Source organism: Amborella trichopoda, chromosome 1 (assembly GCF_054954075.1).
Source record: "Amborella trichopoda isolate Santa Cruz 75 chromosome 1, AtrichopodaSantaCruz75HAP2 v2.0, whole genome shotgun sequence".
In the NCBI taxonomy this organism is placed as follows: Eukaryota; Viridiplantae; Streptophyta; class Magnoliopsida; order Amborellales; family Amborellaceae; genus Amborella; species Amborella trichopoda.
In genome coordinates, this window is record NC_142336.1 from 7,970,451 (window position 1) to 8,042,539 (window position 72,089).

Consider the following 72,089-nt stretch of genomic DNA (forward strand, 5'->3'; position numbering starts at 1 on the left):
GAATCAACAATCACGGGGCACTCCACCCTCAACTGTAGACTACAGGCCACACTTGCTTTATCAGATCGATCCAGTATTTTCCATGACCCACAGTCCAAGCAGGGGCTCATTAACGGGTCACCAAAGTCCGGCGGATGAGCTAAGGGATCGCAATATCAGTCAGTGGATTTCAAGTCCTCCCCTAGAGACAAATCAAGGTCACCAAGACCTTATACGACCACAGCTATATAGTGCATAAGGGTATCTCTCGCACATGCGTACGCTTCACCCTATAAGGTGGATTTTTAGCTGTCCGGTATGCATGGATAACGATTTATCGATATGCATGCCGTGTGATGGTACATGTATGAGGTTTTAGCCCCTATCTCTGTAGGCCACCATCACATACAAGGGTCACACAATCCCTCGACTCACTCATCCGGGCATGTTCTCCAATCTCATCAAGGGCTAAATCATAAATCATCATCGATTTGTTCTTCATGCCCAGGTAACATGGGTTTTTCCCAACCGACTGGCCTAGATCCTTACGCATAGATCAGTATCAGCAAACCATCGTTTGCTTAGTACGGTCCACGAGAGACCACACTCCCACTGAATTCATGTTCCACTATATCATTTCACTTTACAAGTACTCATAAGGCCTTTAAAAGCCACATAAACCCAACATTTTATGTTTCAGAAATAATGTATCTTATAATGCATTTTTTAACCAACAATTTTCAAGATTTTAACGTTTTCATAGATCGACTCGATCTACATTATTTTTAAGCTTAAATTTTTTTAATTAGAGATGAAAATATATTTTAAGACTATTACAAAGATTTCCAATATTGAGACCACATTCTCGACACTATCTGAAGGTCCGTTACTTTGATTGTTTAGAGCCTCAGCTCTAAACAAACCGCACCCATCTTTTTTATGCTCGCGGTAGTTGAGATTATAGATTTGTAAATCCAAAACTATCTCTATAATATTTTTGTAAGATAAATAGATTTGAATATGACTGTGTTTGAACTTTCTTCAAAGAAAAAAGTCTGATGCACAAGCACCCCTTCCAACGGATCAAATTTAACAAGGCCGTATCGAACGGCCAAAATTAATTTTGTTTTTTATTTTTATTTAAACAATACATTTATCTGAAATTTTTGGATGTAGGTTCATTTTCATTAGGAGAAACATATAAAACAATAGAAAATATTTTGAATAAAAGATTAACCAAAATACCCCTAAAGTCATTTTTGTCAAATATTTTTTGTTAAAAATTTATTACTATTATTTTTATTTGATTCCTTTTATAAAAAAAGATTGCATACTATGACAGCATTATCTTTAATACAAGAAGATTACAAGTACTCATAGCCATTATATATCAAATTGGATGGTTTGGGATGTCCGAGAAATCTTTTTTTGAAACTCTGAGTCTAATCGATGGCACTCTTACAACAACTCAGATTTGAAATCACATGGGCAAGAATAATTGTGACATCCTTGAACCTAAAGTAAACGGTTTCTTTATGTACTTTTCCTTATAAAAATGAACATAAACCCCAGATTTCAGGTAAACAAAAATTTCTATATAAAAAGCACAACAAGATACAAAAATAATCTATGTAATATTCAATTTTAACCATCCTCCAAGCATCCGCACGTGTGGATGCTACATCATCCCTTCCCCAAAACCATAGGGAATTTTTTTTAAGTGAATTTCTTAGAGATGCTTTCTAAACAGCATGCTGTTAAGCTTGTTGATGCTCTAGGAGGATGAACAGTACGTATTGGATCTCTTGATGATAGGCATCCTTTTCGCATTAGATTCAAGCATGGAACATTCAAACTGCTTTTAAATAAGAGTCTAAAACAAAATATGTATGCTCAATTTTAAAAATGAATAACACATGTTTTCAAAAAATAAAAATTAAAAAATTAAATGCTCGGGGTTGTTAAAACTGGACAGCAGGGGGTAAAATAACCATCTTACTTGGGAAACTTAAATCAAGTGAAATGATCACATTATGCTTCAAATTTTATGTACAGGAAAACAGTACACTGGTTTCCATAGAAAACTTTCAGTGCCACATATCCCAATGGAAATAACGATGCTAGCTACCCTTGATTGCTCAGATCTTCAATAAAAAAAATTGTTTTAATGCTCCAAAAGTTATATCGTCATTTTGCTTAAACCACTTAATGATGATATTGCCCCTTTAATGCACAATTAAAAACCCAAAACACTTTTAATGAAAAATAGTGAGTTCCGAGTTCCGAGTTCCGGACCACAAGATATGCAAGCAAGCACAGAGTGAAATCCAATATGAAAAACACTGGGTAATTCGAACAATTTAGTAATAGGAAAAGCATGCCTCTCTCTCTCTCTCTCTCTCTCTCTCTCTCTCTCTCTCTCTCTCTCTCTCTCCTCTAAATAAAAATAATCACTCAATATCAGGTTTATCAACAAAAGAAATGTCTTCCAACCTTATCATCCTACAACAAAAATCACACCTGTATATTGTTGACATTGGACGGTTGACAAGTTTCAAGCATATTGTACTGTACTTATCCAAAAATAAATGTAATTTGCACCCATACAAAATGTCAATTGGACAAAAAGAAACTCAGCATATAATGCATATTGCACGAGTCAAAACTTCAAGGAACTCAATTTGGTGCATCTCTATTTTTTGTGAGAATTTAAAAAGACCCAATATTTCACAAGCCAATTAGTACATTCAGATAAAGTTGAAAATTACTGTGTGTGAGAGAGAGAGAGAGAGAGAGAGAGAGAAAGAGGGAGTCAACGCCAAAGCCTGCTGAATATGCCCTTCTTGTCCTTCTTCATCCTGGCCTCTAGAGACGGAAATTCAATGGAATTGAAGGCAATATCCAATACAATTGGATTACACACAACTGCTTGAAAAGCTGGTGGGAATTTGGCAATGGCTGGAGGCCCCTTTGAGTCAGCTTCACCCACGGCAGACTCATAAGCATCAAGATTGTCCACAAGGAACTTATCAGGCTGCACCAATAGTGAATTCAATGTTCCATAAATCTTTTCAGAAAAGAAAATAACGCTTCACAAGACATGATAAAATTTTGGGCTCATCTTGTGCCATGGAGTGCACCAAGTATTACCCATTATAATGCATATATTTCTCCAGTTAATATTGATATAACCACTCCCTTTACTGAGTAAAAGAAACAAGAAGTTAGCCAACAGTAAATACAAGATTAATGACCATTAAACTGAAAGTTACCTTATTATCATTCCCGGATAGGGAAATGGAGGAAACTCCTTTAGAGATTTTGTCCTTGGCCTTCTCTTCCTCCATCACCCCTAAAGCATGCTCTATGCAGCTGTTCGATCTGCAGCTTGCTATTAGGAACTCCAATTCTTTCATTCCCTATAAAAGTTCACGAAATTAAGACACAAATCCATGGAGCGGATGCAAGAGAGAAAGGGATGACCCTAATGCACCATTGTGTATTCCACAGTCCATTGGATCATAGTGTTCTTTCACATCACAGAACTATGCACCTTATCTGGATTCATTGATTGCTGAACTTTCTGAAGAACATTTTCAGCAAGTGAGCGTGCACGGCAATACAGTGCATATGATTCAGCCCGTTTTCCAGCCAAACTGTAAGACTTCGCCAAATAAAAGCACCTGAAAAATTGCAAACACTTATTAATCCACAGTATGTATTTAGATGGCCCATAGTCATGACAAGTACATGTACCAGACATACTGTGCACAGTAGGAATTCAACTTTGATCACATGGTGCTGTAGTATTGACATCAGTTGAGAATGAACTCATAGAGGTAGAATTCATACGTAAAGAGCAGATGCTCATATACAGCATTATTTTCAAAGGAAAAACAAGTCTGTAACAAAATGTACCCCTCACTGGCATTATCATTTTAAGTAGCACATCAGGAAATTTCGAAAAGAAATAAAAATGGTGACAGTGCGAGTAAATGTAACAGAGAACTATCATTGATTCTAATCAGTTTTGATTTTCAGAAACTACATTTTCAAGGCACGATTCTAAACAATTTATATTTTCATATACTACACTTTTAAGGCATTCTAAACATAAGATCCAATACCTGGGTGTTGTGAGCATATCTTAAGTTCTAATTTTTTACCAAACTATAGTGAGAACTATTCTGCAACACGCATGCCTAAGACCATTTCTGAACCCTTCTGTTTGAAAAATGCATCGGATAAACTCGTAAAGTCTTAACCTTACAAGAAAATATGTGTTTCACATTCAATCGCATTTAATAATAGTCACAATACACCAAATCGTGAATCCAAACTTGTCCTAAGGAATAATGGTCTCGACCTCCAACCATTGACAATGGAAGAATGCAGTCAAAGTGTTACCTAGTTATGGTCTTCAGAAGCCATTCACCAGGACCTTTTCAGTAAGTAGTACCAGCTTCATATGTTCATTAAGATGAATGTGTTCTCATAAGAATCCAACGTAATAGATCTTCCTTAATAATGCTCCATTTTCCAAACTAAAAATGTTACCCCGTAGTTCTGTGCTCCAATAGGGCGCACACTATTCTCCACCATCCAAATAAGGAGAAAAAGGGGTCCCGGCCCCTTTTAAAAAATGACACAAACTGCAGCTTCTAAGCGATGTTTTGAGTGGGACTTGATTTTGGTGGTAGCAAAACATAGTTCTGACCAGCAAGCACCAACACAAAATAATGCAAAATGTACTATACTGCATTTTCATGCCCTTCCCCAAACAATACATAATAAATGAGAAATTAAAAAGACTTATAAAACCTCACCAAGATAAATATGACGGTGTCTTTTAAGTGAAGTACAAAAGAACCAAAGAAAGGATGGATGAATTTGGTCTCCAGGGAAGATGGATTGATTTAGTCTGTGTATGAATTCAGAACTACTGTAGGACCTGTAACAAGTGTGAAGGTCCAATCTATGCTGCTTTTAGGGAACTCCTTGGCCCTGAGACCACGGGGTTTGCTGCGCTTCCACTTCTAGCACTTTGGTCAAGGTGATATTTTGGTTTATGGCCAAGGCAAAGATTTCAGGGAATTGCAGTTGAAGAGAGCCTGGCACAATCCAGTTATCGACCCAGAATCTAGAATGTCTACCATTCCAACATTAATCTTACATTACTTGTATAGCTCCTTCAGCCAAAGTGACAATTCGAGATATCTGCAGGGCAGGACAGCGATCCCATTGCCCAAACTGTGCGCAAGGGACCAGAACAACCGTTACTTTGGTCTTAGACATGTTTACCATAATATCTGATGCCACCTCAACGAAACGTAAAAACAGCTACAACGTCAGAATATTTTCGACATTAGCTTCACAGGAAGTTAAAGTTTTGTCTGCAAATTGCATATGAGAGACAATAAAACCATTCAAAGATGCTTTAAACCCAGAGTACATGCCTGGATCATAGACCCAATCTAAAATTCTACTAAATGATTCTGCCATAATCAATAGGAGAAAGGGCAAAAGGGGGATCACTTTAACACAAACCTTTGGAGCTAGTAAATAGCTATAGGATTGCCAGTAATTACTACTGAAAAGTGGCTGATCTTAGGCATCTTACTATCCACCTCACCCCCTCACATCTCGTAATATAATCAAAGATTACGTTAGTCCACCATCTCGTGAGTTTATTTCAAATCCACCTTACATATGATTTCTGGGAATTTACATCTATGACTCAAGTGCATGCACTTGTGTGCTACCATAGACCTATATTTGTATTTCAGAAATGGTGGTTGTGTGAGACAACCACATGCAATCTGGAAGCCAGGACTTCTGCTATGATTTAAAAACACTGCCTAGCAAAAAATATCGGCCTTAGGTTGATATCTCCTATAATGTCCTTTGGTACCAGAGGACTAAATGTCAAATTCATCTCCCCATGAATTTTGCCTCTCTCATAGAACTCTTGAAACATAGCCAGAATCTCGTCCTCTAGATCCGCTTAAAACTCTTGAAAGAAAGGGATCAGAAAGCCGTCCGTCCCCAGCAGCCCATTTCTTCACATACCAAGTTATGCTTGGAGCATCCTCAATGATTCTCCGACCAAAGAAAAGAAACCATCTGCAAATGAAAGAAAGCTAGCAGCAACTATGAGAAGGAAAGACCCCTAATAAAGCAACCCCTTCCTGTAGGAAAGAGTGGTGTAGTCCATTCTGTATGCTGCCTGCAGTCAGAGAAATTGTCATTTCCTATATCACCTTCTTTAATCAGCCTGTCAACCCACTGCACCGTCTCTTAAGCTAATGCAATGTAAGGTAGATCATCTAGCAAAAGGCAAGGAATTTTCTCAACAGTGAAAGACATCCTAAATATTTCAGTGATTGCATCTTTAGTTCATTCTATCCCCTGTACGTAGCATTATTTAATGGAACTCCATGTATGAAATGTGTCCTGAAATTTGCATGAAATGAAACAGTATGGTGGTTCTAGCTCCCTCCTACAACCATCTGACCCTCGATCTCTGGTGCCAGGAAACCTCTTTCAAGCACAAGAAATCCTCAAGGACCACTTTGGCTCTATGGCATAGTTTGCATTCCTCAATCATGAGCGCTCTTTCCACCTCAATTCTATCAAAGTTTGTAATCGTCTTCATAAGGAAGCCAGCATTGGTCTGTAAGTTGCCAGAATAGTGTTTGTTCAACTCTTGCAACTTGCCTTTCAAAAGCTGTAACTTCTTACAACCATCTGACCCTCGATCTATGGTGCCAGGAAACCTCTTCCAAGCACAAGAAATCCTCAAGGGCCACTTTGGCTCTATGGCATAGTTTGCATTCCTCAATCATGAGCGCTCTTTCCACCTCAATTCTATCAAAGTTTGTAATCGTCTTCATAAGGAAGCCAGCATTGGTCTGTAAGTTGCCAGAATAGTGTTTGTTCAACTCTTGCAACTTGCCTTTCAAAAGCTGTAACTTCTTACAACCATCTGACCCTCGATCTCTGGTGCCAGGAAACCTCTTCCAAGCACAAGAAATCCTCAAGGGCCACTTTGGCTCTATGGCATAGTTTGCATTCCTCAATCATGAGCGCTCTTTCCACCTCAATTCTATCAAAGTTTGTAATCGTCTTCATAAGGAAGCCAGCATTGGTCTGTAAGTTGCCAGAATAGTGTTTGTTCAACTCTTGCAACTTGCCTTTCAAAAGCTGTAACTTCTTACAAATCCTATATCCTGCCCACCCCTCCACATTGAACTAGGACCACCACTCCCTAATGAGTTTTGGAAGGATCCCACCTGAAGCCACATCCATTCAAATCTAAGTGGCATTGAACCTCCTCCTCCTAGATATGCTCCTGGAAGAAGGCTGGACATGCATTTCAACAGGGCATAGAACTTAGATTAGGAAATGAGACTGAAGAAATTGGAAAGCAATCTAACTTGAGTAAAACTGGGTTAAACCCACTGTGATTTTGATGTGTATCGTGAACGAAAAAGGGGAATCTCCAACAAGTCATGACTGGTAATGAATCTTTCAAAGTTATCCATACTTGCGGTTCTCTTCCCATCAGGGCTCTTTACATAGACCCATCTTGACAGAATAAAATCTCCACCCACTCACCAATGAAGATGATGATAAGAATCAACTCGATCAAGTTCCTCCCAAACCTCCTCTTTTCCCCAGTCTATTCGATCCATAAACAACTGAGCACAACCATCTAAACCCTGGACCAACCCTTCATAAACAATTGAAATCGATCAATTAGCTAGACTAGTATGTTTTTTGAATATTAGCTAAACTAGCATGTTAGTTATTTGGTCACAGATGACCCACAATCTTTGGCAGATCTGCCCAGAGCCAGAATGTTCCCCTTGCATGGTCATCCGTCCCAAACGGATCTTTTTTTTTGACAAGGTTACATAGGAATGGAACTTGAGACGTAATGCTATAAAAACCGGCTGCTACCGCCTTGACCCAAGCCCGATTCCTATCGCCCCAAACGGATCTTACTTCTCTTAGTCTGTGTCCACCATCTTACTCTCTATCAGGATAAGAATATCAGGGTTTGTGGTTAGCCTTTTCGCGAAGCATCTAACTGCTTTCTTTTGGGGTTTACTCAAATCCCTAATGCTCCATTACACGAACTTAGCAAGAGTTGATCACCTTGCAGGACTAGTAGACACCTCCCACCCTGTTTTTTTGAGGGTCTATTCTCCTCATAATTGATATTATAAATTAGGTTCAATATCTCTATTTTCTCTGCCGTTGCCTTTGCTGCCTCTACAGATCGTGCAACTCCCTCTAATCTTCTCCCTTCCTCTCTGCATTAGCTCTAAATGCTCAGAAATGCCTTTCAAGTTACCATCGTAGTGCGATTGCATCACATGCAATATGTCTCCCATATATTCTCTGGACAGAGAAATCCTTAATTCTTTGTGTGACTCGATGCTATCAGCTTTGTAGAGGTGCTCTTCAAAGTAGCACTCCTTTCCCTCATATGAGCAATGGCAAGGACTTGAGGATTCAGGTTTGACTTGTTCCTGCCAAGAGAGAGAAGGAATGTGTCTGACCTTGGATTACCTACTACACAAGTTAACATAGATTTTGAATCCTTCGCATCAGAGCTGATGGGGGCACTTTGGGACACTGGGATCCTATGTTCTACACCTTTGCAATCTTAGTGCAATCTTATTCTCTATCCTTTGTACTACTCCTTATCAACCTCCTCACCTTCCAGAAGACCATGTTGGTACAGTCTATCAACCAATCTACTAAAAACCTCGGTCACTAAGGCAAAAAGATCGGGTCCTCCTTGACGAAGACCCCTTGATGAGGAGAAGAATCCCTTGGGAGCACTGTTTATCAGTACTGAGAAGTACGGACCCGAGATGCACCCATTGATCCAGGGGCTCCATTTATCACCAAAACACATTCTTAATAAGACCCCGTATAAAGCCCGGTCCACATAGTCATAGGTTTTTTCCAAGTCTAGCTTGACTACCAACCCTGGAATTTTTGCTAGATGTCTAGAGTTTCTGCATTCACGCACAAAAAAGGCCCCATCTAAAACTTGCCTATCTTTTATGAAGGCACCTTGGTTTGGTGAAATGACCCAGTGAAGGACCTCCTTAAGACGGGAGGCTAGGACTTCAGCCGAGAGCTTGTAGGAACAATTGAGGAAGCTGATAGGTCTGAAGTCTTTGAGCTATTCAGCCCCCTCGACTTCAGGGATTGGGGCCAGGAAGGTGGTGTTCATAGCCTTATGGACCCTGCTCTCATGGAATTCAAGGAAAAAGGCTAGCATTTCTGGACAGATGAGATCGCAGAATTAGTGAACACGGAAATTGGAAAGCCATCAGGGCCAACGGCTTTGTCTTGTCCACAGTCCTTGACGGCTTTGAGAATTTCCTACTCCAAAAAAGGCTGCTCCAACCAGTCAGCCTTATCTGAGGAAAGAAGGAAGGACAGGTCAGCAATTTTAGGTCTAGGACAAGTCTAGACAGGAGTTTTTTGAAGAATTTGATAATTGCCCCTTCCCCTTCTAGGGGGTTGACTGTACAGGCGGCCAATCCTTATGTGAGTGACTACACCTATTTTTTGCCATTATGTGGAAGAATTTCGTGTTCTGGTCTCCAAACTTCAGCCATTTAATTCTCTAACTTGGCTTGAGTTCTGGTCTCCGAACTTCAGCCGTTTAATTCTCTAGCTTGGCTTCAGCCATTTGATAATTCCCTCCTCTTCCAGAGAGTCTAGTTCCTCAATTTATCTCAACATGTCATTATTTGTGGTTTCAAAATTGCCCAAGAGTTGCCTTCTGTGCTGTATGAGAGGGACATATAGCACTAGGAGTTTCTTTTGGAATTTGAAGTCGGCCCAACCTTGCATAGAGAAGAGTTCAACCACTGTGAAACCAGTAAGTGGAAGTTGGCTTCCTCAAACCAGGGAGTTCAAACTGAAAGGGTCTTCTGCCAGTTGATCCAGGGGAGGTGTCTAAAAGGATAGATTTGTGTTCTGAGGTTGTCTTTGGTAAGGCTAAGAAATGGGTGCCAGGGAATAACTCATCCCATTCAGAAGAGGTGAGAAAGCAGTCTAATTTGGAAAGTGTAGGGCTGGGTGAGTGGTTGGACCAGGTAAAGTTAGCACCGTTCAGGGGAATTTTTAGAAGGTTGATCCTCTGTATGAAGTCTGAGAAATCTGCCATGTATTGCTGAGTCTATTGTTCCTACTTCAGTCATGGGTGCATGGAGGCAGCACAATCAAGTTCTTTCCAAGATGGCTCCTGAGGTTAGAGTTGTTTGGTCATAGACTGCTGAGAATTTCCAAGAAGTCCTATCTGAGACTCTGGAAAAGGAGATGGTAACAGAATGGTTAGCTATAACCGCATCCAACCTATGACGGAGGCTGGGGTCCCAGATACCGCCAGAAGCTCCTAGCAGGCGAGGGCCTCCCATTGGCCTGAGCCTGCGATCTCAACTTCACAGACAGAAGAAAGGATGCAGTTGAGATGTTTGGTTTCAATAATGTCTAGGATTTCAGTATAGATTTTGAGTCAGATAGGTGGTCGGGTAACATTGTAATTGGTAAATAGTGAGATGAAATGCAGAAGATATCATTGGCTCTGAAAAGGAGAGTTCTCCAATATTTTTTAATGTAGAACCTCTTGCACTAAATATACACCCAAATTGCATGACCAGAAATCTAGGCATCATGTTTAAACTCTAAAACTTCACCAGAGGCATGACAAACTTCAAATAGTGGCAGTCATATTAATCCAATATGTACTCCAAGGAACAAATAAGAGCACAAACACTAAGATTCTGAGCAGGACAGATAGCCAACCAGTCAAATGCCTTCAAAGGAAAAAAAACAGACCTTTCAGCACGGAACACCATACCCTTCAGCACATACTCTTCAGTAAATTCCACTTCTTCTGGCCTCCTATCTCGTCCAGAACTTACCAAATCAGATAAATCTGCAGTATTCTGTCAACATACAAAGATCTAATTATTGATACACAAAGAAATGGTGCTCTTGCATGTAATCTTAATGAGCCACAATAATCACAAATTCACAGTATCGGGGACCTCCTTTTTCTGTGAAATTAAATCAGAGAAATCCTTTAATTCTAGACTTCCCGTAAGTCCACAAGGATACGTACCTGAATTAACAGGTCATATAATCGAACAAGCTCCTCAGGTTTTGTAACTTTTTCATTCTTATCTTCACGGTTCCGATTGAATTTAATTTTTGCAATGCTAACAAGCAGCTCATTGCGCTCTATGGTACGTTGTCCTAAGACAGCACTAACAGCCTTGTCAAGGCCATTCAAATCATCCTTTACATCTTCCGAATTACCTGCAGTGACCTAAATAGAAAGACAGTTGGGAAAAAAAAATGGCCAGCATAAAATCCAAGATTAACATTTATGTGTTACAATCATTATGTTATGTCAACCTAACGTTTGGGGAAGAAAGAAACAAATGAGGAGTTGTATTGGCCAATAAGAAAAAAAAGAACAACTCTGAACATGACATCCATGCAAAAAAAAAGGGCAACCTCATTAAGTACACTTCATGCAACACATCTTAGCTCTCCACATGGGTACAGATACATACCAAATCACTACGAATGCAGCGCCTTGCATCATGATATGCAGCAAATATTTTGTCATAAGTAGCAAGCTTTTTCTCTGCGGGAAGTGAATCCCCTGCAGATCCATACAAATCCTTCTCCAGCTCCTGAGCTGCTCAAAATCATTCCTAACATCACATAAATGATACAAAAAAGGCAAAAAAAAAGAAAGAAAGAAAGAAAAAGAGGCACAAGACATGAGTAACATGCCATTAAAGTTTCATCCTAAGAGTCAATGCAGTAATCAGGAAGTTAGGCACATAAAGCAACATAGACAAGTCCCTAAAAGCTTATAAATTTCAAACCCGTCAAGGTAGTTATCATTATAAAATACACCAGTCCCCTCAGACCCAGTGAAGATGATACATGTTCATTGAATTTTCTTCAAAAGGCAAAAAGAGAACCACAAACAAAAAAAAAATGATACATTTTCTTAATTGCAGTCTCTAAACTACTGAGCACACAGTTCAAGTAGGACTGCATGTATGACGTTTTATACATTTCTTCACAGAGAGTAGAAACAACATGTTAAGTATCAAAGAGTGTTCTGCATATTCTGGTAATTTGTTATTTTGTTCCACAAATGACGTTACCCTCATTTTGACCAAAGAAGTTATGCAAACAGTGTTAAGAACTCAGAGAGGGTTGGATGCAAAATACAAAAAAAGTTGACACATATACACTATACAGATACACATAATACAGTCCCACCCCAGCAATCCAGGGTCTTCCAGCAAGTAGCGATCCATCCCATCCATGAAGAACAATCTCCAAGGCCATAGATGACCATGGTCTATAGTTAGATCACAATATGCGATAAAAACAGTTCATAAACTGTAATTATCTATGCAATTTTGTTAATATAGACGACAGATTCAGTATGCATAGATTGTTCAAAGTTCAGAATGTGTCTACGAACCTTTTAGAATGGATACACGAGTCTTCCCATTGGTAATTGGAAATCTATGACCAAGCCAGTGGAACTCTGTCATGGATGCTGCCTGCCGTGATCTAGCCTCAGCCATGACAGCCTGCACATAACAAGAAAATTAAAGAAATCCATTTAGAACAGTTTTTTGGTGCATCAATGCTTGTCAACTACAAACTTTCCTTTCTGTAAATTAATTTTTGGTTCAACTCTTATATGCACGGAATTATTTTGCAGCAATTGTCTACAAGGGGACAAAGTGATCAACTTCCACAGCACTGATAGCATACAAATAATTCTTACAGGACATAATTAATTATCCAAAGAATATGACATACCATTTCAAAGGGCTAGGACAGTGAATCTCACAGTTGACATCAACATCTTATTAATCATGGTAGAAAGCCAGCTTACGATGGTGCACGGTTGACATCCATTTTCCCAAGCAACACATTTCAAAGCCTCAAACACAGATTATTTAAGTGCTAGAGGTCTCTAAACATGAATTTTATTAAAACCTGGCCTCCAGGCATTGGTTAAAGTGCCAAGACACAAGAACCACCCAAGCTCCTATGATGCACTATTCAAAGTGCCCATACAAAAGAACAATCCAAGGCAGATAGCACAGAGTAACTCCACAGCACACCTCACACCCAAAGCTTTTAGCTACAACCTCTATGTAACCTTCCTCACCTTGGGTATCTGACATAATGTTCTATAGCACAGAACACCCACAACGAAGCATAAATTATTAGAAGTGAATTGAGGTGGATAACTCATCAAACTAAATGGTATCATCTAATGCAAATGGACAGTAGGGAAGACTCATAGGTGTTTCCATATGGCACCAGATCATCTTATGTGCATCATTGCCTATAAACATACTAGAAGATCAATTGTAACAAGCATATATGGTATTCTGGGTATGGGTACTTTAGTGCTACATGGTAAGTTCAAAATTATCATACAGTTGCATTGTCAGCTCTGCTGCAAGTGAAGAATCCAATGATTGAGGAACAAGTGAAGCTCCATGGTATTGAACAATTTTTATCAGTTCTCTCACTTATATGTTAACAATGACAGTCTCATAGCTTAATGTTGCACCACTGATTAGCGGATACACCGAGCCAACTTTGTATAGTGGTTTTCTTTTCTTTTTCTTTTTCTTTTTCTTTTTTTTTTCCTTTTTTTCTATATATGAAGTGGTCACTTCAAAGAGACTAATGAATTGCTAAGCAGTATTGTGGTCCAGTATATTCTTAGGTTGAAAGAAATGATTACTTTTTTCGAGTGTGTGCGTAATCACCAAGTAAACATTCTTATATAGGAGATTAGTACCTCGATTCATAGGTTTCAATTACCAACTCACTACAAAGTGAAAGGTGTTCTTGTCCAGTTAATCTAATGCATTTCTCAAACATAAAATATATAAGTAAATATATGATGTGATTTTTTTTTTCCGGTGAACAGCAAGTCTTATGAAGATGCAATCCAACCCCACCTCAAGTTTAGCTTGCAAAAGGTCTAATGAAGGTCCTTCCATCTTCCCCATATCTAAAAGTTCAGAAGCTGGTAAGCTTGATTTTCCCATCTTGTATAAGCAATACCTAACACTAGGTTCTAGCTCTTCAACACGTTCACGACACAGGATTTGATTCTCTACGTCCCCATATTTACTAAGCTCCTCATAAATAGCCCTGGCAATCCAAAATAAGAATACATTAGTAATCTGAATCCAAAATAAGAATGATTCTTATCTTGCAGTGAAGAAGCATGACTCAAAGAACAGATCATGGAAGCATCCCCAGATCCCAATACATGGAAAACAACTAAAATATAGGAGACATAGTTAAGCAAAAAAGATGAAACACAATCAAGTACCATGTACAGCCTAAAAAATTAAACATGATAACAAATTAAATGAAAATTACTGTTTAAATTTGATAAATAACTGTATCCAATTTATTTGATCCAATAAAATTGTGAATACATCTGTCAACAATAAAAGTACTTAAGGTGATCACTAACAACAGAAGCATTAGTGCATTGAATTTCTAATAATTGGCAACCTGATCTTCTGAACTCAACAATAGAATTTTCCTATTCAAAATGAAAAGAGATATTGCACAATAAAAGGCTTTAATATGATGTAGAAACTGAAAAATGAGCAACTTGATAATATTTAGCAGTCACAATTTCTGATAAAAAGTATTTGAAATATGAATCATAAAAGCTTAGAATGGAAAGAACTCTCATTTAAGGATGTCGGCTAGAAAGTGATTGCATTCATTCATATATATTTGCAGAAAAACCAGCCTAACATTCTAACCCTATTCAGATGATGACATAAAATTTTCAAACTCAAGAAGATCCAAGAAACATCACTACCTTGCTTTCTTGAAATCCTGTAAGGCAGTGTCCCAATTCTGCTCGCGTTCGAGAAACAAACTCCCTTTCATATAAGAGGCATATGCCTGCACATCCAACAACTGTGTCATACCAAATTTATGGACGAGGACAAAGATTATCTAAGATGTGCATAATATCGTCTAAGAAAAACAATACAGATCCCAAAGTCGTTAGTATTGGTACTAACCAGCAATTGATCCAAATTGAAGATCCAATAATACAAATATGAAGCAATAATTTTGTGAGCATACCGGCATAGAAAAGGATTAGATAGATCCCTGAAGATAATTGATCATCAGACATAATGACCATAATCATGATTTGTGGACCACTATCCTTTGATTTTCTTGGTATCGAATATTTACAATGTACGTCATACATGTCCACAATTAGTAAAAGACCAAGTATGCCATCCTAGTCCAAAATGGGTGAAGAATCCAATTCTGGCAACTCTTGATAGAAAGCTTAAACTTTCTTTCAAATACTTCTCCTTTTTTGCCAAGTTTTATTCCAAGTTATTAGCAAATGCAAGAAAACAGTGAATAACTCAAGAATCGACGAATATAACATTATAGTGGAAGGAGATCAAGCGACTACAGAGAAAATCACATAATCAGTATCAGGAAGGCAGTGCAAGATCATCTCACAAAATTATATCAAACAACCATGAGGAATTCAAGTGCAGTAAATAAGATGCAATGTATCAAAGTCCTAAGTCAACAATTCAATAAAAAAAACACATTCTTCCAGCTATGAAGTTGGCTTCTAAATGGCCTCTAGTGATATAACAGATATTCATGAGGAATCCATTATTAGGTCCCATCATTCATAAATTAGAAAAAAAAAAACATTATTTGGTGCCAAACCCCCACTTATATGAAAAGGGAGAATTTATCTCCCCTGCCCATCAAATAAATAACTAAATAAACTCTCTTACCCTTATTCATGCCATTACTTACTTATGAATAACCTCATTCATGGACATAGTTTAGAAGGCATATTTGATGAATAACACCTTCCAAACTAGCCCCACCATGGCTCTGCAGTAGGTTAGCGGTTAGCAGCTGATAGAAGTGGATGACAGAGCAGTTAGGAACAATCTTCCCCCCCTCTCATGCGTGCCCCTCCCTCCCTACAGTCTTTTCACTCTAAAGTATCTATGAATACGCATGTGGCAAGTTATAGTACACATGGCATGTTACATAATCTGAGCTATATAGTGCACATGGAATATCACAATTTAGTTAATATATTATGCATGGCATGTCACATTAATTTTATATCTCAAATGATACATGTCAAAGGTATTTTAAATAAATCAGCAGATATTTTGAGAATATCAATATTCTCTCCGTTCCACTTCAGTTGAGTGGCCAAACCCGAAGACTTTGGCTGATTCACCAAACCAAAGTGAATCAGATAACACAGCTCTAAAACCTGCCAATCAAGTGAACTTTGTTCAACCCCAAGAGGTGCAAAAAATACTATCAACTTCTTAAATCTGCTGCCTAATAAACTACCCTATAAATTGCCAGATATTGATAAAGATGAAAATCCTATAGAGTGTGGACTGATTCAAAACATTAGTCATACATCTCCAAACACTAGGTAAAGTAGCTCAATAGTAGACTAACTTTCATAACCTTCAGATTGTTTTGGAGGCAAGTTTTTGTTCATCCTAGCTTTCATTTCCTCCCAAGTATGGATAGCAAGCTGACCCAATCTATGAAGCTTGTCTTCTAGACATTGCCACCAAATTTATGATCCCTTTAGTATATAGCTTCAACAAATCTGACCTCCCTAGACTCAAACTTGTTTTTTTTTTTTTTGATAAAAGTTAACTGTATTCCAATAAAAGTGTAGTTATACACAAGTGTTTAAAGCGAGAGTCCCTATCCAGTGGGACTCTTCGTAAAAAAGGTTGTATGTCAACCCTATACAAAATTTGTTAAAAGAACTGTCCTTGATACTATAAGATATACAATGATTTTACAAAAAAATGGGCTTATAAATATTGCCCCTTTGTACAAAGACTTTGTGATGCAAGTCAAAAAATAGCTGGCCGAGGACTGCTGCTCCCTGACCCCTCCGTGGTCCGGGTCGAAAGTGACTCGGAAAAGTGTTCAGTGTGAGCCCTGGCCCCGTCCTTTGCTAGAAGATCAGCTAATTCATTTGACGTACTCAAGGTATGCGTCCAAGAGACGTCCATATCCCTGCAAATATCAGTGATCTCATCAAAAATAGGAGCAAGATACCAAGGAGGGGAGGAACCCCTTGATGCCCATGAAATGATGTTACTAGCATCCCCTTCCACATTAAGATTTTGCCCCCGAGACAGTTTGAAGCTTTTCAACCCCATTAGGAGGGCCATTGCCTCGGCATGCTGAGAGTCTTGGATGCCCAGGTATTCGGAAACATAAACAAAATTGCCCGGTGGTGGTCCTTGAACACTCCTCCCGCTCCAGCATGACCAAGGTTCCCCAAGGAGCACCCGTCGAAATTGAGTTTAATATTACCTAGAGAGGGAGGTCGCCAGTTATGGGATCTTTGGGCCTTGCGAGGACGGTGGAGCATAATATTTTTCCAATTGCAGAGGAAGGTATTGGCAGGGAACCTTGCGAACGTGCGGTGATTGGAAGCCCAGAAAGTTACTAAGGATGTAACTTTGGGGAACAAGGCTGGGCCTGCGATAGCTATTCCTTGAAAAATCCTAGAATTTCTCTCATTCCAGATTGTCCAAATAATTGTGGCCATAGCAGATTTCCAAAGTGTTCTTCCAGCCTTTGGCCAGTGAAGGAAGGGGTAGAGAGATAACAAATCCTTGACTGTCACCAGCATAACCCATTGAACTCCACAAAGCTGCAACATTTTACCCCAAATACCATGGGCCATCTTGCAATGAAGGAAAATATGGGGGTCGCAGAGACAGGGTGCACATCTATTGGGAATTGGAATTCCTCTTTTTTGAAGCTGATCCACAGTGAGGGCCCTTTGAGATCTTGCTATCCAGTTAAAACACTGCATTTTGGGAGGTGCGATTGTGGACCACACCTTTGATAACACCGAAGGGGGGTTGAGAGGGAAAGTGGGTGGCTGTATAAGTCTTTTATAGAGAGAAGCCACTGTGAAAGTACCAGAAGTTGTGAGAGATCAAACCGACTGATCCCTCCCATGTGTGGCAATGAAAGAGTTATGTAGAGTAGCGGAGAGAGAAAGGAAGTGTGAAAATTCCTCATCTGAAAGATTCCTTCTGAAGGAAGGGTTCCACTCCCACACTTGTTGTACCAATCAAAGTAATCTTCCAGAAAAATAAACCAGTCTAAAAGAGCTGGATGATCCACACTTACTGCATTAGATGTGCTCATGCTCATATGTGCAAATTAGGGTATACTAAAGTGAGTGTTTTGTGGCAAGTAGGACCAGACTGGAAGTCTATGGAGGCAAGAAGCCTTGACGAAGTACTAAAAAGATCAACAGTTTTCAGAAGTCATTGGCCCCCCTTTCATGGCAAATGAAATTAACTAATATGCAGCAGTCTGACTCTACGTTCAGATTACATAAAGCCTTAAAATAATTTTATATGTATCTTCATCTTTTTCTTTTTCTTTTTCTTTTTTTTGTCCTTTATCTGAAATGCATCTGTGCTTATAAAAAGCAAAAATAAATGCTCCATGCACAATGAGACTGAAGTATGGGCAATCCCCATTTGTTAACTGGATGAAGCCCGGCCTCAACACCCTTACACAGAAGGGCTTATAACAAAGACATTACATACAATTGAAGTAAGTACAGATCTATTTGTACTGGTAAGATCCAGTACAGTATGATAAATTTAAACAATTACTTGAATCCAAATATAAATTTACTTCAACCCCCAACTAATAGATTCTGATTCTCAGTTTATAATCACATTAAGTGATGATATAGGCATATTCAGTGGTTGACACAAGACTAATGTACATAACACCAGGAAGCATGTATGCACAAGTGAACTCCTTTCTTGTTCTATACATGTGCTAGAGTGTGAAGCTTCCTTGTCAAAAGGCTCATTTGTCATAGACTGATGCATGAAAATATCCCAAATTTATGACTGATCAATGAGTGCCATGATAAAAAGTACAAAAAATAATATTAGATGGAATACCTCTGCTTCTAATGAGGTTCTGGAATCTCCTTTAGCCGAACATAATTGTGCAAAAAGGATAGCCCATTTAGCTGCCTTCCTCAACCTACCAAGTAAATAGACTCTCTGGCGAGCATTTGGTCCATCCGGGACTTGTTTTTTCTCCATGGCATGACTCCAAGCCCTTTCAGCCATATAAAGCACTACATGGAGGAACCTATTTAGAAATCAAGAAAATATACTAGAATACGTCAAAAACTTGGGAGTAATAGCTGTGTATAACTAATTAAACTAAGGGATGCATAATACTGATGCACTCATACACGCTCACACATGCAAGAGTGAGCATGCACACACATGCAAACATGTGTGAGTTAGTATGTCCACGCGTATTAACATGGTTCAAAAAACAGTCATAAAATCAGATGTATTGGCCAACGTAACACATCCAGGACATGCCCATCACAATTCATGACAGTTATGGGTAGAATATCATAATCAGGCAACATAGTTAAATAGCATGACTTTTTAATATAGTCAGTTGATTTATACTGGTGTAAAGACCAATATTTCCGGTTTCAAGTTTAAAAGCAAATAGTTCATATCATAAATCCAACAATATCTGTTGTTTTTAAAAATATGGATACATATATATTTTATAAAACCCGCTATTTTATAAAATGCAATTAATATTCAATAAATAGAAAAATATGGCATTATATCTTTTCTTTTTTAAAATAAATAGGGCACATTATATTCCTTGCAAACCACGTTATACCCATTATTTTCCAAAAATCGCCAACTAGGTATTCATTCATCTTTCTCAGTTTCACATCCAATATATCGACTAATGCCATTAGATATTGGTATCTAAGCCCATACAAGATATGGAACGCCACTTTTTGTATTGTGGCAGACATATAAAATTTTGTATTATTTGGTGGGCATGTTGGTCTTATATTTGTTGAGCAACGTCTAAGGCATGAAATGTACGTATCAGAAAATCAACTTAGTTTTATGAGAGGGAGGTCAACTATCAAAGCCATTTACTTAGGCAACTGATTGAGAAGTTTAGAGTGAAGGGAAAAGCCCTCCACATGGTCTTTATTGACTTAGAGAAAGCATACGATAGGGTACCTAGAGATTTAATTTTGTAGGTGTTGGAAAAAAAAAGAGTCACCAGAGGCTATATTGACATAGTGAGATACGTACGACAGAGAGTTCATTGGTGTATGAATAGCTAGTGGAGAGAAGTGAATTCTCAGTGACAATGGGCCTACATCAGGGGTCAGCGCTGAGCCCTGATCTCTTTGTTTTGGTCATAGATGAATTAACCAGGCACCTACAAGAGGTATTATGGTGCATATTGTTTGTGGATGACATAGTTTGGATCACTGAGACAAGAGGTTGCGTCAACGCAAAGTCAGAAACGTTGTAGGGATGCTTTAGAATTTAAAGGTTTTATAATTAGCCAGACTAAGACAGAATATATGAAATGCAAGTTTAGTAATAATAGGAGTGAGAACGAGGAAGTAGTTAAGCTTGATGGTCAAGAAATACCTAAAAGAGATTGTTTATGATATCTAAGGTCGATAATCCAGGTGAATGTAGGGGTGGCAATGGACCCGGACCCAACCAAGGACCCAAGGGGTAGACCCGATCTGGGTTGGTATGGGTCCAAAAATTGGACCTGGAGGACCTGGAGGACAGCGTCCGGGTCCGGTAATAATTTTCAAGTCCCAATATAGGAAAAATATTTAAATATAGTTAAATACATAGATATTTTAATTTTTTGGATCGAGTATGATTGGGTCCGGAACCCACACTATATTTTTGGGTCTGGGTCTGGGTCTGGGTCTGGTCTGGGTCTGGGTCTAGGTCAGGGTCCAGTGATTTCGAGTCCGGTTGGGTCCGGGTCCCATATCATTTTTTCAGGTCCAGGTCCAGCTGAACCTGAACCTAATCCGACCAGTTACCACCCGCCACCCCTAGGAGAATGAAGATGCCGCACATAGAATTAGAGCTGGATGGGCAAAGTGAAGATGTGCATCCAAAATTTTGGGTGATCGCCGCATGCCATTGAGACTGAAGGGGAAGTTCTATAGGCAATTGTAAGACCAACCATGCTTTATGGAACAGAATGTTGGTGTTCAAGAGACAATACATCCACAGGATAAGCATAGGTGATATGAGGATGTTGAGATAGATGAGTAGCAAGATAAAAAAAGATAGAATTCGGAATGAATAGATATGAGGAAACTTAGATGTGACTTCAATAGGCAATCTGATGAGAGAAATGAGACTTAAGTGGGCTACACATGTGGAGCGTCTACCCAATATAGCACCGGTTAGGAGGTGTGATTTGGTTCAAGTAGAAGGCTCTAAAAGGGCAAGGGGAAGGCCTAAAAGGACAAAAATAGAAGCACTGAGAAAAGATACGGTGACTTTTGGTCTTGCTGAGGGTAGATCCTTGATAGAGAAGAATAGAGGAGCAGGTTTCAAGTAGCCGACCTCAAATAATTGGGATAAGGCTTGGATGATGATGATGTTTATTTTTGTATGCATGTACGGGTGTGTCACACACCAACACTATAACTTAGTTGCACTCGATAAATAGATTTGACCACTCCTCCATAGACGAGGTTTACAAGCCTAGTTACAAACTAAGATTTGAACCAGATAGTGTGCATATTAACTGAACAAACAGGCATTTTTACTAACAATTTTGTTAGTCAATAAAAGCAGCAATGTGAAAAATGAAACAATATGTCGATCATAATCAATACCCCAAAATAAAGATGGCATTCATATGTTCATACGGAACAAAAAGAAAAATAACAAAATGAGAAAGCAACATATATCCTGAAATTTTCATAAACATCCCTTGGGCATAAGCATACCTCACTTCTGTGACAGTAGATTCCGTAATAGATCGTCGATTATATTTTCCACGGCCATGAGTGAACTTCAATGACTTGTACAACCTCCTCAAACGAGCTGTACAGTATCTCCTGTAAAAAAAGAAATTGAACTCCTCATTTTTTGTATTGTTAAAATCGAACTCCTCTATAGTCCAGGTTATACCATTCATTATACCGTAGAGTTTCAGGAAAACATAGTTACCAAGAAAATCTGAAACTGCATTTTATTCCCCATTTACATATTAATTCAAGTGGCGTTACGGAAAATGAGTTTATACAATTTCCCAATACTTAAATCCAATCCACAATAACTAACCACATTTCACTTTTTTTCTCATAGAAAACGGTGAATAAGAATATAATCAAGTGCTTTCCAATGAAATAGACAAATAAAATGAACAAGCACTTATACGAGTGATGATCTAATAAATGAATGAGAATGTACCTATAACGAGTATAATCTCCATGCCTCAGACCATGTTGAGATTGAGCAGTTTTGACAAGCTGCAACACTGAAATCCCCACAAAATATAACCAAACCCTAAACTTATGAGAACAACACAAACAAAACATGGAAAAATGTTCTTTACAGTAAAGCTCAATGGAATTACCATTAATTGAGAACTTAGGGTTGGTCTGATCAGCTGAAACAGGCTTCACCTCATCAACGTCCATGGCTGATGCTTCAACTCCTTTCGCCATGGATCCTAATCAACAAAAGCAAAAAAAAACCTCAAAACATAAACTCAAAAGGAAAATTCTTCACAAGAACTCATGAATTGGATCCATGAAAGAAAGGCAAATCTCTAAGTAAAAATGGAGAAATTGGAAGTGAAAAAAATATGGAGTGCCTGATCTTAGGGCAAGAGTTCGAAATAAGAGAGAGAATGATACAGTTTTTTTATATTGGTTTTGGAGTTGCTCTATGACTGATCAGAGAAAGGCGCTGCCACAATGAGGAAGCGTGCGTTTTGATTTTAGTGATAGAGAGAGGAGAGAGAAAGAGAGAAGGGGGTTACAAATACAGTGAAGCGTTTTATTAGAGGTAGTGGGGGTTTTTTCCGAGGGAAAAAATTTAGGAAAATGGTTTGATAGAAATTACAAGCATTTGAAAATCGTTCCATCGATCCTCTTAGATTCAACATTATTGTAGTGAAAAAAAAAAAAAAAATTCAAGCTAAAAACTAGTGCATATTTTAACAAATTGTTTAGGCTGTCCATTTCCACCTAAAACTAAATGTTTTAAGATCTATAATACACGTACATTGTTTGAGTTTTAAATTTTATTGTGAGTGATGAAAATTGATTTTTAAAGCCATTCTAGAGATTGATTTTAGAGAGATTTATGTTGGGGAAAGTGATTTCTAGGATTTGAGGTGTTGATTTATTTGGTTTTTATAAAGCCTAAACTTCGCAAAAGTTTATAGGTGGTGTCAGCCCTATACTATTGAAATAGGATGCACCTTAAAAATCCAATGAAAGAGGTTAGTTCGGAAATTGGAAAACTCTCAAATTAATTATCTTGACCTCGATTGATATGAGAAGAAAAACATTTTAAATAATGTAAATTGTGTATCTTATGACGTATTATCTAAATTGTTTATTTTTAAAATTTTCAAGTGTTTATAATTCTACTCAATCCTTTATTTATTTTTTTTCACCCAAATTATATCTTTGACAAAGTTTGCACGTTCAGCTTACTTTAATTGTTTAAGGTTGACACCATATACAAACCTCACCCTGTTTAGAGAAAAAGAGCACTTAGCCTTCGCTTATAACGCCAAGGAATGTCTGGGCCATGGACTTTCTCATAATTTATATATATAAAAGGTGAGGTTTGTAAAAGGTGCCTTCCTTATATTTAAAAATAATGCGCACCTCCAAAAATTATTTGAAGATGTAATTCCTATGTTGCATACATTTTAATGGCTTGAAAAATCCATTTTTATCCCTAGTTATGAAATTTCAAATTTTCAAAATGGTACAGTTCAAGCACATTTATAAATACTTGAGAATCTGGAAAATAGAAGGTCAAGAAAACTTATTACATGATGTACTATTTTTAATATTTAAAATTATTTTTTTTTAGTCACACACATATCAAAGTCGAGATAATCAATTGGAGGGTTATGCAACTTTATATAAACTTTTCCTATATATAAATCTTTTTCATTTTTGGTACAACGCCCAACCCAAAAATAAAAATAAAAATTGAATGCCCAGCCAGTGCCAATTACAATGTTCTTCACTATGGAACTTCCATTGATAAAATACGAACGTTAGTCCCTCTATTGGCTTTTTTCTTTTTAACGGGAACCTCTTTTCAATGGCAGTGTTTAAAAAATAGGTGATCAATATTATAAATTGCCGATCCATATAAAAAATCAGCATAGATCAACCTGGTTCTCTATCAGAACGAGAAATCTGTTAGGAAACCAAGCGATTCTATTAGGAAATCAGGGCGTTCTGTTTGGGAACCGAGTAATTCAGAACGGTCGGATCATCCGATTCCCACATCTTACATTTTTTATAATTTTTATTTTTTTCAAACTTTTTAATATTTTGGACTGATTCTTGCACAGAATAATCAGTGAAACTTGCGTATCCGGATTGGCAATTTGCCCATCTAGAACAGTTTTTCAGATAGCCGATTCCCCAGCCGATCCAAATTTTAAAACTCTACATCAATTTCAACATTATTAATTTTTTTCAATAATTTCACAATTGATATAGAATCGTTGGGATATACAAAATGTTGGAAGTTGCATACTCAAAAAGTTGTCCTTCAACCGATGCAAATGTGGTCTACATTTTGGTTATTCTCCCGGTTGATATGTTAAACACTACTTCTTGGTTCTTAACTTCGCTTTGATTTGGTCTAATTTTTACACTTCCATGGAATTTTTTGGTCACCCTTATACAATCTAATGAATCTTTTCTCTTAGATAAACACTTTAGCTACAGTAAAAAAAAAAGAAAAAGGCAACTGATTGCAAATGAATTTGTAAAATAAAATTCAAATTCAGTGAAGAGCTCAAGCATTATAAATGGTATTTGATTTATGGGGAAGAATATGAGGTGATATTTAAAGTTTAAGTGGTTATGTAATATTTAAAGTTTAAGTGGTTATGTGATAATCCCCTTTGATGCAGTGAAAAGTTGGGAGCACCATTAAATGGACATGAAATACCTTGCTAAGAGGGCTTGACATGTATGCAAAGCCAAAGAAGGCTCTATATGGCTTGACAAGGTGTGGACTTCTTTCACTCACAAGGATTTGTCTCTTTATATAATGGATTCATGCATATTTTGAATCACTTCTATAGAAACAATCATTACTGCATTTGATTTCGATGATTTGATTATCCAAACATTGGGAAGAACTTAAATGTTTTTTTGGGAATGAAGTTATCATATATGAATGAAACATATTGATCATACAAAAAAAGTTTGAATTGGATATACTAGAAAAATTTGAGTTGAAAAGTTCAAAACCGATTAGGTACCACAATGTGAACTAGTGTTTGAAAAGTCAGTTGAGTCATTTCGACTCGGCTCGGGCTTGGACCCTTGCCGAGCCCAAGTTGTCCCGAGTTGGAGGTCCAACTGAATCTTAAAAAAAATAAAAAAATACAAAAAGTCTTAAAAAATAAGAAATATATTTGTGACATGTTTATTATATTTTCTATTATTCTGGCAAAGATTGAAAAGTATTTTGGCCATGAATACTTATTTTTACATTTTCTCATGTTTTTTTGAAAAATTGTGAAAATACCCCCTGTCACAAACTCATTTTTAAAATACTTTTTCGCTGCTTTCTTAACCACAATTAGTTGTCTTTTGTTAAATTTTACTTTGAATATACTTTTCCTATTTTTTAGGATTTTTTTTTTAATAGTTTTCAGTTGCTACATTAATCGGGCATGGGCTAAGTAGTCGGCCCGAGTCGACTTTTCAAATATTGATGTGAACCATAAATTGTCAAATAATGGTGGGATCTCAAATAAGATGCCAAATCTTATAGAGAGAAGGTAGGTGACCTAATCTAACTAACCATTACCTCACCAACTCTGGCATATCAAGTTAAGATTGTGAACTAATTCATGCAAGATCTTAAGAAACCACACATATATGCAGTCGAATATTGAGGTATGTAAATCGACCATCCATGAGGGTGTTTTATAAGCAGGGAAATCCTATCGAGCTAGCAGGTTGTTGTGATACTGATCAGGCAAGAGAGCAATGTTTAGGTGGTTTTCAAGTCACTAAGATTTTAGATAGAATTCAATCAGATTTCACTGAAGCAAAATGACATATAGTCTTAAGCCACAATCAACCTCAAAAACTCCATCAAGTCCGTTCAATTCGATTTAAAACTTAGCAAACGGGCAAGATAATGCATTGGATCACAACTATACAGATTTAATAAGATTTGGGCTTCATTTGAAGGCAACTGTAAATTCATTGTAGTCGTAAATGACTTCCAGTCCACTTTGACAACCTATTCGAATCAAATCAGTCTGACCTGGACATTGGTACAATTCATTTCTATGGTCTCAATAACTATTGTCCAAATTTCATAAGGTTTGGACATTTTCTAATAATGTTTTGAAGTTCACCACAGGAGACTATATGGATATAAGTTACAACCATAAAACTGTAGTGAAAAATCGAATTGGTATCTATGCAAGTCGATTCAATATGAAATTTTGTTAGTAGTCCGAGAAATAAATGAGAAGTTCACTTTCAAAGTTTTGGAGCACTTGGAGATCATTTGATGGTGTTTATGGATTCATTGAGATGATTTCTCATATGTGTCGAGAAACTACAATGAAGAATCGATTTTGCGTATTTTCTATTTAAATTCGGTGAAAATCAACTTGGAATTGTTAATAAATTCTTTTGGGTAAAGATTAAGCTCATTGTGATGAGATTAAGCCATCAAAGGTTTTTGATCTGTCTAATCTGCAGTGAAACTAAAATTCATGTTTTATCCTTTTATGACCTCCTGAAATCTTTGGATAAGTCCTATATTGCATGTGTTGTAGGGACATGGAGAAGGATGAAATCACATGGTTATGTAATGATCTATCAAAATAGTATTGAGATGTATCAAAATAATCCCTTGGTTTTCTGCTATATGCATCAGAACAAGCTTGTGTTTTGACAATCCTTAAGGAGTATATTTGATACAACAATTTATCCACATCAACTACAAGAAAATTAGCTTGCATATACAATAACCTTGCCATACTGTTAATGTCAGCACAAACGTGAAACGCGCATTGGTTTCACATGTTCCTATTGGAAATCTCTCGAAATTTGACCATCCTTCCTTTATTCTGACTTTTGATGGCATTTGAATCCTGAGGCTGCTATTCATCCAAATTCTTCAATGTTTCTAGAATCAAATACTCTTTGGATAACTTATAGCTCAAAGTGGACCATTAAATTCCATCAAGTATCCAATTCCCATGCAAATAGACTCAGATTAGTCTGGAAGTTTTCACTTTTTGAACATGAGGATAATTTGGATTAGAATCTATCAATTGTTGAGTCCAAGCACCTTTAAATTACCTCTAGAAGCTTCCAGAAAAGTTTGGGCCCAATCTGACAAATGATCACTCTGCCAATGCAGTCCGCATCGCCGGTGCGCATTAGTCTCAACTAGCACAATGTTAATAAATTAGTCCTTAGTCCGATCAATCCTTGCTTTGGACCATGGTTCATTTATGATTGAAAATGAAGATTTTGTAGATCAGGTTCCACTTTCAATGTGTGTTTATAGGGTTTTCAGTTAAAAGGGTATCTTAGGACTACTACTAGGAAAGGTAACTACAACATCTAGGACTAAAGCTTGTGGTTTAGAACATCTAGAAATTCAATCAACCACAACAACAAGCCTACAATTGCTTTATAAGTTGGTTAGTTGATTACCTGTATTGTGAATTAAAACTCTTTTGTTCTTTGAAAGTTAATATCATTAATCATCTTGCCCTTGCATGTATACACATATATGCATGTTTTTTTTAACTCTTTTTTCACTCAAATCCAAACGAATCAGGCATTTTTGACTCAACAATTTTGTGGAGCATCGTTAATCTGTGTTTTTCATCTTCATTTATTGGATCAAAATAAGATTAATATCAACTTTTTGGATTACTAGTATATGTATTACTATAGTCTTAGACTTCATTTCAAACTTTTTACCCACGAGTTGTATGATGGGTTTGAAGCTTTGAATTGACATATGGATTTGGTTAGTAAAAAAAAAGTCGATTTAAGAACTTTCCATCCAATTTTTTATATCTGAAAGCCGTCATACGGTTTGCATTTGCTAAGTTTAGAAAAACTATTTCCATTTTTTTCTTCATGGGCTTCTTCAGATTTTGCAACAAACAAACATGCCCAAAATGGGGGAGGGCAGACCACTATAGTAGTTTTCCTATGGGCGGACCAAATGTTTCGCTTCACTTATATTGTTTTATAATTTAATAGATAGATTTTTGTTGCTTAAAAATAGAGAAAAACATACAATAAAATTGTATACCTTATTTGTTTTTTTTGGTGAATAAAACCATCCACCTTTGGTGTTAAAAAGTCTTCTGCCATTCCTAGAACAATTTATTTATGGGATTTTATATCATAAGATCATGTATTTTTGGGACAAGGAGGTCACAATTACTATTAACTTTTGGATGTGAAATCAAACATATTGAAGTGTTGCAACTTGAATTCAATTTTGGACTTTGTGGCCAGTTATTAACATATCCCTAACAATCCAATTTCACCATTGACAGTCAATAATGATTGTTACCTCCTTATACCAAAATTATATGTTCTTATTGTGTATATTTGTTTTATTTATTCCCCCACTATATACTTATTGTATACTTAAAAAATAAGTATTAATTCTAAGCAATAAACATCTATGAAGAAAATGTAGATAAGCTTGATTTGTTTTCTGGACAAACTTCAAGGGTCGAGCCCTATGCCTTTCACTTACAAATCGGAGATTTATGCCCCTAGGACAAAGCCCATGGGACCTCCCCCAGTTTAATTCTCGCCCAACTACTTTTGTTGTATGTTATTTTCACATATGATTCAGCTGATCTAACAAATAGTTAGGGACTGAAAATCTCAAAATCATTTTCATCCCACTCTAATTAAACAAAAATATCTCGGTGTATAAAAACCTATAATCAGAATTCAATCTGGGAATGAATCTGAATTGTGAATCCCGGAGGCCGATAAGTTTTTACCACATATTTATTTTAAAAAATATAAGCCTCATAAATAAGGTTGGGTACCCACCGAGGTCTAAGTCTAGACCTAGATGTTGGACCTGCTGGATCTATTATGGGTCCATTGACCAGGACACCACTAAGGTGAGGTTTGGATCCAATGACTTGGATCCGACCTGAGTCTAGGTCAGCTCTAGATCAGGGTCAATCTAGATCCAACCCGATCCGACCCATTTACACCCCTAACCACAAGACTCTTCCTACCCATTTTTACCTCTTTCTTCTATGAAAATCTTTCATTTTCTGGTCACCATTGTAATATCTGTTTCTCTAAAAATCTTTCTTTTCTTGTCGCTCTAGCTAAAAATTCTCGAGATTTATTTTGGAGTTTTGAGGAGTATACAAACCTCATGCCGTGGCCTAGGCAAAAAGGGGGCTTAGTTAAGTAGGCAAGCAAGGGCAATGGCCTTTGGCTTTCTCCATACTGCTTAGTTTTGGGATTGAGAATTTTTCGGATTTGGCCCAATTCCGAAAAGTATACATCGATAGATTTAGAATATTTGGATCCGAATCCAAATCCAGATCTGAAACTATATATAGGATCCAGATTCAATTCTAGATCCAAATTAATTTCAATCCTGTATATTATAAAGTTAAAATATAATTATAAAAGCAACAATAATTATATTAGATCTAACTTAATATATAGTTAAAGAGAGGCTCTCTTCAAATTGTGTTTTCTTTATTGCTCTCTCCAACCAGATATCCCATGAGTTTTCATAGTTTCTCCCTCTTGGATTGAGCTCTTTTATTCGAGTAAGAAAACAATGTTTTATGTGTTAAAAAATAAGGGTGCGGGTGAAATTGGGGCTTCTAAAGTAATAATGAAGGATGAACCTTCTTATTTTGAGACAAGCAAAGGCTTGTCTCAATATCATGTTTGTTCCCTATTAATTTTAATCACTATGCAAAAGTAGTAGTATTGTGTAAATTAGTTCATGTTTAGGAAAAGAGCCCAGGATTAATTGGTTAGCGCTTGATGATTTGCAACGTCACGTACTAGGCTCAATTCCTATAGGTTAGGGGCCCTCTCCCAACTGACTCACAAACTGTAAATTAGTCTTTGGGATACCTGAAAACATAAAATCTCTATATAATCGTGCCTATTCAATGCCCTAGTATAGCGAGACTATAAACCACCAAAATTGCTTTAATTTCTAGCGAGAGAGTAGCAAGCCAAAGAAACATAGGTATGGAAACTATGCAACACAATGGGGAAGTTAGTATAGAGTAGGAAAATGGCTTTTCAAGTTGATAGTAGTTAGAATGAATGTTAATTGGCAGTCATAACTATCTATCAGACAATAACCGTAAAAAAACCCATCAATTACTTTTCCGACGACCATAAATTGTCTCAACCACCGCAAAACATCTAGCTTGAAAAATAGTTACTAGTAAATATAATCATTTGACCAACTTTAATAATTTTCATTTGTGCTTTGAGGATTTAAGTGATAATTTCTTATTATCTTCTTGTATACTTCTCTTGAAAAACATACATCTTTTTGCCCTAAGAACCTAATCCATCAATAAAGTTGCATCAGAGTCCCAACTCAGCCTCATAAAGATTATAAGAAACTATTTACATGTCCATTTTATTGGAAAATTGTTCCATGCATAGGGGACACATTTCTACATTTGCGCTCTCCATCTATCTTAAAGATGAATGCAAATGAGTGGTTCATCTAAAAATAGTTAAAATTAACGGTTCAAATATTTTTTTCATAAAATTATTATTTTTAAAATTTTAAAATTATTTATTTTTTCATGTTCATGATCTCCATGTTAGATATTATATGTCCTTAAAAAATAGATCAAACTATCAATATGAAAAATAGATTTTTAAGAGGGAACTCATTTCTAAATGGACACACATAAACTGGGTCCCTATTTATTAGGACTCCTAGAAGAAGTGTGCATGCTCAGGAGCATTGGAGTTAATACTCCCTACCTAAAGAATAACTTTTGAATAGGCCAAAGATTCAAAACATTTCCACAACAATTAACCATCTCTAGAAACATCTCTTGAAGGAAAACATTGATTTGGAGATCTAAAAATGTTTCTAATCAATTGCCACCGCCAAAACAAAGGGGACATTTATTTAAACGGTGTGTTTTACACATAGTCTACTTCAGTTGAATGATGTAGATTTGACATATCGTTTAAAATATTATAAAAAAAAAAAAGTGGTATATCTTTTAAGACAATGTCAAATTATAACATTCAAATAAAATTGACGGTGTATATTAATGCAACTTTATTTCTACAAATAAAGTTTATATCCTTATATAAACTTTTGCCTTAGTTAAATAGGGAATTGATATAAGGTATACAGAGTTTTGTTAGAACACTAAATCAAATTTTAAAGCGACTTGGAAAATCATATTCTAAAGAGAAAACAATTAGAGATTCAAAAATACTGCCAATCTATTGTAATCCCAATATCAAATATGGGATGCCCATTTTGAAAAGAAAGTGCATTTTAGGTAAGGATGCTTATTGCATATAAGAGGTGAACTATTTAATACTTATATATTTTAATTTAATTTTAAAATATCCAATGAAATACACATGACTATGAGTTGGAATAGTTGAACATGGTAAAGTGTTAAATTATTAAAAAAATTAAGAGTATTTGGATAAATTTCTCTCTATGATATTTAAAACTAAATCTTATTTGAAGGCTAAATTCGAGGTGATGTAGAACTTCTTTATAGTTTCTTACCAACCTCAAAAGTGATTTTAGATGTCGACAATATTAAGTACAGTGCTCCTAGGGAGGTATTAAACACAATGTTTGAAAACCTGGATCCCTGGGGCAGATCGACCATTTGGAAAACCTGTCTGGATCGGCAGACCATCCAAATCGGTGGATCGGACGGATTAGCCCTATCCGGCCATAAAATTTTCACAAAAGTATTAAAATCATTAATAAAATTTTTGAGTTTACAAAAAAAAGGGCAATGCATTCAGAAATTTTATTATTTTGCAAAAATAGGTGAATATTGAGACATTGTTTTGCTGTCTAATTGCCCATTTATAATATTATTTACTAACTAATTTCAATACAATAGTTTTACAAAAAAAATTGATCCTACTTTTGTGATTTTTATTGAAGAAACGAGGGAGAGAGATTGAGAATGGACAGGTTTTCATTGTTTTTTATACTTAGATTGGATGACTTCAGTTAACTCAAAACGCCCTTTGCGTTCTCCTGGAACATTATTGCTCCGTTAACACTACGTTCACTGCTCGCCGAAGGAAGGGCAAGAAAAAACTATATTCCTACTGCGATACTGGAACGAGCCAGAGGGATTCTAGACTCAATGCCTGAGACGAGACTGGACGTCCTTACCAGCTTCTTTCCCCTAGTCCACTAGCCAACTAATTCATACACGGGGCCAGTCGCGTTAATGTGATACATATAGTCCTTTGTATTACGTAGCTTTTGTTTCATTCTAGTCAGCCTGATCTACTCTAAGGATTACTATTCGTCGTATTCCTTTCGACAGGCCGAGCCCACTATGATGAAACAATAAAGGTTAGGGAAACAAGAATTGAAACTTAAAATTTTAGAATTGAACTAAACATATGCTAGTATTCGCATCCTATAGTTTAAATTTAAAAGGGCATTCACATTGATGTATTATAAAAAAAATATTTACACTTTTGTAACATTTTTTATGTGCCATTTTCATTTTTTTGGCATATACTTTCATATGATTGTTGTAGTTGTGATATTCATATGTTATATAAACAGTATTTCTTTAAAGGGTGAGGTTGTACAAAGCGTTAACCTTATACTATTAAAGTAAGGAACACCTCAAAACTATGTAGAAAATGCCATTTTAGAGAGACCTTAAAAGTAGATCACTATCAAAGGAGTTTAATCCATGGGGGGATTGCTTCAGGTTTTGGGAGACCAGGCCTTATAAAATAGATGCAAGAGAGTGTTTTCAAAATGATCGGTGGCTGCCCCTTTATATGGGATGGGTGTGTGGCCATCTATATGGAGATATGGGCCAGGTGAAGCTAGGTATTTAAAAAAAGTAAAAAGTAAAATATAAAGATATAATAAATAAAAAATTATATAAGAACTGGGTAGTCCATCATCATTCAAACTTTATCCCAACCATTTGGGGTCGGCTACACAAGTCATGTTCTGTAATTTTATTCTGTCAAAGTCCCAACCGTAACGCCCTAGCATGAGCATATAACCTAGGTTCAGAATTCATGAAAATATGTGGCAAAGTTTTATGCTAGCTGGATACCTAACATAACCCCCCTCATTTATTTGACCTTGGGATTGACATGACTGGTTTAGGATTGGCCATGGGAATTGGGTGGTCCAATTGAAAAAATTGACTGGGATTGCCTGGTTCTTGACAAACCAGCCGATTTGTCAGAACTGGCCGTGTTGTTGAGACGATTTCCAATGATTCACAAGTCGGATCGGGTGATTCTGATCCAAACACATGATCTTTAAAACACTGATCATATATATATAATAGTCTTTCCCATATTCTTTATTATGAAAGCATTCACCTAACAAATGGGATTGTTTACCTTTGTTACATCAACCAAATAAATGCGATTGTATACTGTGAGACTATTTATATTTGTTACAATGAGGCTTTTCTAGAAAGAGGTTAAAGATTGTGTGTACTAAAAGCACAATCTCTTTGTATACTTTTAACAAACTAATAAATCACTGACAAATGATGAAAATATCCTTCTGTAATAAGCGTGCAATGATCTCTCTCTCTCTCTCTCTCATACATATACACCGCTCTCTCACGTTCATATAGCTCATTCATGGATATTTTGATAGAAAAAGTTTATAAGGAAATTATCGTTAATATACCTATATTTTAATAAAACCTCTCGTACACCTTTTTTTCTAATTTTAGGCTTTTTTTGGACGGAAATACCCTTTACGGTAGTTTTTTTACCGTAACAAACATTACGGTAATTTAAATACCGTAATAAGTTGAAGGAGTATTATGGTCATTAAAATATTGTAATACCTTAAAATAGTATTACGGTAATTTAAATATTGTAATACTCATTACGGTAATTAAAATACCGTAATACCTTAAAGTATTATTACAGTAATTTAATTATCGTAATACCCAACCCTCAATACAAAGGATTTTCTACTCTCTCGAATCTACTATTATTTACTCCCTTGACAAAAATCCATGTTAACTGTATTTTTCAAATCTCAAATTTTTAGGATATAATCTCTACTTAATTTTATATGGTTATCAAAATTTTAAAACAAAAACACTCTTAAATATGTGTCTTTGAGCTAGGGAATAGATCCACATTGTGTTCCCATGGGAACATGGACTTTTGAAAAGTGAAAGGGGTAGCCCTGATATTAGCTTCGGTTTGAAGCTTTTCAACCAATAGGAGTATGAAAAGTATTACGGTAATTAGAATACCGTAAAGACTTCCCACACATTAAGGTGATTAAATTACCGTGATAGCTCAAATTACGGTAAAGACTTTCCCCTCCTATTGGTTGAAAAGCTTCAAACCGAAGCTAATATCAGGACTACCTCTCTCTCTTTACAAAAAATCCATGTTCCCATGGGAGCACGATGTGGATCTACTCCCTCACTCAAAAATACATATTTAATAGTGTTTTTGTTCTTAAATTTTGAGAACCATAAAATAATTAAGTAGAGATTATATCTTAAAATTTTGAGATTTTAAAAATACAGCTAGCATAGATTTTTGTCGATGGAGTAAATAAATAGTAGACTCAAGAGAGTAAAAAATCCTTTGTTAGGAGGCTCGGGCAATATTACGGTATTTAAATTACCGTAATAATACTTTAGGAAATTACGATATTTTAATTACCGTAATGGGTATTACGGTATTTAAAGTAGGGAAATTATCGCTAATATACCTTAATTTTAAAAAAATCACAAAAAAAACCCCAACTTCCTAAAACCTCACTCACACCCTTTTTCCCAATTTTTTAGATTTTTTGGACAAAAATACCCTTTATGATAGTCTTTCTAACGTAATACATTTTGAATGTGTTATGGTAGAAAGACTACCGTAATAGTGTGAATATACATTACGGTACTTCGAGTATCGTAATGAACATTATGTTAATTTAAATACTGTAAAGAACATTAGTGTACTTTAATTACTGTAATACATAAATATATTCTTCACCACATTCTTAATGCCGTAATGCTTTGAAAAGCTTCAAACCAAAGCTAATATCAGCGCTACCCTTCTCCTCCCGCACTGCGAAATCAGAAAAAACAAATGATACATTTTTTCCCAAAATCCCAAAAAATATTCTCTAATATTTCATTTTCGAATAAATACAGAGCAAAATTAGAATAAATTCGAGTTTTTTTTTTTTTTCTTAATGTATATACCGTATACAGATTATCCACCACCATGTGCGTATTTTGCAGAGAAAAAAAATGGTTCTACAAATTCCTACAGAGAGAAAGAGACTATGTTCTACAAAGACCTATCTAGTTTACCAGTTCTCTTCTTTCTATACACTTTTAATGAAGTCTTCCATACTATGGCCATTAAATTTTAATCTTGTGAGATGCATAAAAGTACACAACACGTGGTTTTTATTATACTTCCCTTATCTTTTTGTTGCCTACAGAACAAATAAAGAACTGCATCGGTGCCAATACATGCTCGTAAATGTCAGATCGAAAGCCAATCAGATGGCGTCTACTCTGAAAATGTTAACTTTTTCTAACAGATTACAATCATGGAATGATGTGGAAGCAGATATACCTTTATAACAAATTATCATATTATCATTGATGATGGTCATATTAGCATTATGATTTTTAGTATTTTCATCATTGAGTATTGTCTGATTTAACAACCTGTTAGCATAAATCACTCTCTCTGTAATTTTGATTTATGTAATTGAGTTTCGAAGTACATGGAAAAATAAGAAGTCACCTATGGTTATGATTTCTGAAATGACTTGCCTGTGCGAGATGGTAAACCTGGTTCTGAGATAAACCAAACCACTGGCTTGGATAATTATGGCCTTGTTGGCCTACAAAGGCAGATTATGAGAGGTCTCTTTCTCTCTTTAGGAAAGAATCACGTAGGAGACAACCACTGGCTTGATAATTACCCAACCACTAGCTTGGATAATTACCCAACCACTGGCTTGGATAATTATGGCCTTGTTGAGCCAACAAAAAATCATGTAGGAAACTAGAGTCTCTTTTTTTCTCTGGGAGTTTGTAGAACTATTTTTTTCTCTGCAAAATACCCACATGATGGTGGGTAATCTGTATACGGTATATACATTAAGAAAAAAAAAAAACTCGAATTTGTTCCAATTTTGCTATGTATTTATTCGAAAATGAAATATTAGAGAAATTTTTGGGATTTTGTGAAAAAAATGTTTCCCTTGGTTTTGATTTTGCAGAGTGTAGGAGGAGAGGGGTAGCATTGATATTAGTTTCAGTTTTAAGCTTTTCAAAGCATTATGGTACTAAGAATATCGTGAAGAATATATTAATGTATTACGGTAATTAAAGTACCGTAATATTATTTACGGTATTTAAATTACCTTAAATAACGTAATGTTCATTACGGTACTCGAAATACCGTAATGTATATTCACACTATTACGGTAGTCCTTCTACTGTAATACATGCAAAATGTATTACGGTAGAAGGACTAATGTAAATCGTATTTTTGTCCAAAAAATCCCAAAAATTGAGAAAAATGATGTGGGCTAGGTTATGGGAAGTTGGGTTTTTTTTTTTTTTTTTTTTTTTTGTGATTTTCTTAAAATTAAGGTATATTAACGATAATTTCCTTTTAAATTTCCCTAATGTTATTACGGTAATTAAATTACCATAATATAGCCGTTTGGATACTTGGAAATCTATTAGGTGACAATATATTACAATGAAATATGACATTTTCCCTGTTTGGCTACACTTAATTGTAAAGAAATAGGAAGAGATTACGCGAGATTTTCTCAAAAATCACGAAATCCATTACGCTCGCTAATAGGTGAAAAATCTATTACGGCAGTGAAGGTCGATTTTAAGAAATCTTAGGTTTTTGCCTACCCTATCCTTGATTAAAAAATTCTTCTCTCGTAAGCCATCTCTCTTCATAATAACTAGCATAACATAGGTGATTCCTAGCTTTTCTAAGCTCATCCCAAGGCATCAGCTGTCATATCAAAACAAAAATAATGAAAATAAAAATTAGTAATCAATGATGAATGATGAATTACACAACACAATCATAATAAAAAATTTCACATAACATAATCCTCATAAGAGATTACTAAAATCTCAATTGAAATAACATATCTCTTAATCTCCTCCAATACCTCAAAATTTTATATTGCAATTACCAAACCTTCGAGTTTACTAATCAAACTTTTTCCAACTTTTTAACCCTACTATAGATTTTGAATTTAGTATCATAAATTTATTGTTTATTTAAAATTATATAGAGAGACATTTGAAAGACTTCTATAAAAAATAAATAAAAATAAGGTTTATCATAATAAAGTCATGTTATTCCAATCAAATTGTTCCAATGACTTATCATGTTGAAACCAATGTCATGTTAGAAAACATGTGATTCCATGTAAGTGCCAAAGACATGTAAAATAAATAGGAAATAGTATCATGATGACTGTAAAATGGTACAAGTTATTATTAGGAAATCTTTTTGGAATGGTGCTGATGTTATTATTAGAAATCTTTTTGGAATGGTGTGATGATGATTTTAATTCCGTATTTTAGTGGAATTTTGTGACAAAAAAAAGAAAAATAATAGTTCTGCATTTTAGTAGAATTTTGTAACAAAAAAGAAAGAAATGATAGTTGCTATGCACGTATTGGTAAAATGTTGGTAATACATTTCCTATATTTTTTCCAGACATAGCCAAACAATAACGATGTATTTCTCAGGTTGCATCTAAATACTACCCAAACAATAATAATCCATTTACAGGTAATCTATTATGCAGTAATATATTTCGCCAGTAATATATTTAAGAGACAATATATTTCCAGGTATCCAAACGGCCTCTAAGGTATTATGGTATTTTAATTACCGTAATATTCCTTCAACTTATTACGGTATTTAAATTACCGTATGTAATAATCCTAAAATTTCAAAAAAAAAAAAACGAAAAAAAAAGAAGAAACTTTTAATAAGTGATGGTCCATATGAGTATCCTTATGGACCATCACTACTTTCAAAAGCTTTTGGTTTAAGTTTTTGCTGCCTTGCCACGTCCTTTAGTGGACGTGGCCTTTAAGCGTTCAGGTGTAATATAATTGTTACACCTCATGTATGAGGTGTAACTTAATAAAATAATATAATAAGGTATCTTAAGAATTTAAATAGGAGAGGTCAAGACTCCCACTCTAGAAAATTTTTGAGATATTTCTCTCTCTCTTTAGTCGAATTTTTATCGGAAGCTCATTCTTAAATATTTTAGGTAAGTAACTTCATTATCTTGAAAAATAATCCGTTCTTTTTAAAAATGAAATGAAATAATTATTTCTGCTTATTATCATGAATTTTAGGCGCGATAAATTTAATGCGCAAGCGACCTCATTATTTTGAAAAATAATCTTTTTAATAAAATTGTGATATTTTATCTATGTTAAAAATTTTAAATGCTGTAAATTCTTAGAAAGAAATTTATTTATTTTTCTTGTCTATTATTAGAAAATTTTAGATACTGTAAAATTATTAGAAATAAATGTGATATTTCTGCTTTTAGTAAAATTGTGAGATTTCTTTCTACTGTTTTTGAATATTTAGACATTGTAAATTTTATGTGCAAATGACTGCCTTATTATTTGAAAACTGATATTTTTGCATTTGATTATAACATTGTCTGTGAAATATTTATTTGCAAATTGACATCCCATAAATTATGATAATTTTGTATTCTTGAATTTCTAAGAGTTTTTCTATACATATTGGATTGGCAATTATACTAAAATGTCTTTATGAACTGCTAACTTTCTAAATTTGAGCCCAAAATATTTGACTGGTTATTTTTGAGATGTTATTGAAAATGACTGTTATTAATGGTTTCAGTGAAATGCATATTAATAATTTCAGTGATATGTTGAGTACATGATATTGCTGCTTTCGAATGTTTAAAGAGATTTAGAAATACTTTAAGTATGCAAGTTGACTCATCCGGTTCGTCGGTGCGGTATAAGTCGACCTAACCGGTATGCCGGTAGGGATTAAGTGGACTCATCCGGTACGTCGGTGAGGTATAAATGGACCTGTAGGGATTAAGTGGACCTATCTAGGATGCCGATAGGGATTAAGTGGACTCATTAGGACGCTGATGGGGTATATAGGTGACCTACTTGGGATGCCAGTAGGGTATTTTGTGAAATCTTTTGAATTATGCATTGACGTTAAAATGTTATACGCATTTCAATTATTCGAATTATACTTAATTATGCATTTTTGAAAGTGAAACTTTTGATGCATTTCTTTTAATAAATCTCATTTTTTAAAATATTGATATCTTTCAACCATGATTATTTTTAGGATTATGATGATTACTTACTGAGTAGCCAAACTCATCAAATTATGGTAAACATTTTTTCAGGATAACTGCGGTTTCATTTTGAGTGCTCGTCAGGATCAACTCTGAAAGATATTGTAGTTGTGCTTAAACTTTCTTTTGTTACTTTGTAAGAATTCGCCACTGTAAATTTATCCTATCAAGCGATGTATATATGTTTTGACGGTCACATCTCAGGAATATCAGTATTGTAAATTCTTGGGGCGTGACACCGTAATGTTCATTACAGTAAAAAACTATTGTAAATGGTACTTTCGTCGAAAAAAAACTGAAAATTGAGGAAAAAAATGTAGGCTAGGTTTTGGAAAGATGGTTTTTTTTTTTTTTTTTTTTGATTTTATTAAAATATAGATATCTTAGCAATAATTTCCTAAGTTTATATCAAGTTGCAACCTTAAAATTACAATTAAAATGCATCTCAAAATTGCATTATAAAAAGTTGTTTCGACGTTGGAAAACCTTCTGATTAATCATCTCAACATCGAGATGTATGACTACGAACAGAAAAAAAGATTTTGAGTCTCAAAATATTATATCTTACATTAAATTATTTAAAAATTTTATTTTCTTTATTTTTAAATATCTATAGAAATACTTTAAAACTTTATAATTAATGATGAAAATAGATTTTTTTACCATGATGAAAATTTTTTACATCAAAATTATATTTAGGATCGAAATTTGAAGGTGCGCCTTGATCGATTAAGGTTGCGACCTTGAACAAACCACACACAATTTTGATACTTTAACCCACGAACCTGAATCCAATTCAGGGGGCGCATGAGGATTTTAGGAAGATTTGCCCCCGTGAAAAAAGCCCATTCGCTGCTCTCCTCTGCTCGTGCCCAGGTCCTCTCTCATGCCCCTCTCTCCTGTGTTCTCTCTCATCCCCGATCTTCTCAATCTCTCTAGGGCTCTCACACCTCTGTACTCTCTCTTTGCAAATCCGTCTACCTCATCTGAAGCTGTTAACTCTCATATCATTATGTCCTCACTCTTCAAGCCCTTGAAGCTATTTCAGGTATTTTTTTGTTGTTTTTAATTTTTTTCATCAATCCAAAAGTAAATGATGATTTTTGGGTTTTTGGTTTCCTCTTCAATTGTTTTGGTTTCTTATCAGTTTTGGTTTCTCTGTCTTATGTGCCCTTGTTTCTCTGTGGTGCTCTGATTTTAATGCCCTCTCTGTGATGCTTTGATTTTTCATGTAGCATCAGTAGCTCTGTAAATCTCTGCTTTAAGCTTTTTATTATTTTTCATTTACCGTTTATTCATGCAAGATCTCTGATCAAATGCGCTACAAACCTAGAACAGTTTCTGAACGTTGATATTATTGATCGAATGTGATTGACACTATAGTAATCACTGAAACTTTGGAATTTAGATCAATGGATTGATTGTTTATGACTAGTTGTTGTTCCTTCTTAGGAATGCACATTATTCCTTACTCAAGTAGCTATTCCTTCTTAAGGATGCAACTTGGAGCATTGTTGTGGTATCAAAATTGCTATTGTAAGAAGGCACTGCTTTCTCTTCCAGCAGGTTAGCAGTGAAGTTGCTTTGAACCCATGTTTGTTCACAGGATTGCCTTGTGAATACCAACAGGAACTGGATATCTTGCCAACCCGGTAAATGTCTTGGCATCACAAGCTTAATAGAGTTGGGGCTATGAATTTAAATTCATTTTAGGGTATTTTTATGTTTCTTTTGTTGTATTTTTTACTATTTCATTGGATTGACTTGGGTTGTTATTTAGTTTAAGCAATGAATCTGGTTTAGCTATTTTGATTGGCTTGGAGATATTTGGATGATTGTTTAGTCAAATTGGCTCCTCTTTCGGTGTTCCCTTTCTTTAGATTTTTGATTTGTAGATAAAATCTTAGTTATTCTTTTCATTATTTCCTTCTTGAAATCACTGGAGCCATTTGGTCTTGCTTTTCATGACAAAATTGATGTGTAGTTCACATAAAAACAAGAGTATGCAAAGTGATTGGTTAAATTCATCTCTAAAACAGCTTCCATTTAACTCTTTCAAGTCATTTACTTCATTGGATATATAGAAGTTCTATTGGGGACTTTTTTTCTTCTTTATGTTTTAATGTTGTTACTTTTCTTATTAAATATTGTTAATTATTAGTATGATGAAAGTTTCAACTACTATTTCAAGGATAAATAATCAGGGAGCCAATTGACTGAGAGCCAAATGGGCCTCCATGACCTTTTTGTCTTCTCAATGGGAAAACATCCCCTGAACCTCATCTCCTAAAAAGCATCAGCAAAGTTCACAATCTTGTTGTTGTTAATCAGTATAAACATCATTTTCAGTACATCTTATGGCTTGATTGTTCTCTCATTGTATACAAGGTCCTCTTTACCCTTGTGTTTTTGCTATCAAGTTCTTCTTTTTTTGCGATGGTATGCGAACGTGAGATCATGGTAGCATGTGTTGTAGATCATTGTGGAAGAAGACTTGCTTAATTAGGTGTGGTCTAACAATAACTTCCAAAGAGAAGCTAAAGCCCCAGCGTAGTCTCAATATGGAAGTACGAAGATTTGTTATCTGTTTATTGCATAATGCCATTGAGTAGCGGTTTTTTATTGAATTTCACTCGGCATGCCTCCTGCTCCATCAACTCCTTGTAATTTCCGTCTGAATAACTTGTTTTTTTCATTTTATATAAATTAAACTTGGGATTTCCACCTTTAACTAGGAACTGATTATCTCTGGTTTGTAGGGTGCATTTGATCTATCTCATGATGAGAAGCACTTAGTTACATAGACCTTGCATTCTTTATATATTTCTACAGAAGGCCTTTGTTCTGAAATGCCTAGATTTCAAAAGTTGAGCTTTGTGCTGTTGGTTATATTTGTATCTGAATCTGTTACCCTCGCAGTAGCTTTACTGAGTAGAAGAATATGATGCAAGATTGTTAGATCAAAATGCCCAAAAGGAATTGGTTACTATCCATTTATGAAGGGAAATTGGTTACATATATCGTTGGCATTTTGATAATTTTGACTGTGGTATCTTTAGACTTGATCATGATTATTTATAAGTTAATGGACCAATACTTATCCTAGATTACTTTCTTTGGGCATTTAAAATAGAAAATTATATTTGTGGAATAGCACTACAAGATTCTGGTGATGGAATAACAGTAGTGCTTGACTGTTTCCTGAGTTTGTAAACCTGAATTCTGTCAAACTAAGAATTCACTGTTTTAGAAACAGTTGTTAATTCAGTATATTAGTCCATCACTATTGGTCAACATTATTTGGTATTAGAGTTTTATGGGAGCGTTACAGGAAATGCTTGCATGGAGGTCCTGAACATTGAGATTGAATACCATAGTCAAGCTGTCATGAACGATGTTATCTTTTGAAAAATACACTTGATAGGTATGTCCAATTACTTTTTTCACGTAGAGGTATTTGCCCACTGATGTTTACCATGTACTTGTTGTATGATTATAGAGACAAATGTAAGTATTTGCAAAAATATGTATGTTTATGCACATGATCAAGTGATCAGAAGCTTCTGGAGATAATATATGTGTGATGACTTTAGGCTCTTTATGGTCTCTACATACCAGTGATGGATGGCTGTGAAAGCCATAAAAGCCCATAATAGGGTGTGTTCTGGGCACCATATTGATTGATCATGATGCATCATCTTGCTCTAAGGAAAATCACATAATATCAATTTATATTTCATTAGTAGATTGTATGATACTAATTTATATTTTCATTAGTAGATTGTATGATATTGAGACTATTTTGTTAGGTCAGCAATGAAATTTAAACATTGGACATTTTGTTGCAGCCCTCAATGCCCCGACCAACAAACATTGAGCCCAAATCCCTTATAAATTGTATATATTCTTGTGTTACTTCATGAAAAACTATAGGTTAGGAAATGCTCATTGTTCTATACTTTAAAATCATGACTTACTTCGGGGTATTCTGGTTGGCAATCCAGGTACTTAGAACTTACTTAACATTCCAGGAGGTTGTCAAACGCAGAAACCGGGAACTTCTTTAACTTCCCAGGAGTCATTAAACACAGAAACCAGGAACTTCTTGCAGTAACTTCTATCTTCCCAGCAAGGAGGAACTTTCAATTTACAGCAATGGATCGTGATAGTGTTCGTTTTCCAGTCCCTCATAGAAACATCGCAGTTGATATCAAGGTATTTTTTCTTATATATTTTTGGACTTATTTTCTTCCTGTAATTTCTTCCTTGTAGTAGTGGATTCTATGTGGTGATTAGAGTGGGTTTTATTCAGTTACATGAATATGAGACTTTTGAATTATTTACTATTCTTATTTTCATTTATCCCTGTTTCAATAATTAAAACCATCAAGTTTCTACGTAAATATTTTTGTGTAATCGTATGTATTGTCCACTCAATGTAGCTGCAAATTATTGGGTAAAAAAGAAAAAAGAAGAAGAGGAAAACAATTCGTGCTTCAATGATTTAATTCTATCTAAATATCTTTTTTTCTTTTCATTTTGTGGAAGAAGGCTGTGTAATTCTATTTTATCCTGTATTTCAGTTTTGCTATTTGGATTTTACTGAACTCTTATCTTTGTATTTGTTTTTAACTCTGTATTATAGGGTCTTCTCATGGATTTCCTTTTCGCGTTTTGGGTTTTACTTAACTTTTATTTATTGTATTTTTGAAGTTGGGTTCGGCCAAATTGAAGTATGGGCCTAAAGCCCTGATCGATGATGTTTTTGGGAACTTTATGGATACTATATTATTTTATTTTCTCCTACAATGTTTATGTTTTTCTTTTATTAATTTTTCCTGCAAATCTTTCCTATCTTTTTTGTTTTTCTCTTTTTCTTTGAGGTGTTTACCCTTTCATTTCTAGAGGTTTACATCGCATATTCCATTTTCAAAGTAGGTGATATTGATTTATTTCCCCCAAATGTAAAGGCGATCATGTACTTTTCTTATTCTCGTAGATGGAAAACGAAATCTGCTTCACTTGAAAATTTTACAAGCTATATAGACATCATGGTAGGATAGGTGCATCTCATAATCCCTATGCTAATATTATTATTTACAGGAGAAATTTCTTAATATCTTCCTGTGCCCATCAACACATCATGGAACACTATGCTACTACCATCAAAATAAACCAATGCTTGTTCATAAATTTTTGTGTTTTTTAACCTTATGTTCCCATAGGTCTAGTAGACATTTTGGTATATGAGGGAGTCCTGAAATATAGCTAACAATAAACTTGTCCACATTAAATTAAATGAATGGGCTTCTTACTCCAGTAGTTATCTACATTTTAGGGTCCATACATACACTCGCTCTCATCTCTGCCAAAGTGAAATTGACAATTTCATAGAGTTCATGGCAAGGACTTTTTCTTCCATTAATTATACCAGTTTTTCCTCATAACGTCCTAAGATTGTGTGGAATAATCTTATTGATTGTATATCTTAAAATACTTTCCAAAATATTTGTAAAGTTGCTCAAAAGCTTTCAAGATTTTTTTGACCAAGCAGATATTATGCAAACAACCTTGAAATATTTTTGCTAAAATATTTTCATGGTCACATGATGCAAATCTGGACAGTGCTTTAAAAATGGAACCAGCGAGCCGAACTGGTCACAGGCTGAATGAAGCCTGATTGGCCATTTCTGATCGTGCTCGTAGTTCTCCATGATGTTTTTACTAAAAAAATAAACTAAAAAAAATAAAAACCGATGGGAACTTGTGGGAACTGGGCAAGTCCGGGGGGTCTTTAGACCCAAAGAGTGCACCCACCTCCAGCATGGACGGTTCAGAGCTAGCTGGCCTGTTTTTAAAACACTATTTCAGGAGAAACAAATTTTTTATCCAACAAACCCAAACGGGGATTTTAGAGGAAAGTTGCTGCCAATCTCAAATGAGAGATAATTGTAGACTTATAGGTTGTTATTGAAAGAGATTAGTATTAGAATTTCTCTCAGGTAGATGCATTCTGAGTTTGTCTTGGTAAATTAAACATGCCGTGCGAAATTGGGAATTTAGAGGCCATGTGAACAATTTGAATACAATACTTAATATGTTTGTTTCTGAGCATCTGTCGCATCAAATTTTCATGAAGAAATGGAGCTTCATAGAGCATCTGTCGCATTGAATTTTCATGAATAAATGGAGCTTCAATGATTACTGATCTCATGAAGCATGGAAGAGGCTATTTAGTAGTTGCTCTTAACATTTTCATTTAGCTTTTAGCTTTGATTTTAGGAAGCTATGGTGGAGACTATTTAGTACTCTTATATTAACGATGTGAGCTTGGCTGCCAATGAAGCTTGTGAAATGCCAACGGTTTACGAAACTAGAAGTGGTAAAATGGCATCGCTTACAAAAGTATAAGAACATTGCTGCTGATTTTCAACAAAAAGAAAAAAGAAAAGAAAACTATCCACATTTATGTTTTTCCTAAAATTATTAGATTAATCCCAGATCTCAAAAAAAAAACGAGTTACTTGCTTATTCAAAGTTAGTTATTATCGTTGCTTCTTTATTTGTTTCTAAAATTGCCAACCCTTTTGGCCATTCATGGGTTTGTTTCTATTTCATTTCCTACTGTCCTGGTATGAAACATTTTTGCCACAAGAGTAGTAATTTCCTCTATTGTTTGAGGCATTCTACATTTTATGGTGCCGTAAATTTCTCTTTTAAGAGTTGCTTGTGATGCCAGATTTTGTGCAGTGAACACATAATAATGGACATTGTCTTTTTCTCTTCACAGGGAGCTAAAACAGATATACTGATATGCAGTTATGAAGATCATATTCTTGTAGGTACAAAATTGTATTTTCTCTGCTTTATTATGATACTCTGAAGATGTTTCTTATACCTAATGACGGTCCAGGTGGTTGCAACACAGATAGGAAGTATGGGAACCATCTTGCATGCAAGGTCTTTCTTCATCCCCATTTTTATTTTTCTCTTTTTTTTATGGAGTTTCTTGACTCCAACTTTATATTGGATAGTTTCCTCTACTGTCTCACTTTGGTTTCTCTATGTGGTCATTTTGATGGACATGTTTCAGAGAGAGAGAGAGAGAGAGAGAGAGAGAGAGAGAGGGAGAGAGAGAGAGAGATGGAGGGGGGGTCAGGTCTTGTTCTTTAGGGTGCCACCCTCCATCATCATCCATTATTTCATTGGTTGGTACTATCCGCTATTTAACCGGTTGGTCTGTCTATTGGCTATAGTCTACTTTCCTCATGGGGAACATAAAACTTGAAATTAGTACTTAATTGAGCTAAGGTCAATATAGGCCATATAAAGAACGACATCTTTATTTTTATGGAAACTATATGAAGAGCAGTTTTAAACCTGGATTCTTTTTTCCATTGTTCTCCACCAGTAAGGAGGAAGGTGTATCCATCAACCCAACTTTCAATGTCTCTGTTATATTTGGGAAGAGGGATGAGGTAAACGAGGAGGCCTTATAATCATCTGTTGTATTTGATTTGAAAATTCCACCAATACATACATACATACATATGTATTCATTCATTCCTGCAAGCATGCTTGTTTTGCGTATTTATTTAGATAATGCTGAACTCTGATCTTAATTTCATGGTGCCTGCAGCCAATGCTTGTGGCATGTGCTCGGCAGCTTATTGAGCATATGAGGTGTGTAAATGATCGCACTATTTATTGGATATTTGTTGAAGATAATTTTGTTCAATAAGCAATGAATTTGTGATGTTCTGATAAATTGGTTTATTTCCCTGTAAAAAAAGTTTATACTCACACATACACAGACAGACCCCTTTTGTTATGATGTCAGTTTAAAAATGAAACTTCGAATAGGAACCTTTAGAACTGAGTTCTTATGATCTGTTGGGTTTCTGCAGTAGCTCAGGTTCTTCAAGAGCACTGGTACTGTCTCTAGGACTCAAGGACCACTCTGCGGTAACATCTTGAATACTGGAATTTTATTTTTTTTGTAGTGATTTCTAGTTAGATCATACATGTGTGTGTATGAGAGAGAGAGAGAGAGAGAGAGAGAGAGAGAGAGAAAGAGAGAGAGAGAGAGAGAGAGAGAAAGAGAGAGATAGAGAGAGAGAGAGAGAGAGAGAGAGGGAGAGAGATGGCCATTAATTTATGGCCATCTCTTGACCCACTCCATGTTCCTTCAAGGTCCACTATATATTCCTTGACCATATTCATGACTCTGAGCCCCTCACCTGTGACCTGTGACCAAATTTTCCTGTTGGATCTGGTCCTCAGTGAGAGAGAGAGATGCCATTGATTTTAGATCATCTCATGAAACAGTCCATATTCCTCCACCACATTCACAACTGTGAACCATTTTCACCTCTGAATCGCAAGTAACTTCCCTATTAGCTTTTGACCTTAATCCTTCTAAGCCTTGCTTCATTACCCAACAAGGGAGAATTGGTTTTTTGATTGTTAAACAGTTCCTCGTTGCCCATACCTTAACCAACTCAATCAACCTCTCGATGATGAACATTCTAAGTAAGAGTCTCTTCAAAGAGAGGGTCTGGGTGTCGAATAAAGAAAGTTGGCAGGTATTCCATTTGAAAGGAACCCGTCTCTCTCTCTCTCTCTCTCAGTGGCAAATGGCGTCACCTTTCACCACCCATTAAGAGTCGTTAGGACTTCAAACTAGAAGTTACTCTCTCTCTCTCTCTCTCTCTCTCTCCCTCTCTCTGTATGTATGTTACAGTCAAAAGGAGTTTAGGTGTCTCTTTTGGAAGCCATTGGTATCTGTATCCGCTTCCAACCATGCGTGGGGAATATATGAAGTAGTGCAGTTGTGGAAGGCCATGGCATGGATTATATTTAGGATAATTACTAGAAACCGAATGTAAAAGCTTATCTCAGAACAATTTTTTTTATTTGATAAGTAATGAGTAATTTCAAAGTGGTTTAAAACTAGTCTTGGACGGTAGTTTTTGTCTAACTTGCCAGTTTATAAAATTAAAAAACTATGGCATCCAAAGTTTTCTCTATGGAGACCTTCATATTGCATTGGAATGCATTGTTTTTAGGGCAAGCTTTCTATGCTTGCCCTACAGCATAAAACTTATATGCCTCCCTTTATTCTACCCTCCATTCTGGACCGTAGGAGGGTTAAGATTGCCCCAATTACAATGTCACGTCTTTGTATTATTTTATTTTTAATTTTTTTTCTACACACTATTTTAACACCAAATTTTGTACATCCAATCCTCTAGGAAACTCGCACTAGTGAAAAATATAAAAAAAATATTTCAAATAAACTAAAATGACTAAAATACCCCTGAAAGTTTCAAGGGGTATTTTGGCCATTAAATTTTATCAAAATATTAGTTTTAATATTTTTTTACAGGTGTGTCCCAATGCGAGGATGGCACGTATCAAATTTCATATTCATACAATTAGTATAAAATAAAATATTTTGAGACGTCGGATCTAAGATCAAACGATAAGTGGCTCTCTTGATCAAAATTGGACGGCTGGATGGTAGGGGAAGCATAGATCTTCTATGCTGTAAGGGAAGTATAGAAACTTTTCCCTTGTGTTTATCCATATTTATGTGTATGGTATGTTGCAGGAAACTCTTAGAGCAGTTGTTGCTGCTGTGACTGCTATTCGCCTCTGGTAAGACGGGGAACTCTTGCAGTTATAAGAGAGAGAGCGAGGGGTTTTTATTGAGATGACTGCATTGATTCAGAGAGAGGGTAATGGTTTCTTGAGACAACAGCAACGGTGCCCCAGGGAAAGCTAATTCATTAATTTAATGTAACTGATATGAACCTTATTGAGTGGACAGGGGGGATGTACCTCCATATGGCATCTTGGATGATATGCACCGGCTATGTCTAACGATACACGAGGAAGATTTATATGTATGATTGTTCTGCATATTTTTCTCTTAGGTGTAAGAGGATATTCGGTATATCTTCTCCTACTCAGTGATCTAGAATATTTGGATCCGAATTTAGATCCGAATTAATTTCAATTTTGTATATTATAAAGTTAAAATATAATTATTAAAGTTAATATATATATATATATATATATATATATATATCAACGTTACGCAACATTTATAGGCGAAATTGAATAGTGCTTTCGCTTACTTTTATCACCGTGTAAAGTTTATCGCGTAGTAACGATTGTTCAGTAGTGTTTTATTTTTTATTTTTTATTTTACAAATCGGAATGATCTTAAATTTAGAACGTATATTCATCAAAACTAGGAGAATCTTCGAAAAATATATAAAAAAATATTTTACATGAAAAAAATTGATCAAAATACTTTTGAAAAGTTTTGAGAGTATTTTGGTTAATTGTTTAGCGGATAATTTTTTTTATATTTTTATTAGATGCGTTTCAGTAAGATGTACATTTTTTTCAAATTTAAGGTCATTTCGATTTATAGAAAAAAATAAATAAAAAATAAACATTATCGAACAGTCGTGACTGTACGATGAATTTTGGACGGTGATGAAGGTAGGTGAAATTACTATTCATTTTCGACTATAGGTATTGGAAAGTTTTTTTCATATATATATATATATATATATATATATAATATAACATACATATTTGTATATAGATATAATAATATATATTATTTTAAAAAATAGGGTCGGTAAATTTTCAACCATACGCGGTTAAAGAGTGGCTCTCTTCAAATTGTGTTTTCTTTCTTGGTCTCTCCAACCAGAGATCCCACGACTTTTCACAATTTATCTTTCTTGGATTGAGCTCTTTTATTGGAGTAAGAAAACAATATTTTATGTGTTGAAAAATACTGGTGTGGGTGAAATTGGGGCTATAAAATCAGATGGTGGAGGTTTCTAAAATAATAATGAAGGATCTTTGGTTGCCTCATGATCATGTTTGTTCCCTACTAATTTTAATCAATATGCAAAAGATAATACTGTATAAATTAGTTCTCGTTTAGGAAAAGAGTTTGGGTTTAATTGGTTAACGCTTGATGATTTGTAATGTCACGTCCTAGGCTCAATTTCTGTTAAGGATAGGGGTCTTCTACCTACCGACTCACCAGAAAAAAATGTAAATTAATCCTTGGGATACCTGAAAACAAAAAATCCTTGTATGATCTTGCCTATTCAATGCACCATAAAAATTGCTTTAATTTATAGTGAGAAAGTAGCAAGACAAAGAAACATAGGTATGGAAACTATGCAACAGAATGGGGAAGTTTGTATAGAGTAGGAAAATGGCTTTTCAAGTTGAGAGTAGTTAGAGTGATTGTTAATTGACAGTCATAACTACCTAACATACAACAACCATAAAAAAACCCATCAATCACTTTTCTGATGGCCATAAACTGTCTCAACCATCACAAAACATTTGGCTTGAAAAATAGCCACTGGTAAATAGAATCATTAGTCCAACTTAATAATTTTCATATGTGCTTTGAGGATTTAAATGATATTTTTTTATTGTCCTCTTGTATACTTCGCTTAAAAAAAATACATCGTTTTTTACTAATAATCTGATCCATCAATAAAGTTGCATTAGAGTTCAAACTCAGCCTCATAAAGATTATAAGAAACTATTTACGTGTCCATTTATTGGAAAGTTGTTCCATGCATCGGGGGACACATTTCTACATTTGCGTCCCCCATCTATCTTAAAGATGAATGCAAATGAGTGGTTCATCTAAAAACAGTTAAAACTAACAGTCCAAATATTTTTTTCATAAAATTATTATTTTAAAATTTTTAAATTTACTTATTTTTTCACGTTCATGATCTCCATGTTAGGGATTAAATGTCCTTAAAAATAGGATCAAAATATCAATATGAAAAATATATTTTTTAGAGTGAACTCATTTCTAAATGGACTCAGAGAAACTGCGCCCCTATTTGTTAGGACTCCAAAAAGAAGTGTGCATGCTCAGGAGCATCGGGGGTAATGCTCCTTGCATCAAGAATCACTTTTGAATGGGCAAAAGATTCAAAGCATTTCTACATTAGTCAACCATCTCTAGAAACAATCTCTTGAAGGAAAACATTGGTTTGGAGATCTAAAAATGTTTCTAATCAATTGCCACCGCCAAAACAAAAGGGACATTTATTTAAACCTTGTGTTTTTCACATAGTCTACTTCAGTTGAATGATGTACATTTGACATGTCTTGTAAGACATTATAAAAAGAAAAGAAAAGTGGTATATCTTTCAAGACAATATCAAATTATAACATTCAAATAAAATAGACGGTGTAGATTAATGCAACTTTATTTCTACAAATAAAGTTTATATCCTTATATAAACTTTTACTTTACATAATTAGGGAAGAGATGTAAGGTATACAAAGTTTTGTTAGAACTCTAAATCAAATTTTAAAGCAACCTGGAAAATCACATTCTAAAGAGAAAACAATTAGAGATTAAAAAATATTGCCAATCTATTGCAATCCCCATATCAAATATGGGATTCCCATTTCAAAAAGAAAGTGCATTTTAGGTAGGGATACTTATGGAAATGCATATAAGAGGTGAACTATTTAATACTTATATATTTTAATTTAATTTTAAAATATCCAATGAAATACACATGACTATGAATTGGAAGAGTTGAAAATGGTGAATTATTAAATTATTAAAAAATTAAGAGTATTTGAATAAATTTCTCTTTAAAATACTTAAAACTTTTATATAGCCTCAAACTAAATCTTATTTGAAGGCTAGAATTTAGAGGTGATGTAGAACTTCTTTACGATTTCTTACTCACCTCAAAAGTGATTTTAGATGTCGACAGTATCAAGTATAGTGCTCCTAGGGAGGTATTAAACACAATGTTTAAAAACTTGGATCCTTGGGGCGGATCGGCCGTTTGGAAAACCGGTATGGATCGGTAGACCACCCAAATCGGTGGGATCAGCCCGATCTTGAAACGACTTAAGAATTTTACTAAGTTAGATTTCAGGTAAAAGGCAATAAGGCTGGGAGCTTAGGGGGGCAGCGTCGACCACGTAGTGAGAGAGTCATCGCCGACTGAGTCGCGAGGAGGGGTAATGCCGTTTGGAGACATGAAAGTAAGATAGAGCCATGTGTGAGCGTGTGTAAGGGAGAAATGCCGTGCGCGTAAGGGAGAAATGTTGTGCACAGAAAGGAGAAACGGCGCATGCGTAAGGGAGAAATGCCACGCGCAAAAAGGAGAAACACCGCGCGCGTGAGGGAAAAATGACGAGCGCAGAAAAGAGAAATACAACGCATGTAAGGGAGAAATGCCATGGGCAAAAGGGAGAAACTTTGCATGAAAAAGGGAGAAACACAACACGCGTCATGGGCAAGCGCCACGCACGAAGGGGGGGACTAGCGCCGTGTGCAGCTCTACCGTTCATGGCCTTTGCTTGCCACTTGTCCAGTTGCATGGGAGTTGGTTGCCACTTGCCACATGAGGGGATACTTAAGCCCTTCCCTCTCCTTCACATCCTTCACTTTTCACTCCACATCTCTCTCTCTCTCTCTAATACAAGTTTGGGGAAGTTTACTCCCTCACTTTGGAGCAGTCATTGATGGAGTTGAAGGATTGTAGAAGAAAAGTTAGAGGGCACCATTGTTGGTTGAGTAAGTGGACTACTACCCTTTTGCATCAAGTTGTAAGAGCATGAATTTGAAAGTATGAGATTTAAGCATGAATCTCCATGAACAAAGAGTGATGTTAAGCATGTATGTTTGTGTTCTGTTTTCCAGCAATGAGGTCCTCGTTTGCATGATAAGCTGGGCTCTGTTATCACTCTTGTGGATTCTAAAATTATGTGGAATAATGCTTATGTGAGTCTAGTTTAAGATAGAAAATGTTTCATATTGTTATCTTGTATGGATTTGAAGTTGTGGAGTGGTCTTTGGAATGTGCCTTGAGTGTACTGCGATTTTCCAGGGAATTTACATTCTTTGGTAATAAGATTTTGACTGAGCTAATGTTATCCAATTGGCCTCAAATCACCACCGTTTGAAAGGTATACGAGTCTACTTTGAGTTTGGTGTTTATGACTAGATGAGATTCTTGATAGTTTGGAAGACATGCTTTGTTTTATGCTCATAAGTCATTGTTAGCAGACTATGATAGTTTCCAGGAATGTTACTTCTGTTGCACTGAGAGTTTGACTAAACAATTGAAATTAAAATGACATAAAATCACTGCCACTAGAAAGATTTCTGAGTTCATTTCAATGTTCATGTTTTCATCTTGCTCTGATGCTTTCATATATGTAAAGTTATATTTCAAAACGTGCCAGTAGGTCACTATGGACAGTTTTGGTAAAAACACAAAATGGAGGTTCTGATGTCATGGATTTTGACTGACCAAAAGGTGCGTTGTTTTTTCCAAACTACTGCCTTTTTAACGGTTCATGAGTGAGCTTAAATTCACATGTTGAACACTTTTTGAATTTTCTTCTTGATTGTGAGTTATGGAGTAAATTTTAAATTATTGCATAATAGATTTTCGAGAGTGTCTCCATTTTCTCGAAGAATTTGAGGGGCTAAACGAGGTTCAATTTCTTTCAAACCTCCCCCATTTGAAAGATAGCTATGTCTAGTGTAAAATTCGTCTTGGAACCATCTTCAAATTCCAAACGAATCAAAAGTCATGACCCTATTTACGACCAGATGTCACGGCTTGAAATTATAGCTATAACACTTATTATGTGATATGGACACTGTTATTTTGTGAATCTGATACTGTTATTCTATGACATCGAGATTGAGATTCTGTGACTCTGATAATGTATGGCACTGATGTTGTTACTCTGTGACTCTGATACATATATTCTGTGATATTGATAATGTTATCATGAGATACTAATACCTTTACCCTGTGATTATGATACTGGGATTCTGTTATATGAATATTGATATCTGACTACTGCGCAATTAGTCTTCCATTGGTAGTGGATTTTCTGGTTTTGTTTAATGAATATTGATATTTGACTGCTACGCAATGGGTCCTCCAATGGTAGTGGACTTTTTGATTCTGTTGTATGAATACTGATATCTGACTGCTACGCAATGGGTCCTCCATTGGTAGTGGACTTTCTGATTCTGTTATATAAATACTGATATTTGACTGCTACGCAATGGGTCCTCCATTGGTAGTGGGGTGTACTGAGCCTCGACTCCTATGATACGAGTGGAGTCGAGATGTAACTGTAAATAACTGAGAGGGTCGTGCCCCCCAAATTGTCATGGGCATTACGTATTGGGTCCTCCAATGGTAGTGTAACGTCCTCTCGCCTGAAGGCACAAGAGAAGGTCGTGGATTGCAGGGCCTCAGCCTATTGAAAACCCCAAAGCGCATTGGGGATGTGTGCATGAGTAAATATATTACGAAGTGGGACATCCACTTATCATTATCCTCCCTCTTGAAGGAAGGTAGAAGTCTCAAGTTACAGGATTGGCTTAGCCTGATCGATGTGGTTTTTACTTCAGAAGTCACTTAATTTGTTCTGCTTATGTGAATTATGTATTATGTATGAACATTTGACTGTAACTATGATATGCATAAAGGTTGATGCCATCTAGAGAACAAGTAATGCTATGTTAACTGAGTCTTACCCTTTTGTACAACAATCATATGTACTCTAATGTATGATCATACTCTGTGTGACAAATACAATTTCGGATGGACTATGGGCATGGTATTATGTATATACTAATATTCGGGAATGCAAGGGTAGTGATCTACTTATTGGGCTTATTGCTCACTCCGCTTATTTCATCTGAGTAGAGTGTTAGTATCTGACCATGTGTGGCAAGCAGTTCATCGGTGATAGCAGGTGTTCGGAGTTCAACCGGTTCAGGACTTCTTTTTGGCTTTGTAGGTGTCGGGTGGCGTTGTCGCGTGTTGTTCTGTTTGGTGTAATATTTTGAGATGAATGTTAGGCTTGTAAGCCTTAACTTTATTGTAAAGACTTTTGAAGATGAATGAAGTTAATGGTTTTAATTTATTCAATTTCCAGTGCTTGTTGGATAAGTTTTGATTTTTTATGGTTTGCTTTGATTATGCACTTTTAACACGTGTTGATGCCATTCCAACTTGAGTGACGTACACGACCTTTGGTGGCGATCCCGCACTTTGTCGCCCTTCGATTTAGGACGGCAGGAGTCAGGGGGTGGGGGTCGTGGCAGTTATAGCATCAGAGCAGCCATGATAGGATTCTTGGCCTAGAATGTTATAAAGGTGTCTTTAGAATAGGTTTGGTAGATTAGTAATTGTGTGCATGTGTCTTAGGTTGAAGATGCCGAGGACAAGGGCCAACAACGCCAGTTCTAATAATGAGAACACCGAGGCCCTCGTTGAGTTTGTTAGGGCCTTAGGGGTCATGCCTCAGACGATGAAGGAATCAATGCCGACCCCGTCTACCCCCACCCCTGACCTGAATGATAGCAACTTGATAGAGAAATTTAGGAGGCTGACTCCTTCGACTTTCTTAGGGCTCAGGGGAGTAGAGAAAGCAGATCGATGGAGAAGGCAAGTAGAGAAGATCTATGAGGTATTTCAATGTACAGAAGAACATAAGGTTAGACTGGGGACCTTTATGTTAGAGGGAGACGTTGAGCATTGGTGAGGCTCAGTGAAACAGTCTTGGGGGGAATCAGGGACGAAAGCAAATTGGGGAAATTTTCTTGAAGCCTTCAACGAGAAGTACTTTCTTGATTCTGTACGTGAAAGAAAAGAAGTAGAATTCATCGAGCTGCAATAGGGAAATCTAATTGTGGAACAATATACAGCCAAGTTTACTGAGCTATCGACGTATGCGCCACATGTCATCAATACTGAGGCGCGGAAGGCAAGTACATTTGAGAAGGGTCTTAGGTCAGACACAAGGGGGAGGGTGATATCGGCAAATCATAAAACCTTCTCCCCGTCGGTGGACTTGGCCATGAAGATTGAGAGGGACTGTGAAGAGTCCGGGGTTAGAGGAAACTGGAGGATGGGCCCATCTCAATTTGGAAGTTTGGAAAGAAAGGTTCAACTGCCCCCCCAAGGAGAAACTTCAAGGGAAGAGATAATCCAAGGAGTAAGAAGATTCAGAGGACCTTGCTAAGCGACATAAGGGAGAACCAGCACCCAACGTGCCCACATTGCGGGAAATATAATCACTCAGTGGCTGATTGCCGAAGGAAGACTGGGGTGTGCTTTTGGTGTGGTAAGCCAGGCCACCAGATTAGAGATTGCCTAGCCAGGGGACCAGAGAACTGACCAAAGACTCAAGGTCGGATGTTTGCTCTTACCTTGCAGGAAGCTAAGGCATCAACTTCAGTTATCCGAGGTACACTCTCCATTTGTGGCATTGAAGCAAAAATCCTAGTTGATCCTGGATCTACACATTCTTTTGTTGCACCTCACTTTACATGCCACATAAATGGTAGACCTTCCTTGCTTGACTGGATATTGGTACTGTGCACACGTATGGGAGAATATTTAAAAACTGACATTATTTTTAAACATTGTGGGGTTTTGCTTGAAGGGTGTGTGCTGCCTATAGATATAATATTGTTAGATATCCAAAACTTTGATGTTATTTTGGGCATGGACTGGCGAGCCACACACCATGCTACTGTAGATTGTCGTGATAAAACTGTAACCCTTAGACACCCAAACCAGCCTGAGTTGAACTTTATTGCATCACGGATGTTTCCCCTCTATATTTTATTTTAGCAATTCGGGCTTCCCGCTTATTGGCTAAAAGATGTGTTGGGTATCTAGCTTACGTAGTAGAAAATCAGGATGACTGGTCTAAGTTAAAAGAAATACCAGTGGTGAGAGAAAATCAAGAGGTCTTTCGCAAAGAGTTAACCTCTCTGCCCCTAGTCAAAGAAATAGAATTTGAGATAGATGTGGTCCTTGGCACTGACCCCATCTCTAAAGCCACTTACAAGATGACCCCAGCTGAACTAAAGGAATTAAAAGAACAATTGCAAGATTTATTGGAAAACGGTTTCATTCGGCTTAGTGTGTTGCCCTGAGGTGCACCTGTCCTGTTTGTTAAAAAGAAAGATGGGTCTTTGAGCTTATGTATAGACTATCGGCAGCTGAACCAGGTCACTGTGAAGAATAAGTACCCCTTGCCATGAATTGATGATTTCTTTGCCCAACTCCAAGGGGCCTAAGTATTTTCCAAGATTGACCTTCACTCAGGTTATCGTCAACTGCGAGTCAAGGAAGAAGATGTCCCTAAGACCGCATCAGGACTCGTTATGGTCATTATGTGTTTTAGTGATGCTGTTTGGACTAACTAATGCCCCGACCATTTTTATAGATATGATGTTTTTAGACCCTTCCTTGATGATTTTATAACAGTCTTTATAGGTGACGTCCTGGTGTACTCAAGGAATCGAGAAGAGCATGAACGACATTTGAAGATGGTTCTCCAGACCCTGAAGATAGAAAAGTTATATGCCAAGTTGGGGAAAAGTGAGTTTTGGCTTCCAAGCGTGACCTTCCTTGAGCACATTATTTTGAAGGATGGGGTCGCGGTTGACCCTTGTAAGATTGAAGCCGTACTAAAATGGGGAAGACCAACGAATGTGATGGAAGTCCGTAATTTTCTAGGTCTAGAGGGATACTATATACGTTTTGTAGAAGGCTTCTAAAAATTAGCGCTTCCCCTGACTCGCCTAACCCATAAGGAAGTAAAATTTATATGGTCAGATAATTGTGAGAAAAGTAATCAAGAATTAAAGAAGAGAATGACTACGGCCCCAATACTAACCTTGCCAGAAGGAAACGAAGGCTTTGTGGTCTACTCAGATGCTTCCCATAAGGGACTGGGGTGTGTGTTAATATAGCACGAGAAAGTTATAACTTATGCCTGTAGACAATTAAAGCCGCATGAGCAAAATTACCTAACTCATGTCTTAGAGCTCGCGGCCGTACTTTTCACGTTGAAGGTTTGGAGGCACTACCTCTATGAGGTCCAGTTTAAGATAATTACAGACCATAAAAGCCTCACATATTTATTTTCTCAAAAGGAGTTGAATATGAGGCAAAAGAGATGGATGGACCTACAGAATGGTTATGTCTACACCATCAATTACCAATCGGGCAAGACAAATGTAGTAGCCGACGCTTTAAGCCGGAAACCCTTTATATCAGTAGCACATTTGATGGCCCGAGAGATAAAACTGATAGAAGATGTAGTGGGGTGGTGCCCGACACTACCCACTAGTTCTAAATTAGGAATAATTGCAGGTATAAGAGTGGAACCTCAGCTCTTTCAACAGATCAAGGTAGTCTAAAAGACAGACCCCCAGCTTATGAAAATTCTGGAAGACTTGAAGCAGAAAAGAAAGGATAATTTCTCTGCCAAGAATGATGATCTACTAAGATTTAAAGAACGAGTATACGTTTCAAATGATGAAAATATAAAGAGAGTCATTTTAGAAGAGGCACACCACTCCCGTTACACTGTACACCCAGGAAGCACAAAAATGTATTAGGATTTAAAGAAAACTTTATGGTGGAATAACATGAAGAGGGATGTGGCACTATTTGTTTCCAAATGTTTGACATGTCAGCAAGTAAAGGCTGAGCATCAGAGACCTGCTGGGCTGTTGCAATCCTTGCCTATGCTTGAATGGAAGTGGGAGCACATCACTATGGACAATGTGTCCAGTTTGCCAAGATTAGGCACTGGACATGACAATGTTTGGGTTATCGTGGACCGATTTTCTAAGGCTGCACATTTCTTACCGGTCTGCATTACCTATACCCTAGATAGACTGGCTCAGCTGTATGTCAATGAAGTAGTAAGGCCGCATGGAGTACTTATTAGTATTGTGTCTGACAGGGACTCTAGATTTACTTCAAGGTTTTGAAGCAGTTTGTAATTAGCTTTGGGGACAAGACTCACTTTTAGTACTGCTTTTCACCCCCAAACTGATAGTCAGTCAGAAAGGACCATTCAAACCTTAGAAGATATATTGAGGGCCTATGTTATAGACTTTAAAGGAAATTGGGATGATCATTTACCTTTAATAGAATTTGTATATAACAACAGTTTCCATGCCAGTATTCAAATGGCACTTTTTGAGGCCTTATATGGGAGAAAATGCAGATCGCCACTGTGTTGGGAAGAAGTTAGCGAAATGATAATATTAGGACCGAAAATTGTTCAAGTAACATCACAAAAGATCGCCCTAATTCGAGAAAAACTTAAAACAACTAAGAGTCGGCAGAAGAGTTATGTCGATAATCGTCGAAGGGACCTTGAATTTGAAGTTGGTGATTGGGTCTTTTTGAAAGTGTGGCTAATAAAGAGAATTATGAGGTTCGATAATAAAGGGAAGCTAAGTCCATGATTCATCGGACCCTTTGAAATATTAGAGAGAATCGGAGTCGCGACATATCGACTTGCTTTACCGCCTAAGTTGACTAATATTCATGATGCCTTCCCTATTTCGTTGTTGAGAAAGTATCAACTCGATTTGTCCCATGTCTTGAAGTATGAACCAATGCCGATCAGGGAAGACATAACCTATGTTGAGTAGCTAATTGATATTCTGGATCGAAGGGTTCAGGTTTTAAGCAACAAAGAGATTCTCAAAATCTATTTTAAGGGGGTGGGGGGTGGGGGGGGGGGATGATGTAACGACTTAAGAATTTTACTAACTCAGATTTCGGGTTAAAGGCAATAAGGTTGGGAGCTTGGGGGGCAGTGTCGACTGCATAGTGAGAGAGTCATCGACGACTGAGTAGCGATGAGGGGTAACACCATTTGGAGATATGAAAGTAAGGCAGCGCCATGCGTGAGCGCGTGTAAGAAAGAAATGTCGTGTGCAGAAAGGAGAAAAGCCATACGCGTAAGGGATAAATGTCGTGCGTAGAAGGGAGAAACGCCACGCGAGTAAGGGAGAAATGCCGCTCGTAGAAGGGAGAAATGACGCACGTGTAAGGGAGAAATGCCGCTTGTAGAAGTGAGAAACGTCGCACGTGTAAGGGAGAAATGCCGAGCGCAGAAGGGAGAAATGCCACGAGCGTAAGGGAGAAATATAGCGCGCAAGAGGGAGAAAGGCAACACGAGTAAGGGAAAAAGTTCGCGCACAGAAGGAAGAAATGTCGCGCACGTAAGAGAGAAATGTCGCGTGTAGAAGGGAGAAACGCCACGCGCGTAATGGAGAAATGTCTTGCGCAGAAGGAAGAAACACTGTGCGCGTAAGGAATAAATGCCACGCACAGAAGGGAGAAACCCAGCGTGTGTAACAGGTAACGCTACGCGCGTCATGGACAAGCGCCGTGTGCGAAAGGGGGGACTAGCGCTGTGTGCAACTCTATCGTGCATGGCCTTTGTTTGCCACTTGTGAAGCGGCGTGGGAGTTGGTTGCCACCCGTTAGTTTGGGCTGCCACTTGCCACATGAGGGGATACTTACCATTCCCTCTCCCTCATGTCATTCACTTTTCACTCCTCCACATCTCTCTCTCTCTCTCTGTGACAAGTTTTTGGGAAGTTTACTCCCGCACTTTGGAGCAGCCACTGATGGAGTTGAAGGACTATAGAAGAAATGTTGGAGGACACCATTGATGGTTGAGTATGTGGACTACTGCCCCCTTGCATCAAGTTATAAGAGCATGAAATTGAAAATATGAGACTTAAGCATGAATCTCCATGAACAAAGTGTGATGTTAATCTTGTATGTTTGTGTTCTATTTTCCAACAATGAGGTCTTCTTTGCATGATAAGCTCAGTACTGTTATCACTCTTGTGGATTCTGAAATTCTGTGGAATGATGCTTGTGTGAGTTTAGTTTAAGATAGAAAAAGTTTCATGTTGTTATCTTTTATGGATTTGAAGTTGTGAAGTGGTCTTTGGAATGTGCCTTGAGTGTACTATGATTTTTCAGGGAATTTATATGCTTTGGTAATAAGATTTTGACTGAGCTAATGATATCCAATTGGCCTTAAATCACTATCGTTTGAAAGGTCTATGTGTCAACTTTGAGTTTAGTGTTTATGATTAGATGAGATTCTTGATAGTTTAGAAGAAACGTTTTGTTTTATGCTTATATGTCACTGTTAGCAGATTATGATGGTTTCTAAGAATATTACTTCTATTGCACTGAGAGTTTGACTAAACAATTGAAATTCAAATCACTGCCATTGGAAAAATTTATGAGTCTATTTCAATGTTCATGTTTTCATCTTGCTCTGATTCTTCATATATGTAAAGTTATATTTTAAAACATGCCAGTAGGTCAATATGGACAGTTTTGGTAAAATCACAGAATCGAGGTCTCTGATGTCACAGATTTTGACTGACCAAAAGGTATGCTTTTTCTTCCAGACCATTGCCTTTTTAACGATTCATGAGTGATCTTAAATTCACATGTTGAGCACTTTTTTAAATTTCTTCTTGATTGTGAGTTATGGAGTAAATTTTAAAAGACATGTCATTGTTTTTACTGCATAACATATTTCCGATGGAATGTCTCCATTTCCTCAAAGATTTTGAGTGGCTAAATGAGCTTCTATTGCTTTCAAACGTTCCCTATTTGAAAGATAGCTATGTCTAGTGTAAAATTTGTCTTGGAACCATCTTTAAATTCCAAACGAATCAAAAGTCATGACCTTATTTTCAACCAGATGTCACGGCTTGAAATTACAGCTATAACACTTATTATGTGATATGGATACTGTTATTCTGTGAATCTGATACTGTTATTCTGTGACATCGACACTGAGATTCTGTGACTCTGATAATGTATGACACTGATGTTGTTACTCTGTGACTCTGATATAGATATTATGTGATATTGATAATGTTATCATGTGATACTAATACCGTCACGCTGTGATTATAATACATGAATTCTGTTATATAAATACTGATATCTGACTGCTACGCAATGAGTTCTCCATTGGTAGTGGACTTTCTGATTATGTTAATTGGTAGTGGGGTCTATTGTACCTCGACTCCTATGATAGAAGTGGAGTCGAGATGTGACTGTAACTAACTGAGAGGGTTGCCCCCCCCCAAATTGTCATGGGCACTACGCATTGGGTCCTTCAATGGTGGTGTAACGCCCTCTCGCTTGAGGGTACAAGAGAAGGTCGTGTCTTACAAGGGCTCAGCTTTTTGAAAACCCCAAAGCTCACTGGGGATGTGTGTGTAAGTAAGGATATTACGAAGTGGAACCTCTACTTGTCATTATCCTCCCTTCTGAATGAGGGCAGAAGTCCCAAGTTACAGGATTGGCTTAGCCTGATCGATGTGGCTTCTACTTCGGGAGTAACTTAATATGTTCTGCTTATCTGAATTCTGTATTATGTATGAATATCTGACTGTAACCGTGATATGCATAAAGGTTGATGCCATCTGGAGAACTAGTAATGCCCTGTTAACTATAGTAATGCCCTGTTAACTAAGTCTTACCCTTTTGTACGGCAATCATATGTACTCTAATGTATGACCATACTCTGTGTGACTAATGCGATTTCGGGTGGACTATGGGCTTGTTACTATGTATAAACTGATAATCGAGAATGCAAAGGCAGTGATCTACTTATTGGGCTTATTCCTCACTCTGCTTATTTCATATGTGTAGAGTGCTAGTACCTGGCCGTGTGTGGTGAGCAGCTTATCGGTGATAGAAGGTGTTCAGAGTTCAACCGGTTCAAGACTTCTTTTTGGCTTTGTAGGTGTCAAGTGGCATTGCCGCGTGTTGTTCTGTTTGGTGTAATAATTTGAGATGAATGTTAGGCTTGTAAGCCTTAACTTTATTGTAAAATTTTTGAAGATGAATGAAGTTAATGGTTTTAATTTATTCAGTTTTCAGTGCTTGTTGGATAAGTTTTTATTTCTCCTGGTTCGCTTTGATTCTAGACTCTTAACACGTGTTGATGCCACTCCCACCTGAGTGACGTACGCGACCTCTGGTCGTGATCTTGCACTCTGTTGCCTTTCGGTTTAGGACGACAGGGGTCCGAGGGTGAGGTCGTGACAAATCTGGCCATAAAAATTTCAAAAACTTATTAAAATCATTAATAAAATTTTTTAGTTTACAAAAAAAAAAAAAGGGCAATGCATTATGGAATTTTATTGTTTTGCAAAAATATGTGAATATTGAAACGTTGTTTTGTTGTCTGATTGTCCATTTATTTGATTATTTACTAACTAATTTAATACAATAGTTTTACTAAAAATTTGATACTAATTTTGTGATTTTTATTTAAGAAACGAGGGACAAAAATTGAGAATGGATGGGTTTTCATTATTTTTTTGATTTTTAGATTCGACGACTTCAATTAACTCAAATCGCCCTCCACAGGTCCCGATCCCACTAGGATGAAACAGTAAAGGTTAGGGGAACAAGAACTGAAACTTAAAATTTTAGAATTAAACTAAACATACGCTAGTAGTCACATCCTATAGTTTAAATTTAAAAGGGCATTCACATTGATGTATTATAAAACAAATATTCGAATATTCTAAGATTACTATGTGAAATATGAAGAGCATCCAACATATGCACTAAATTAGGAGAGCATGAAGTTAAAAACCAACCAACAGAAAAACAAAAAGTTGGAATTGCACAATATACAATAAAGACGAAATTGTCACGAAAATTTGTTGATTACAAATGCAATTAGACCATGACAACACCTTTTAAAGAAGGAAAACGTTTATAAAAGGTGTCCACCTTATACTATATGAGTAAGGTGCAACTAAAACGACAAGGTTGTTCCTATGCTGAAAAACCTTCAAATCGATAATCTCTATATCGAGATTCATAAACATGAAAAAAGGCGAGATTTCTTGTCTTAAAAATAGTTCATCTTCTAACACATTATCTGGACCATCCATTTTCAAGTTTTCAAGTATTTATGGATTTGCTTGATCATCACCATTTATGGAACTTTAAATTTTATAATTGCGGGCAACAATTGATTTTTATATCTTTGCAAGGCTTTGCAACACCAAAACGGCATTTTTTGCATAGTTTTGAGGTGCTCCTTACTTTAATAGTATAAGGTTAACACTTTGTACAAACCTCGCCCTTTAAAGAAATATTGTTTATGTAACATATGAATATCACAACTACAACAATCACACGACAGTATCTGCAAAAAAGATGAAAATGAAACATAAAAAATGTTACAAAAGTGTGGATCAATTCTGTATATTGTAGTCCACTTCAGGGAATCGATTTAAAGCGAGCTTAAAAGTAGATCACTATCAAAGGAGTTTAGTCCATGGGGGAATTGCCTCAGGTGTTGGGAGACCGTGACTTATAAAATAGAGGCAAGAGAAAGCTTTTCAAAATGATCGGTGGCAGCCCATTTATATAGGATTGGTATGGGGCCATCTACATGGAGGTATGGGCTAGGTGAAGCTAGGTATTTTTAAAAAGTAAAAACTAAAATTATAAACTTGTAATAAATAAAAAATTATATGAGAACTGGGTAGTCCATCATCATTATCATCATCCAAACTTTATCTTAACCACTTGGGGTCGGCTACACGAATCATGTTATGCAATTTTATTCTGTCAAGGTCGATACCCTAACTCCCTAGCATAAGCATATAACCTAGGTTCCGAATTCATGAAAATATGTGGCAAAGTCTAGCTGGCTACCTAACATAGCCCTCCTCCTTTATCCGACCTTGGGAGACTGGCATGACTGGTTTAAGACCAGCTATGGGAACCAGGTAGTCCAATTGAAAAAATTGACTCGGATTGCTTGGTTCTTGACAGACCAGCCCATTTTTCAATGAACTGGCCATGTTGTTAAGACGGTTTCCAATGATTCGCAGGGTGATTATGATCCGAACCCATGATCTTTAAAACACTGACAAAATCTATATAATAGTCTGTCCCACATGCTTTATCATAAAAGCACTCACCTAACAAATGTGATTGTTTACCTTTGTTATATCAACCAAATAAATGAGATCGTATACTACGAGATTATTTATCTTTGTTACAATGAGATCTTTCTTAATGATTGTGTACTGAAAACACAGCCTCTTTGTATACTTTTAGCAAACTAATAAATCACTGACAAATGACGAAAGTATCCTCCTCCAACAAAGGTGCAATGATCTCTCTCTCATACATATAGACCGCTCTCTCACGTTCATATAGCTCATTCAAGGATATTTTGATAGAAAAAGTTTTATATATAGTTGCCACCTTAAAATGTACAATTAAGGTGCACCTCAAAACTCCATTATGAAAAGTTATTTTGATGTTGGAAAACTTCTAATTGATAATCTCAACATTGAGATGTATGAATACTACCAGAAAAAACGATTTTGAGTTTTAAAATAGTGTCTCGCAACAAATTATCTAGACCGTCCATTTTTATGATTTTCAAGTATCTATAGGTCTACTTTATTTGAACCATTTTTGGAGTTTAAGATTTTATAATTAGAGATGAAAATAAATTTTTAAGCCCTCATAAGAATTTTTTACACCAAATTTATATTTATGATAAAAATTTGAAGGTGCGCCTTAATTGTTTAAGGTTGAGACCTCATACAAACTACACCCTATGATGATACTTTTACCCAGGCAACTGAATCCAATTCAGGGGGCGAAGAGTTTAGTGAATGTGTTAATGAAGCAAAGATGCCTACTCTCTAAGGTTGTAGGTCAAGGCACATGCAAGACAATGTGGTAGACACCTAAAGCGCACACACATACATATATATATATATTATCCTAGGGGGCACATGCCTACCCTCAATGAGGCCTTGAACATTTTTGCTTTTTTTTGACAAAATCTCTCAGGGTCTAATCATTCTGATATTGAAACTATAGCCCACTATTTTTTTGAAAGTTATACCACCCCTGTTCAATTATTTGGAAATCATTGATATTCATTAAGGGGAGAAGGGCCACATTTTTAACCCTGCAAGTGAGATCCCATATCTTTTGTAAAATTATGCAAAGTGGGCATACACATTTTGATGTTGGAGGACAGGCAATAATTATCTTGATAATGTTTCCCATTCAATTATGTGATTATCATTTGAAATCTTAGGGTTGATTGGTTCCCCACTATTTCAAGTAGGAGGATCCCAAAATGAGCTTTTTTCACCATGGTTGTGGGTCCTTGCAAAATATCACTTTAGGTTTTGTCCACCAAACAGAAGTTATCAAACATAGTGGGTGAATTAACACTGATACGAGTGTCGGTGTCAAATATGTATGATGTGTAGTACTTTAATTTTAAAAGGTGTAATAGCAAGATACATCTGTACAATTATTATTGATAATTGAAATATTACTATTTGTAGTATGTATTATATAATTTCTCTTTCTATACCATATAAGAAGTGGATTATGGAGGTGAATTGAGCAAAATTACTTGAGCACGAACCTTGCAACGAGCTCCTCTGCAATTTTTTGTTATTTTTATAGTACGAGAACTTTTCATGAATTGACATGTGTTGAAGTGTCAATGTATCGCTGCATAACACCAATCAAAAAGTGAAATGTGATAGTAACATCTACATAAATATTAAGTTTTTTAATATAGGATTTATGTTAAGAAGGTGGCACATTATGTTTGTGTTGAAGTATACTTAAGATCATAATTATTAAGACTAGACTTGTTGATTTGATTAGTCAGATCAATGATTTGTACCTTGGTTGTTTGGTCCAAAATAAAATCGGGTTTTGATTGAAAACTTATTAAAACATAATTTGATTGATTTTAACTGGTTAGATAGGACAATTTTAACATGTTAGACGGACTAAAGAATGTTATTTTGGTGTAATATATTTCACAGTTTCAAATTATTATTTCTGTTGTTTTTTACTCTTTAACAATTCAATCTAACAAATTTGATTGAAAACTCTGATTTTGGCTAGACAAGACCCCTTGATCTTTGGTTTGGTGGCCAATCCAGTTCTGATAACATCATTATAAAGTTAAAACAGGTGACCGACTCTGTCATGGCAAGTATTGGATCCAATTGAATGCTTTGGATCTCAAAACACTCAATCAATTATTCTGAAAATTAAGAAGATGATGTTTGGATTTGGTCATGCATGCACTTGGGCGTGCGGTGGGGGTCGGTGTGTTGTAGCTTTATATCTTTAAAGGGGGAAAAGAAGAAGGAAAAGAGGTAAAGCTTAGGCTTTCCTTCTTTCTTTATGGGGCAACCCCATGGAGATATTGTCCGAGAATATATGAATGTTGGTCCTAAATCGTATCTAAAGGATGGGTTTCGTACTAATTTATTTTTATTTGTAGAGTTTAATTTGTCGAATAAATTAATTTTCACTTTTTTGACTAGGCCCTCTACTATGGGCATAAAAAAACAATGTGATAAGATTGGGATGTGTGCTTGAGATAGTATTTTTTATGTTGGAATGCATATGAGAGAGAGGCCATTTTAGCCGGGGGAGGCAATGGGCCCGGTGGCATAAACTGGTTCGGTTGGCTGTCCCTAAAAAACTAGGTTTTGAGCCACAAAATGTGATTTGAGGGCTGAGCCAAGGTCAAGCCAAGACAAACCCGACCTTGATAGGGCCAGGGCTAAGTTTGGGCCAGCCCTCAGGGGAATAGAGCCAGGGCTCGCCTAGCCCATGCCTGGTCCATCGCCAGCGCTTAATTAGGATAGCTTTGTATAAACGGTTAAAGCAAGAGAGAGAGAGGGGCGAATTAGGGTAGATCTGTATAAACTATTTTTTGTCTTTGGTTAGGTGAGCTCGAGCTCATATCCTCAATGTTGGGTGGCATCCTATTAGGTCCAGGGTTCAAACATAAAAGTAAACTTTATATCTATTCACAGTTGAATCAAAAAATTATACATAGGGTACAGGATAGGATATAAGTAAAATAATTACAGGTCTTTTTTTAAAAAAAAAAAGAATAATTGAAGGTAGTTTTGAACAAAGGAACTTGCAATTATTTCTTTTGGAGTAAGAACAAATTACCAGATTGTGAATAGGATAAATATGGACAGGATCAGCTAGATTTGCCTTGATTTATATTTATTGCAACTTAGTCTTAATTATCATCATCATCAGTATTATTATTTTGGGATTGTTTATAAAGATATCATTTATCTTTGTATATGACGGTCATAATCATTTCCATCTATTAAATGTCAAATTGTATGGCTTGGGGTGAGTTACGAAGTCCATTTTTTTTTTTTTTAGAACTTTATATCTATTCGATGACACTCTTACAACCACCTATTTTAAAATTTATGGGACATGAATGATTGTGACTTTTGTGTATAAAAAATAAATAGTCTATTTATAAATTCATAACTATGGTTATTATTACTATTATTATTATTATTATTATTATTATTATTATTATTATTATTATTTGTTGTTGTTGTTATTGACTTTAATAAGCTACTGATCTAAGACAACTGCACGATATAATAATCCTCAAGTCCATTTGTGCCGTAATTAGTGAGCAAGAGGGGAAACCCTAGGGTTCAGGGTTCTGTCTTGATGTGTGTTGACTTGTTCATTTCAACTTCTTGGTTTTGTTTAAATGTTGGACTATTGGTCTAAACCTCTTCACTTGTATGTGGATGTGGGTTTGAATATTAGGCACAATTGTCAAAGAAAACCGAATAAAGAATTGCAAAGGATACTGGCATATTTTAAGACTAAGGTTATAACATGACAAGAATGCTATAAGTATTATTGTTATTTATTATATTATTACTATATGGAAATTGGATTTAGAACTGAATGATTGAGACAAAGCTTCATACCACTAGACTTTGCATTTTCAACTGAGCTAAGACAAATGAACCAAGCTAAGAAATGTTTTAATCTATTGAAAACTATTCCAAGAGAACAATTTTTTTGGGCAATTTCCTTTCATTTTAGTAAATATTAGTAGTGAAAATCTATAGGAACTTTGGGGTTTGGTCTTTTTTTAATTTCCAATGAAACCTTTTGTGGGTGTCACCCCATGTAAGACTGCAATCCTACATGGGACTGGAGGGGTAGATCCGATCCATGTTCGGCTATGGATTTAAAAATTGGACCCAACGGGTAGGGTTCGGGTCCAATTCTTGGACTCGAACACTATTAAGGTTCGTGTATGGATCCAAAACTTGGACCCGGCAGGTCGGGTCTTGGTCCAAATCTTGGACCCAAATATTATTTTGGTCCAAGTCCCATTTTATTTTTCGAGTCCGAGTCTTGGTCCGACCGGACCCGACCCGTTGCCACCAATAGAACACGTGTCAGGTCCCCTTCTTCGGCCAGCATAGTTGGTTAAGTAAAATTTCACGCACCTGTACATTAAACAAAGGCCAACCAATTTACTGGCACTCAAATCTAAATGTTTTGGTGCCCAAAATCCCTACTTTCATATTTTGAACTCATCATGTGATTCTAAGGTAAATCGAAAAATTCAGATTAAAAGAATCCTCCCAAGTCCCAAACAGGTATTTTCGAAAATATAGATATACAGTATATACTCCCACAGGAGTACACTTTCCTCACTTAACTCTTAACTTCGCTTCTTTTAAGAGGCCAAAGTATAAAAGTTTCCTTATCTTCCAGGAAGATAAGGCAACGCTTTCCCATTATTATTATCACCAAAAAAGAAAAAGGAGAGAGAACCTTCATTGGCTGGCTTTTGTAACTTTAATGGATGGCTTTGATCTTCTCTAACAAGGTTTGGGAATCTTTATGCTTTTGGACCGTCCGCATAAGTGATAGGGAAATATGAGCCGTCCATCTATTGAAACTTATAAGCTGCCTTATTCTTTTTATTATAAAAGAAAAAGTTTATATAAAATTGCAACTTTAAAATGTAGAATTACATATGCGCCTCAAAAATCTATTGGAAAATGTTAGTTTTAATGTTGAAAAACCTTCTAATTGATCATCTCGATATCGAGATATAAAAATATGAAAAAAAAAGAAAGAAAAAGATTTCGAGGACAAGAAATAATGGATCTTGCAACACATTATCTAAACCATTCATTTTCAAGATTTTCATATGTTGATAGATTTACTTGATTTTAACTGCTTTTGAAGTTTAAAAATTTATAATTAAATATGAAAATAGATTTTGAGATAATCTTAAGATCTTTTATACCAAAATTACATATTATGATAAGAATTTGAAGTGTACCTTAATTGGATTGTTTAAGGTTGCAACCTTATACAAACTACACCCTATTATAAATAGGGTGCAGGTGGCATACAGATGTATCCGTAGCTGGAGAGGTAAAGTTCACCTTCAAATTTGATCATGGCATATAATTTTGAAGTAATGTGTTTTTAAGATTATCTCAAAATCTATTTTTATATTTAGTTATAAATTTTTAAATTTAAAAATTGGTTAAAGTCAAATAGATCTATAAACATATGAAAGTCTTGAAAATGAACGGTATAGATAATATGTTGCAAAATATACTATTTATGAGACTTTAAAATATTTTTATTTTTCATGGTCATTCATGTTGACGTCGATATCATCAATCGAAAGGTTTTTCAACATTAAAACTATTTTTTTCGATAGATATTTGAGTTGCACCTGCAGCTCTATATTATAAGGTTGCATGCTTATATAAACTTTTTTTTATAAAAAAAGTATTAAAAAAGCATTATTTTTATAATTTGTAGACAAAAAAAAAAAAACAAGAGCGCCATTCTTTCCATGTGGGATCCAAGTCAGCATCACGTCAAGGATGACGCCGCGCGACGTCATATTGAGACATCATGCTGAGGTAAGATATATTATATAAACTTTTCCCTTTTAAAAATTACCAAAAATAAACCCAAAAATGTGAAAAATACAAAAAATTCGTTTTTTTTGGATGAGGGCACTGTGGCCTGTTTGGATGTTTTGATTTACCTGGTGAAAGTTTTTCTTTTAAAGAAAGAAATAGTTCTCAAAAAGAAAATAGATAAAATATTAGCTCAAAAAAAAAAAAATAAAAAAAAAATAAAAAAATAAAATAATATATATATATATATATATAGGTTCCATCTTATATTATATATATATCAGTAAGATGCATTTAGAAATTTAGTTAGAAAATGTAGTTTTGGTTATTTAGAAGATCTTGAAAATTCATGTTCAACTCTAATTGTGAAATATTTTTTTAATTTTAAAAAGAATGTAGATTAAGTAGATCCATAAATAGTTAAAAGTATTAAAAATAGATAGTCAAAATAAGTTGTTAAAAGATACACAAATTTTTTTTTTTTTTTTTTTAAATCAATATAT

The 72,089-nt window shown here is 35.9% G+C and overlaps 2 protein-coding genes across 51 annotated transcripts; one reads left to right on the plus strand and one right to left on the minus strand.

Annotated features, from left to right (window-relative positions):
- Nucleotides 1–2,444: 2,444 nt before the first annotated feature.
- LOC18426254 (signal recognition particle-related / SRP-like protein) lies at nt 2,445–22,942 on the minus strand. Of its 4 annotated transcripts, none has more exons than XR_016050448.1 (14): nt 22,883–22,942; nt 22,600–22,695; nt 22,434–22,500; nt 21,968–22,078; nt 19,089–19,284; nt 14,924–15,009; nt 14,037–14,232; nt 12,527–12,638; nt 11,592–11,714; nt 11,135–11,341; nt 10,849–10,958; nt 3,533–3,662; nt 3,252–3,398; nt 2,445–3,013 (listed from the first exon to the last, which is right to left on the minus strand). XR_016050448.1 is itself a non-coding variant. In XM_006832912.4 (14 exons), the coding sequence occupies exons 2-14, from the start codon at nt 22,688–22,690 to the stop codon at nt 2,792–2,794; spliced, it is 1,803 nt and encodes a 600-aa protein (XP_006832975.1). In that variant the 5' UTR covers nt 22,691–22,695; nt 22,883–22,942; the 3' UTR covers nt 2,445–2,791. The 4 variants fall into 4 exon arrangements, 2 of the variants coding, with proteins under 2 accessions (XP_006832975.1, XP_020518036.1); XR_016050449.1 differs by having other exon boundaries at nt 22,840–22,942; XM_006832912.4 differs by having other exon boundaries at nt 11,592–11,719.
- Nucleotides 22,943–40,680: 17,738 nt separating this feature from the next.
- On the plus strand, nt 40,681–49,799 carry LOC18426256 (uncharacterized). 47 transcript variants are annotated; one of them, XM_088860093.1, is made up of 9 exons: nt 40,681–40,923; nt 41,328–41,527; nt 43,880–44,090; nt 46,666–46,717; nt 46,789–46,835; nt 47,287–47,353; nt 47,515–47,558; nt 47,783–47,840; nt 49,489–49,799. In XM_088860093.1, exons 5-9 carry the CDS (start codon nt 46,813–46,815, stop codon nt 49,537–49,539), a joined length of 243 nt encoding a protein of 80 aa, XP_088716219.1. In that variant the 5' UTR covers nt 40,681–40,923; nt 41,328–41,527; nt 43,880–44,090; nt 46,666–46,717; nt 46,789–46,812; the 3' UTR covers nt 49,540–49,799. The 47 variants fall into 47 exon arrangements, with proteins under 47 accessions (XP_088716219.1, XP_088716233.1, XP_011620433.1 ...); XM_088860107.1 differs by having other exon boundaries at nt 47,786–47,840; XM_011622131.3 differs by having other exon boundaries at nt 46,666–46,713.
- The last annotated feature ends 22,290 nt before the right edge of the window (nt 49,800–72,089 follow it).

What these genes read in the sequence shown, in the direction of transcription:
- LOC18426256 (XM_088859909.1), top strand. Translation starts at nt 44,031, where the DNA reads ATGGATCGTGATAGTGTTCGTTTTCCAGTCCCTCATAGAAACATCGCA. An exon ending in ACATCGCAGTTGATATCAAG is followed by an intron (nt 44,091 to 46,665) that starts GTATTTTTTCTT and finishes TTCTCTTCACAG; the next exon opens with GGAGCTAAAACAGATATACT. An exon ending in GACTCAAGGACCACTCTGCG is followed by an intron (nt 47,841 to 49,263) that starts GTAACATCTTGA and finishes ATTTTTTTACAG; the next exon opens with GTGTGTCCCAATGCGAGGAT.
- LOC18426254 (XM_006832912.4), bottom strand. Translation starts at nt 22,690, where the DNA reads ATGGCGAAAGGAGTTGAAGCATCAGCCATGGACGTTGATGAGGTGAAG. An exon ending in GGAGATTATACTCGTTATAG is followed by an intron (nt 22,079 to 22,433) that starts GTACATTCTCAT and finishes CTTTTTTTACAG; the next exon opens with GAGATACTGTACAGCTCGTT. An exon ending in TATCCGGGAATGATAATAAG is followed by an intron (nt 3,014 to 3,251) that starts GTAACTTTCAGT and finishes CTATTGGTGCAG; the next exon opens with CCTGATAAGTTCCTTGTGGA.